The sequence below is a fragment of the Lissotriton helveticus genome, chromosome 1_1 (assembly GCF_964261635.1).
Source record: "Lissotriton helveticus chromosome 1_1, aLisHel1.1, whole genome shotgun sequence".
Classification (NCBI taxonomy): domain Eukaryota; kingdom Metazoa; phylum Chordata; class Amphibia; order Caudata; family Salamandridae; genus Lissotriton; species Lissotriton helveticus.
Window position 1 is genome coordinate 1,643,363,441 of NC_136057.1, and position 72,089 is coordinate 1,643,435,529.

The following is a 72,089-nucleotide window of genomic DNA, read 5'->3' on the forward strand; positions in this document are numbered from 1 at the left end:
GGAACTCCCTGCGTTTCTGTAGCGTCGAGGCCGCTAGATCCTGGTAGAGTTGGGGCTGGTGGTCCCGGAACCGCAGGGGACCACTTTCTTGTGCTTTCCGGAGTATTCGCTCTTTTAGTTGGAAGTCGTGGACACAAACTAGTATGTCGGGGGGTGGTGTCTTCGACCCTCTAGGCAGGCCGACTCGGTGAACTCTGTCCATGCGTATGTCCTGAGTGTCGTCTTTGCCCAAGACGTGTCTGAAAAGGCCCTCTACGTATTCCCTCAGGTCTTTACTTTCTCCAGCCCTAGGCACCGCCCAAATACGAATGTCGTTGCGGCAGGACCGGTTCTCCAGTTCTTCAGCATGGGCCTGGAGGTCTAGGTTTTGTTCTGTGAGGCAGAGCACTTCCTGCTGGAGGCAGTGCACATATTCTGCCATCCCTATGTCGTGTTCTTCTAAGGTGGCCACTCGCTCTCCCACCTCATCGACATCTCTTCGGACCTCATGGAGGTCTGAGGCCAGTTGTGAGTGTAATTCAGAGATGCTCTCTTTATTAGCTGTGAACAGTTCCATCATGAAGGCCTTGGTAGCCGGCGCGTCTTCATCTCCCCGGGGGGGCGATTTGGTCGACCCCAGTGGTGTAGCAGGCAACGTTCCCTTGGAAATGCCTTCCTTGCCGGGTTTATCTTTGCGGAGTCTGCCCGCCATGGCGCCTGTGGTCCGGGATGTGTAGATCAGGGACGTCCTCTCCGCTCAGGCCTCTGTAGGTCGTGATCAAAAGTGTCCCAGGTTGTCGCTATCTGGCCGCTGGGCGGAGGAGGGGCCGGTCAAATGGGGCTGGACACCACACCACCTGTCCCCCACGCCACTCGGTCTTGCAGTCTGCACACGAGGGGTCCGTCGAGGCCGGATGTCCAGTACTGGGCAACAAGCTTGTCCGGCTGTTCGCAGTGTCACGGCCAATCCCCCCACAACTGACCAGCAGGAGCGCTTATATGCGATGGGTGCTTCACAGCATGTAGGGCAGTTAGGTAGGGGTGCTACTTCCTCCGGCCTCAACAACCCCCCCGGGCGGCGCCAGCTCTCAGTCTATTCCCTCTTGGGTTCTAGCTCCAGGGTGGTGCTGTGTGGCACGGGGACAGTGCTAGGGGGATCCAGGAGACCATGCAACGTTCCTCCCCCACTGTGTAGGCTCCCCTAACGATGTGATGGACACTTGGCGGGAGATTCACGCTTCACAATGGGGTATCGGGCCTTCGCCGTCCTATAGCCCTCGAGCTAGAGTATTCTGGGTGCCGCCCTTCCGATCCACAGTTTCACCCCCACAGGCCGTACTCACGACTGGGCCGCTCCAGAGGCTGGGAAGATCTGGGTGCAAATCACTGGTCCCGCAGGGCGCGGGTGGCTGCCCTTCAGCTCCCGGCTTCCCTCCGCCGATGCTCCGTCAAGCCGGGGCCCACCCAGAGCTCCGATAACTTCCCGCTCTGTGGCCGGGTCGCTGTGCAGAAGCCGAGTCATCGCCTCCAGGAGCCCCGGCCCTCCGGATGTCAGCGCGAGGTCTCTCCTCCCTAGGCCACCCTCAGGCAGAGCAGTGTTCGATTGGGGCCCCCCTAGGCCTCGAGGCCCCGACGCTCTCCCGTGCTCACCGCCGGGCCGCCGCCGCAGGCCCCGGCCGATCGCTCTTCAGCTCAGCTTCGCGCCTGTGGTCGGGAAGGTGTCCCCACGTCCTGCGGCTATGAAACCCCCAGAAGGTAGGGCGCAGGCGATCCGTCCTGGATGGCCAGGTACAGGGGCCCCCCGCCGTCTCAGCCCGCCCTACACCACCTCCGGAGTCACTCGCCCTCAGGGGTCGCTGGGCCGTGAGCGCGCCCTCAGTCCGACAGGCCGCGTCAGCAAAGCTCCGTCTCCACCCGCTGTTGCAGGCAGCACGAGAAAGCCCCAAATGCCCCCGGCCGGTTCTTGAGGCTAGGCAGTACGAAGAACGATGAGTTGGGGCACCCAGGAGAGGCTAAACAATGCTAAACATAACTTGTGGCGCCGGAGGGACTCTCTGGCACGTCTCACTCCGTCGCCATCTTGGACACGCCCCCCCAATGTTGCATTTTTGAACGTCAGTTGACATTTGTAGGCGGATCATCACTTTTAGAGCTAAAATTGGCATGTTTATAGTGATTTTCATGCTTCCAGGGGCCCTAAATGCAAAATTTGAGGTATGGTAAGAGTGCATGAAAATGGCCAATTTTCTCACTCTGAGGTCTCAAAAAGTGTTTCTTCACCCCGGGAAGTGAACTAAATACCATTTGGAGGTATTTAATGTTCAAGCAAAAACGGCTGATTTTTGACAAAAGAGATAACCCCCCCCATTATGTCATGCTTCAGAAAGGTGAAAAATGGTCAGTTTTCAAATGTTGCATTTTTGAACGTCATCTTACATTTGTAGGTGGCTCATGACATTTTTGCGAGCTAAAATGAGCATGTTTAAAGTGATTTCCATGCTTCCGGGGGCCCTAAATGCAAGATTTGTGGAATGGTAAAAGTGTATGAAAATGGCCAATTTTCTCACTCTGACGTCTCAAAAAGTGTTTCTTCACCCCAGGAAGTGAACTAAATACCATTTGGAGGCATTTAATGTTCAAGCAAAAACTTCAGATTTTTGACAAAAGAGATAACCCCCCCCCCATTATGTCATGCTTCAGAAAGGTGAAAAATGGTCAGTTTTCAAATGTTGCATTTTTGAACGTCATCTTACATTTGTAGGTGGCTCATGACATTTTTGCGAGCTAAAATGAGCATGTTTAAAGTGATTTCCATGCTTCCAGGGGCCCTAAACACAAGATTTGAGGAATGGTTAAAAGTGCATGAAAATAGCCAATTTACTCACTCTGAGGTCTCAAAAAGTGTTTCTTCACCCCGGGAAGTGAACTAAATTCCATTTGGAGGCATTTAATTTTCAAGCAAAAACGGCTAAAGTTTGACAAAAGAGATAACACCCCCCCCCCATTACATCATGCTTCAGAAAGGTGAAAAATGGTCCGTTTTCAAATGTTTTATTTTTGAACGTCAGTTCACATTTGTAGGTAGATCATCAGTTTTAGAGCTAAAATTAGCATGTTTAAAGTGATTTTCATGCTTCCAGGGGCCCGGGAAGTGAATTAAATACCATTTGGAGGCATTTAATGTTCAAGCAAAAACAGGTGATTTTTGACAAAAGAGATAACACCCCCCCATTACGTCATGCTTCAGAAAGGTGAAAAATGGTCAGTTTTCAAATGTTTTATTTTTGAACTTCAGCTCACATTTGTAGGTATATCATCAGTTTTAGAGCTAAAATTTGCATGTTTAAAGTGATTTTCATGCTTCCAGGGGTCAGGGAAGTGAATTAAATACCATTTGGAGGCATTTAATGTTCAAGCAAAAACAGGTGATTTTTGACAAAAGAAATAACATCCCCCCATTACGTCATGTTTCAGAAAGGTGAAAAATGGTCAGTTTTCAAATGTTTTATTTTTGAACGTCAGTTCACATTTGTAGGTAGATCATCAGTTTTAGAGCTAAAATTAGCATGTTTAAAGTGATTTTCATGCTTCCAGGGGCCCAGGAAGTGAATTAAATACCAATTGGAGGCATTTAATGTTCAAGCAAAAACAGATGATTTTTGACAAAAGAGATAACACCCCCCATTACGTCATGCTTCAGAAAGGTGAAAAATGGTCCGTTTTCAAATGTTTTATTTTTGAACGTCAGTTCACATTTGTAGGTAGATCATCAATTTTAGAGCTAAAATTAGCATGTTTAAAGTCATTTTCATGCTTCCAGGGGCCCGGGAAATGAATTAAATACCATTTGGAGGCATTTAATGTTCAAGCAAAAACAGGTGATTTTTGACAAAAGAGATAACACCCCCCCATTACGTCATGCTTCAGAAAGGTGAAAAATGGTCCGTTTTCAAATTTTTTTTTTTGAACGTCAGTTCACTTTTGTAGGTAGATCATCAGTTTTAGAGCTAAAATTAGCATGTTTAAAGTGATTTTCATGCTTCCAGGGGCCCGGGAAGTGAATTAAATACCATTTGGAGGCATTTAATGTTCAAGCAAAAACAGGTGATTTTTGACAAAAGAGATAACACCCCCCCATTACGTCATGCTTCAGAAAGGTGAAAAATGGTCAGTTTTCAAATGTTTTATTTTTGAACTTCAGCTCACATTTGTAGGTATATCATCAGTTTTAGAGCTAAAATTAGCATGTTTAAAGTGATTTTCATGCTTCCAGGGGTCAGGGAAGTGAATTAAATACCATTTGGAGGCATTTAATGTTCAAGCAAAAACAGGTGATTTTTGACAAAAGAAATAACATCCCCCCATTACGTCATGTTTCAGAAAGGTGAAAAATGGTCAGTTTTCAAATGTTTTATTTTTGAACGTCAGTTCACATTTGTAGGTAGATCATCAGTTTTAGAGCTAAAATTAGCATGTTTAAAGTCATTTTCATGCTTCCAGGGGCCCGGGAAATGAATTAAATACCATTTGGAGGCATTTAATGTTCAAGCAAAAACAGGTGATTTTTGACAAAAGAGATAACACCCCCCCATTACGTCATGCTTCAGAAAGGTGAAAAATGGTCCGTTTTCAAATTTTTTTTTTTGAACGTCAGTTCACTTTTGTAGGTAGATCATCAGTTTTAGAGCTAAAATTAGCATGTTTAAAGTGATTTTCATGCTTCCAGGGGCCCGGGAAGTGAATTAAATACCATTTGGAGGCATTTCATGTTCAAGCAAAAACAGGTGATTTCTGACAAAAGAGATAACACCCCCCCATTACGTGATGCTTCAGAAAGGTGAAAAATGGTCAGTTTTCAAATGTTTTATTTTTGAACTTCAGTTCACATTTGTAGGTATATCATCAGTTTTAGAGCTAAAATTAGCATGTTTAAAGTGATTTTCATGCTTCCAGGGGCCCGGGAAGTGAATTAAATACCATTTGGAGGCATTTAATGTTCAAGCAAAAACAGGTGATTTTTGACAAAAGAGATAACATCCCCCCATTACGTCATGTTTCAAAAAGGTGAAAAATGGTCAGTTTTCAAATGTTTTATTTTTGAACTTCAGTTCACATTTGTAGGTAGATCATCAGTTTTAGAGCTAAAATTAGCATGTTTAAAGTGATTTTCATGCTTCCAGGGGCCCGGGAATTGAATTAAATACCATTTGGAGGCATTTAATGTTCAAGCAAAAACAGGTGATTTTTGACGAAAGAGATAACACCCCCCCATTACGTCATGCTTCAGAAAGGTGAAAAATGGTCCGTTTTCAAATGTTTTATTTTTGAACGTCAGTTCACATTTGTAGGTAGATCATCAGTTTTAGAGCTAAAATTAGCATGTTTAAAGTGATTTTCATGCTTCCAGGGGCCCAGGAAGTGAATTAAATACCATTTGGAGGCATTTAATGTTCAAGCAAAAACAGGTGATTTTTGACAAAAGAGATAACACCCCCCCATTACGTCATGCTTCAGAAAGGTGGAAAACGGTCCGTCTTCAAATGTTTTATTTTTGAACGTCAGTTCACTTTTGTAGGTAGATCATCAGTTTTAGAGCTAAAATTAGCATGTTTAAAGTGATTTTCATGCTTCCAGGGGCCCTGGAAGTGAATTAAATACCATTAGGAGGCATTTAATGTCCAAGCAAAAACAGGTGATTTTTGACAAAATAGATAACACCCCCCCCATTACGTCATGCTTCAGAAAGGTGAAAAATTGTCCGTTTTCAAATGTTTTATTTTTTAACGTCAGTTCAAATTTGTAGGTAGATCATCAGTTTTAGAGCTAAAATTAGCATGTTTAAAGTGATTTTCATGCTTCCAGGAGCCCGGGAAGTGAATTAAATACCATTTGGAGGCATTTAATGTTCAAGCAAAAACAGGTGATTTTTAAAAAAAGAGATAACACCCCCCCCATTACGTCATGCTTCAGAAAGGTGAAAAATGGTCCGTTTTCAAATGTTTTATTTTTGAACGTCAGTTCACATTTGTAGGTAGATCATCAGTTTTCATTAGCATGTTTAAAGTGATTTTCATGCTTCCAGGGGCCCGGGAAGTGAATTAAATACCATTTGGAGGCATTTAATGTTCAAGCAAAAACAGGTGATTTTTGACAAAAGAGATAACACCCCCCCATTACGTCATACTTCAGAAAGGTGAAAAATGGTCCGTTTTCAAATGTTTTATTTTTTAACGTCAGTTCACATTTGTAGGTAGATCATCAGTTTTAGAGCTAAAATTAGCATGTTTAAAGTGATTTTCATGCTTCCAGGGGCCCGGGAAGTGAATTAAATACCATTTGGAGGCATTTAATGTTCAAGCAAAAATGGCAGATTTTTGACAAAAGAGATAACACCCCCCCATTACGTCATGCTTCAGAAAGGTGAAAAATAGTCCGTTTTCAAATGTTTTATTTTTGAACGTCAGTTCACATTTGTAGGTAGATCATCAGTTTTAGAGCTAAAATTAGCATGTTTAAAGTGGTTTTCATGCTTCCAGGGGCCCTAAACACAAGATTTGTGGAATGGTTAAAAGTGCATGAAAATGGCCAATTTACTCACTCTGAGGTCTCAAAAAGTGTTTCTTCACCCTGGGAAGTGAATTAAATACCATTTGGAGGCATTTAAAGTTCAAGCCAATATGGCAGATTTTTGACAAAAGAGATAACACCCCCCCATTACGTCATGCTTCAGAAAGGTGAAAAATGGTCCGTTTTCAAATGTTTTATTTTTGAACGTCAGTTCACTTTTGTAGGTAGATCATCAGTTTTAGAGCTAAAATTTGCATGTTTAAAGTGATTTTCATGCTTCCAGGGGCCCGGGAAGTGAATTAAATACCATTTGGAGGCATTTAATGTTCAAGCAAAAACAGGTGATTTTTGACAAAAGAGATAACACCCCCCCCCCCATTACGTCAGGCTTCAGAAAGGTGAAAAATGGTCCGTTTTCAAATGTTTTATTTTTGAACGTCAGTTCACATTTGTAGGTAGATCATCAGTTTTAGAGCTAAAATTAGCATGTTTAAAGTGATTTTCATGCTTCCAGGGGCCCGGGAAGTGAATTAAATACCATTTGGAGGCATTTAATGTTCAAGCAAAAACAGGTGATTTTTGACAAAAGAGATAACACCCCCCATTACGTCATGCTTCAGAAAGGTGAAAAATGGTCCGTTTTCAAATGTTTTATTTTTGAACGTCAGTTCACATTTGTAGGTAGATCATCAGTTTTAGAGCTAAAATTAGGATGTTTAAAGTCATTTTCATGCTTCCAGGGGCCCGGGAAATGAATTAAATACCATTTGGAGGCATTTAATGTTCAAGCAAAAACAGGTGATTTTTGACAAAAGAGATATAACCCCCCCATTACGTCATGCTTCAGAAAGGTGAAAAATGGTCCGTTTTCAAATGTTTTATTTTTGAACGTCAGTTCACTTTTGTAGGTAGATCATCAGTTTTAGAGCTAAAATTAGCATGTTTAAAGTGATTTTCATGATTCCAGGGGCCAGGGAAGTGAATTAAATACCATTTGGAGGCATTTAATGTTCAAGTAAAAACAGGTGATTTTTGACAAAAGAGATAACACCCCCCCATTACGTCATGCTTCAGAAAGGTGAAAAATGGTCAGTTTTCAAATGTTTTATTTTTGAACTTCAGTTCACATTTGTAGGTATATCATCAGTTTTAGAGCTAAAATTAGCATGTTTAAAGTGATTTTCATGCTTCCAGGGGCCCGGGAAGTGAATTAAATACCATTTGGAGGCATTTATTGTTCAAGCAAAAACAGGTGATTTTTAAAAAAAGAGATAACACCCCCCCCATTACGTCATGCTTCAGAAAGGTGAAAAATGGTCCGTTTTCAAATGTTTTATTTTTGAACGTCAGTTCACATTTGTAGGTAGATCATCAGTTTTCATTAGCATGTTTAAAGTGATTTTCATGCTTCCAGGGGCCCGGGAAGTGAATTAAATACCATTTGGAGGCATTTAATGTTCAAGCAAAAACAGGTGATTTTTGACAAAAGAGATAACACCCCCTCATTACGTCATACTTCAGAAAGGTGAAAAATGGTCCGTTTTCAAATGTTTTATTTTTTAACGTCAGTTCACATTTGTAGGTAGATCATCAGTTTTAGAGCTAAAATTAGCATGTTTAAAGTGATTTTCATGCTTCCAGGGGCCCGGGAAGTGAATTAAATACCATTTGGAGGCATTTAATGTTCAAGCAAAAATGGCAGATTTTTGACAAAAGAGATAACACCCCCCCATTACGTCATGCTTCAGAAAGGTGAAAAATAGTCCGTTTTCAAATGTTTTATTTTTGAACGTCAGTTCACATTTGTAGGTAGATCATCAGTTTTAGAGCTAAAATTAGCATGTTTAAAGTGGTTTTCATGCTTCCAGGGGCCCTAAACACAAGATTTGTGGAATGGTTAAAAGTGCATGAAAATGGCCAATTTACTCACTCTGAGGTCTCAAAAAGTGTTTCTTCACCCTGGGAAGTGAATTAAATACCATTTGGAGGCATTTAAAGTTCAAGCCAATATGGCAGATTTTTGACAAAAGAGATAACACCCCCCCATTACGTCATGCTTCAGAAAGGTGAAAAATGGTCCGTTTTCAAATGTTTTATTTTTGAACGTCAGTTCACTTTTGTAGGTAGATCATCAGTTTTAGAGCTAAAATTTGCATGTTTAAAGTGATTTTCATGCTTCCAGGGGCCCGGGAAGTGAATTAAATACCATTTGGAGGCATTTAATGTTCAAGCAAAAACAGGTGATTTTTGACAAAAGAGATAACACCCCCCCCATTACGTCAGGCTTCAGAAAGGTGAAAAATGGTCCGTTTTCAAATGTTTTATTTTTGAACGTCAGTTCACATTTGTAGGTAGATCATCAGTTTTAGAGCTAAAATTAGCATGTTTAAAGTGATTTTCATGCTTCCAGGGGCCCGGGAAGTGAATTAAATACCATTTGGAGGCATTTAATGTTCAAGCAAAAACAGGTGATTTTTGACAAAAGAGATAACACCCCCCATTACGTCATGCTTCAGAAAGGTGAAAAATGGTCCGTTTTCAAATGTTTTATTTTTGAACGTCAGTTCACATTTGTAGGTAGATCATCAGTTTTAGAGCTAAAATTAGGATGTTTAAAGTCATTTTCATGCTTCCAGGGGCCCGGGAAATGAATTAAATACCATTTGGAGGCATTTAATGTTCAAGCAAAAACAGGTGATTTTTGACAAAAGAGATATAACCCCCCCATTACGTCATGCTTCAGAAAGGTGAAAAATGGTCCGTTTTCAAATGTTTTATTTTTGAACGTCAGTTCACTTTTGTAGGTAGATCATCAGTTTTAGAGCTAAAATTAGCATGTTTAAAGTGATTTTCATGATTCCAGGGGCCAGGGAAGTGAATTAAATACCATTTGGAGGCATTTAATGTTCAAGCAAAAACAGGTGATTTTTGACAAAAGAGATAACACCCCCCCATTACGTCATGCTTCAGAAAGGTGAAAAATGGTCAGTTTTCAAATGTTTTATTTTTGAACTTCAGTTCACATTTGTAGGTATATCATCAGTTTTAGAGCTAAAATTAGCATGTTTAAAGTGATTTTCATGCTTCCAGGGGCCCGGGAAGTGAATTAAATACCATTTGGAGGCATTTATTGTTCAAGCAAAAACAGGTGATTTTTGACAAAAGAGATAACACCCCCCCCCATTACGTCATGCTTCAGAAAGGTGAAAAATGGTCCGTTTTCAATTGTTTTATTTTTGAACGTCAGTTCACATTTGTAGGTAGATCATCAGTTTTAGAGCTAACATTAGCATGTTTAAAGTGATTTTCATGCTTCCAGGGGCCCGGGACGTGAATTAAATACCATTTGGAGGCATTTAATGTTCAAGCAAAAACAGGTGATTTTTGACAAAAGAGATAACACCCCCCTATTACGTCATGCTTTAGAAAGGTGAAAAATGGTCCGTTTTCAAATGTTTTATTTTTGAACGTCAGTTCACATTTGTAGGTAGATCATCAGTTTTAGAGCTAAAATTAGCAAGTTTAAAGTGATTTTCATGCTTCCAGGGGCCCGGGAAGTGAATTAAATACCATTTGGATGCATTTAATGTTCAAGCAAAAACAGGGGATTTTTGACAAAAGAGATAACACCCTCCCATTACGTCATGCTTCAAAAAGGTGGAAAATGGTCCGTTTTCAAATGTTTTATTTTTGAACGTCAGTTCACTTTTGTAGGTAGATCATCAGCTTTAGAGCTAAAATTAGCATGTTTAAAGTGGTTTTCATGCTTCCAGGGGCCCTAAACACATGATTTGTGGAATTGTTAAAAGTGCATGAAAATGGCCAATTTACTCACTCTGAGGTCTCAAAAAGTGTTTCTTCACCCTAGGAAATGAATTAAATACCATTTGGAGGCATTTAATGTTCAAGCAAAAACAGGTGATTTTTGACAAAAGAGCTAACACCCCCCCATTACGTCATGCTTCAGAAAGGTGAAAAATGGTCCGTTTTCAAATGTTTTATTTTTGAACTTCAGTTCACATTTGTAGGTATATCATCAGTTTTAGAGCTAAAATTAGCATGTTTAAAGTGATTTTCCTGCTTCCAGGGGCCCGGGAAGTGAATTAAATACCATTTGGAGGCATTTATTGTTCAAGCAAAAACAGGTGATTTTTGACAAAAGAGATAACACCCCCCATTACGTCATTCTTCAGAAAGGTGGAATATGGTCCGTTTTCAAATGTTTTATTTTTGAACGTCAGTTCACTTTTGTAGGTAGATCATCAGTTTTAGAGCTAAAATTAGCATGTTTAAAGTGATTTTCATGCTTCCAGGGGCCCGGGAAGTGAATTAAATAACATTTGGAGGCATTTAATGTTCAAGCAAAAACAGGTGATTTTTGACAAAAGAGATAACACCCCCCCATTACGTCATGCTTCAGAAAGGTGAAAAATGGTCCGTTTTCAAATGTTTTATTTTTGAACGTCAGTTCACTTTTGTAGGTAGATCATCAGTTTTAGAGCTAAAATTAGCATGTTTAAAGTGATTTTCATGCTTCCAGGGGCCCGGGAAGTGAATTAAATAACATTTGGAGGCATTTAATGTTCAAGCAAAAACAGGTGATTTTTGACAAAAGAGATAACACCCCCCCATTACGTCATGCTTCAGAAAGGTGAAAAATGGTCCGTTTTCAAATGTTTTATTTTTGAACGTCAGTTCACATTTGTAGGTAGATCATCAGTTTTAGAGCTAAAATTAGCATGTTTAAAGTGATTTTCATGCTTCCAGGGGCCCGGGAAGTGAATTAAATACCATTTGGATGCATTTAATGTTCAAGCAAAAACAGGGGATTTTTGACAAAAGAGATAACACCCTCCCATTATGTCATGCTTCAGAAAGGTGGAAAATGGTCCGTTTTCAAATGTTTTATTTTTGAACGTCAGTTCACTTTTGTAGGTAGATCATCAGCTTTAGAGCTAAAATTAGCATGTTTAAAGTGGTTTTCATGCTTCCAGGGGCCCTAAACACAAGATTTGTAGAATTGTTAAAAGTGCATGAAAGTGGCCAATTTACTCACTCTGAGGTCTCAAAAAGTGTTTCTTCACCCTGGGAAGTGAATTAAATACCATTTGGAGGCATTTAATGTTCAAGCAAAAATGGCAGATTTTTGACAAAAGAGATAACATCCCCCCATTACGTCATGCTTCAGGAAGGTGAAAAATGGTCCGTTTTCAAATGTTTTATTTTTGAACGTCAGTTCACATTTGTAGGTAGATCATCAGTTTTAGAGCTAAAATTAGCATGTTTAAAGTGATTTTCATGCTTCCAGGGGCCCAGGAAGTGAATTAAATACCATTTGGAGGCATTTAATGTTCAAGCAAAAACAGGTGATTTTTGACAAAAGAGATAACACCCCCCCATTACGTCATGCTTCAGAAAGGTGGAAAACGGTCCGTTTTCAAATGTTTTATTTTTGAACGTCAGTTCACTTTTGTAGGTAGATCATCAGTTTTAGAGCTAAAATTAGCATGTTTAAAGTGATTTTCATGCTTCCAGGGGCCCTGGAAGTGAATTAAATACCATTAGGAGGCATTTAATGTCCAAGCAAAAACAGGTGATTTTTGACAAAATAGATAACACCCCCCCCATTACGTCATGCTTCAGAAAGGTGAAAAATAGTCCGTTTTCAAATGTTTTATTTTTTAACGTCAGTTCAAATTTGTAGGTAGATCATCAGTTTTAGAGCTAAAATTAGCATGTTTAAAGTGATTTTCATGCTTCCAGGAGCCCGGGAAGTGAATTAAATACCATTTGGAGGCATTTAATGTTCAAGCAAAAACAGGTGATTTTTAAAAAAAGAGATAACACCCCCCCCATTACGTCATGCTTCAGAAAGGTGAAAAATGGTCCGTTTTCAAATGTTTTATTTTTGAACGTCAGTTCACATTTGTAGGTAGATCATCAGTTTTAGAGCTAACATTAGCATGTTTAAAGTGATTTTCATGCTTCCAGGGGCCCGGGAAGTGAATTAAATACCATTTGGAGGCATTTAATGTTCAAGCAAAAACAGGTGATTTTTGACAAAAGAGATAACACCCCCCCATTACGTCATACTTCAGAAAGGTGAAAAATTGTCCGTTTTCAAATGTTTTATTTTTTAACGTCAGTTCACATTTGTAGGTAGATCATCAGTTTTAGAGCTAAAATTAGCATGTTTAAAGTGATTTTCATGCTTCCAGGGGCCCGGGAAGTGAATTAAATACCATTTGGAGGCATTTAATGTTCAAGCAAAAATGGCAGATTTTTGACAAAAGAGATAACACCCCCCCATTACGTCATGCTTCAGAAAGGTGAAAAATAGTCCGTTTTCAAATGTTTTATTTTTGAACGTCAGTTCACATTTGTAGGTAGATCATCAGTTTTAGAGCTAAAATTAGCATGTTTAAAGTGGTTTTCATGCTTCCAGGGGCCCTAAACACAAGATTTGTGGAATGGTTAAAAGTGCATGAAAATGGCCAATTTACTCACTCTGAGGTCTCAAAAAGTGTTTCTTCACCCTGGGAAGTGAATTAAATACCATTTGGAGGCATTTAAAGTTCAAGCCAATATGGCAGATTTTTGACAAAAGAGATAACACCCCCCCATTACGTCATGCTTCAGAAAGGTGAAAAATGGTCCGTTTTCAAATGTTTTATTTTTGAACGTCAGTTCACTTTTGTAGGTAGATCATCAGTTTTAGAGCTAAAATTTGCATGTTTAAAGTGATTTTCATGCTTCCAGGGGCCCGGGAAGTGAATTAAATACCATTTGGAGGCATTTAATGTTCAAGCAAAAACAGGTGATTTTTGACAAAAGAGATAACACCCCCCCCCCCATTACGTCAGGCTTCAGAAAGGTGAAAAATGGTCCGTTTTCAAATGTTTTATTTTTGAACGTCAGTTCAAATTTGTAGGTAGATCATCAGTTTTAGAGCTAAAATTAGCATGTTTAAAGTGATTTTCATGCTTCCAGGGGCCCGGGAAGTGAATTAAATACCATTTGGAGGCATTTAATGTTCAAGCAAAAACAGGTGATTTTTGACAAAAGAGATAACACCCCCCATTACGTCATGCTTCAGAAAGGTGAAAAATGGTCCGTTTTCAAATGTTTTATTTTTGAACGTCAGTTCACATTTGTAGGTAGATCATCAGTTTTAGAGCTAAAATTAGGATGTTTAAAGTCATTTTCATGCTTCCAGGGGCCCGGGAAATGAATTAAATACCATTTGGAGGCATTTAATGTTCAAGCAAAAACAGGTGATTTTTGACAAAAGAGATATAACCCCCCCATTACGTCATGCTTCAGAAAGGTGAAAAATGGTCCGTTTTCAAATGTTTTATTTTTGAATGTCAGTTCACTTTTGTAGGTAGATCATCAGTTTTAGAGCTAAAATTAGCATGTTTAAAGTGATTTTCATGATTCCAGGGGCCAGGGAAGTGAATTAAATACCATTTGGAGGCATTTAATGTTCAAGCAAAAACAGGTGATTTTTGACAAAAGAGATAACACCCCCCCCCATTACGTCATGCTTCAGAAAGGTGAAAAATGGTCCGTTTTCAAATGTTTTATTTTTGAACGTCAGTTCACATTTGTAGGTAGATCATCAGTTTTAGAGCTAACATTAGCATGTTTAAAGTGATTTTCATGCTTCCAGGGGCCCGGGAAGTGAATTAAATACCATTTGGAGGCATTTAATGTTCAAGCAAAAACAGGTGATTTTTGACAAAAGAGATAACACCCCCCTATTACGTCATGCTTTAGAAAGGTGAAAAATGGTCCGTTTTCAAATGTTTTATTTTTGAACGTCAGTTCACATTTGTAGGTAGATCATCAGTTTTAGAGCTAAAATTAGCAAGTTTAAAGTGATTTTCATGCTTCCAGGGGCCCGGGAAGTGAATTAAATACCATTTGGATGCATTTAATGTTCAAGCAAAAACAGGGGATTTTTGACAAAAGAGATAACACCCTCCCATTACGTCATGCTTCAGAAAGGTGGAAAATGGTCCGTTTTCAAATGTTTTATTTTTGAACGTCAGTTCACTTTTGTAGGTAGATCATCAGCTTTAGAGCTAAAATTAGCATGTTTAAAGTGGTTTTCATGCTTCCAGGGGCCCTAAACACATGAATTGTGGAATTGTTAAACGTGCATGAAAATGGCCAATTTACTCACTCTGAGGTCTCAAAAAGTGTTTCTTCACCCTGGGAAATGAATTAAATACCATTTGGAGGCATTTAATGTTCAAGCAAAAACAGGTGATTTTTGACAAAAGAGATAACACCCCCCCATTACGTCATGCTTCAGAAAGGTGAAAAATGGTCCGTTTTCAAATGTTTTATTTTTGAACTTCAGTTCACATTTGTAGGTATATCATCAGTTTTAGAGCTAAAATTAGCATGTTTAAAGTGATTTTCATGCTTCCAGGGGCCCGGGAAGTGAATTAAATACCATTTGGAGGCATTTATTGTTCAAGCAAAAACAGGTGATTTTTGACAAAAGAGATAACACCCCCCATTACGTCATTCTTCAGAAAGGTGGAATATGGTCCGTTTTCAAATGTTTTATTTTTGAACGTCAGTTCACTTTTGTAGGTAGATCATCAGTTTTAGAGCTAAAATTAGCATGTTTAAAGTGATTTTCATGCTACCAGGGGCCCGGGAAGTGAATTAAATAACATTTGGAGGCATTTAATGTTCAAGCAAAAACAGGTGATTTTTGACAAAAGAGATAACACCCCCCCATTACGTCATGCTTCAGAAAGGTGAAAAATGGTCCGTTTTCAAATGTTTTATTTTTGAATGTCAGTTCACATTTGTAGGTAGATCATCAGTTTTAGAGCTAACATTAGCATGTTTAAAGTGATTTTCATGCTTCCAGGGGCCCGGGAAGTGAATTAAATACCATTTGGAGGCATTTAATGTTCAAGCAAAAACAGGTGATTTTTGACAAAAGAGATAACACCCCCCCATTACGTCATGCTTCAGAAAGGTGAAAAATGGTCCGTTTTCAAATGTTTTATTTTTGAACGTCAGTTCACATTTGTAGGTAGATCATCAGTTTTAGAGCTAAAATTAGCATGTTTAAAGTGATTTTCATGCTTCCAGGGGCCCGGGAAGTGAATTAAATACCATTTGGATGCATTTAATGTTCAAGCAAAAACAGGGGATTTTTGACAAAAGAGATAACACCCTCCCATTACGTCATGCTTCAGAAAGGTGGAAAATGGTCCGTTTTCAAATGTTTTATTTTTGAACGTCAGTTCACTTTTGTAGGTAGATCATCAGCTTTAGAGCTAAAATTAGCATGTTTAAAGTGGTTTTCATGCTTCCAGGGGCCCTAAACACAAGATTTGTGGAATTGTTAAAAGTGCATGAAAGTGGCCAATTTACTCACTCTGAGGTCTCAAAAAGTGTTTCTTCACCCTGGGAAGTGAATTAAATACCATTTGGAGGCATTTAATGTTCAAGCAAAAATGGCAGATTTTTGACAAAAGAGATAACATCCCCCCATTACGTCATGCTTCAGAAAGGTGAAAAATGGTCCGTTTTCAAATGTTTTATTTTTGAACGTCAGTTCACATTTGTAGGTAGATCATCAGTTTTAGAGCTAAAATTAGCATGTTTAAAGTGATTTTCATGCTTCCAGGGACCCGGGATGTGAATTAAATACCATTTGGAGGCATTTAATGTTCAAGCAAAAACAGGTGATTTTTGACAAAAGAGATAACACCCCCCATTACGTCATGCTTCAGAAAGGTGAAAAATGGTCAGTTTTCAAATGTTTTATTTTTGAACGTCAGTTCACATTTGTAGGTAGATCATCAGTTTTAGAGCTAAAATTAGCATGTTTAAAGTGATTTTCATGCTTCCAGGGGCCCGGGAAGTGAATTAAATACCATTTGGATGCATTTAATGTTCAAGCAAAAACAGGGGATTTTTGACAAAAGAGATAACACCCTCCCATTACGTCATGCTTCAGAAAGGTGGAAAATGGTCCGTTTTCAAATGTTTTATTTTTGAACGTCAGTTCACTTTTGTAGGTAGATCATCAGCTTTAGAGCTAAAATTAGCATGTTTAAAGTGGTTTTCATGCTTCCAGGGGCCCTAAACACAAGATTTGTGGAATTGTTAAAAGTGCATGAAAATGGCCAATTTACTCACTCTGAGGTCTCAAAAAGTGTTTCTTCACCCTGGGAAGTGAATTAAATACCATTTGGAGGCATTTAACGTTCAAGCAAAAATGGCAGATTTTTGACAAAACATCCCCCCATTACGTCATGCTTCAGAAAGGTGAAAAATGGTTCGTTTTCAAATGTTTTATTTTTGAACGTCAGTTCACATTTGTAGGTAGATCATCAGTTTTAGAGCTAAAATTAGCATGTTTAAAGTGATTTTCATGCTTCCAGGGACCCGGGATGTGAATTAAATACCATTTGGAGGCATTTAATGTTCAAGCAAAAACAGGTGATTTTTGACAAAAGAGATAACACCCCCTATTACGTCATGCTTCAGAAAGGTGAAAAATGGTCAGTTTTCAAATGTTTTATTTTTGAACGTCAGTTCACATTTGTAGGTAGATCATCAGTTTTAGAGCTAAAATTAGCATGTTTAAAGGGGTTTTCATGCTCCCAGGGGCCCGGGAAGTGAATTAAATACCATTTGGAGGCATTTAATGTTCAAGCAAAAACAGGTGATTTTTGACAAAAGAGATAACACCCCCCCATTACGTCATGCTTCAGAAAGGTGGAAAATGGTCCGTTTTCAAATGTTTTAATTTTGAACGTCAGTTCACTTTTGTAGGTAGATCATCAGTTTTAGAGCTAAAATTTGCATGTTTAAAGTGATTTTCATGCTTCCAGGGGCCCGGGAAGTGAATTAAATACCATTTGGAGGCATTTAATGTTCAAGCAAAAACAGGGGATTTTTGACAAAAGAGATAACACCCCCCCATTACGTCATGCTTCAGAAAGGTGAAAAATGGTCCGTTTTCAAATGTTTTATTTTTGAACGTCAGTTCACATTTGTAGGTATATCATCAGTTTTAGAGCTAAAATTAGCATGTTTAAAGTGATTTTCATGCTTCCAGGGGCCCGGAAAGTGAATTAAATACCATTTGGAGGCATTTAATGTTCAAGCAAAACAGGTGATTTTTGACAAAAGAGATAACACGCCCCATTACGTCATGCTTCAGAAAGGTGAAAAATGGTCCGTTTCCAAATGTTTTATTTTTGAACGTCAGTTCACATTTGTAGGTAGATCATCAGTTTTAGAGCTAACATTAGCATGTTTAAAGTGATTTTCATGCTTCCAGGGGCCCGGGAAGTGGATTAAATACCATTTGGAGGCATTTAATGTTCAAGCAAAACAGGGGATTTTTGACAAAAGAGATAACACCCTCCCATTACGTCATGCTTCAGAAAGGTGGAAAATGGTCCGTTTTCAAATGTTTTATTTTTGAACGTCAGTTCACTTTTGTAGGTAGATCATCAATTTTAGAGCTAAAATTAGCATGTTTAAAGTGGTTTTACTTCTTCCAGGGGCCCTAAACACAAAATTTGTGGAATGGTTAAAAGTGCATGAAAATGGCCAATTTACTCACTCTGAGGTCTCAAAAAGTGTTTCTTCACCCTGGGAAGTGAATTAAATACCATTTGGAGGCATTTAATGTTCAAGCAAAAACAGGGGATTTTTGACAAAAGAGATAACACCCCCCCATTACGCCATGCTTCAGAAAGGTGGAAAATGGTCCGTTTTCAAATGTTTTATCTTTGAACGTCAGTTCACATTTGTAGGTAGATCATCAGTTTTAGAGCCAACATTAGCATGTTTAAAGTGATTTTCATGCTTCCAGGGGCCCGGGAAGTGGATTAAATACCATTTGGAGGCATTTAATGTTCAAGCAAAAACAGGTGATTTTTGACAAAAGAGATAACACCCCCCCATTACGTCATGCTTCAGAAAGGTGAAAAATGGTCCGTTTTCAAATGTTTTATTTTTGAATGTCAGTTCACTTTTGCAGGTAGATCATCAGTTTTAGAGCTAAAATTAGCATGTTTAAAGGGATTTTCTTGCTTCCAGGGGCCCGGGAAGTGAATTAAATCTCATTTGGAGCATTTAATGTTCAAGCAAAAACAGGTGATTTTTGACAAAAGAGATAACACCCCCCATTACGTCATGCTTCAGAAAGGTGAAAAATGGTCCAATTTCAAATGTTTTATTTTTGAACGTCAGTTCACATTTATAGGTAGATCATCAGTTTTAGAGCTAAAATTAGCATGTATAAAGTGAATTTCATGCTTCCAGGGGCCCGGGAAATGAATTAAATACCATTTGGAGGCATTTAATTTTCAAGCAAAAACAGCTGATTTTTGACAAAAGAGATAACACCCCCCCATTACGTCATGCTTCAGAAAGGTGAAAAATGGTCCGTTTTCAAATGTTTTATTTTTGAACGTCAGTTCACTTTTGCAGGTAGATCATCAGTTTTAGAGCTAAAATTAGCATGTTTAAAGGGGTTTTCATGCTTCCAGGGGCCCGGGAAGTGAATTAAATACCATTTGGAGGCATTTAATGTTCAAGCAAAAATAGGTGATTTTTGACAAAAGAGATAACACCCCCCCATTACGTCATGCTTCAGAAAGGTGGAAAATCGTCCGTTTTCGAATGTTTTAATTTTGAACGTCAGTTCACTTTTGTAGATAGATCATCAGTTTTAGAGCTAAAACTAGCATGTTTAAAGTGGTTTTCATGCTTCCAGGGGCCCTAAACACAAGATTTGTGGAATGGTTAAAAGTGCATGAAAATGGCCAATTTACTCACTCTGAGGTCTCAAAAAGTGTTTCTTCACCCTGGGAAGTGAATTAAATACCATTTGGAGGCATTTAATGTTCAAGCTAAAATGGCAGATTTTTGACAAAAGAGATAACACCCCCCATTACGTCATGCTTCAGAAAGGTGAAAAATGGTCCGTTTTCAAATGTTTTATTTTTGAACGTCAGTTCACATTTGTAGGTAGATCATCAGTTTTAGAGCTAAAATTAGCAGGTTTAAAGTGATTTTCATGCTTCCAGGGGCCCGGGAAGTGAATTAAATACCATTTGGAGGCATTTAATGTTCAAGCAAAAACAGGTGATTTTTGACAAAAGAGATAACACTTCCCATTACGTCATGCTTCAGAAAGGTGAAAAATGGTCCGTTTTCAAATGTTTTATTTTTGAACGTCAGTTCACATTTGTAGGTAGATCATCAGTTTTAGAGCTAAAATTAGCATGTTTAAAGTGATTTTCATGCTTCCACGGACCCGGGATGTGAATTAAATACCATTTGGAGGCATTTAATGTTCAAGCAAAAACAGGTGATTTTTGACAAAAGAGATAACACCCCCCATTACGTCATGCTTCAGAAAGGTGAAAAATGGTCAGTTTTCAAATGTTTTATTTTTGAACGTCAGTTCACATTTGTAGGTAGATCATCAGTTATAGAGCTAAAATTATCATGTTTAAAGTGATTTTCATGCTTCCAGGGGCCCGGGAAGTGAATTAAATACCATTTGGAGGCATTTCATGTTCAAGCAAAAACAGGTGATTTTTGACAAAAAAGATAACACGCCCCCATTACGTCATGCTTCAGAAAGGTGAAAAATGGTCCGTTTTCAAATGTTTTATTTTTGAACGTCAGTTCACTTTTGTAGGTAGATCATCAGTTTTAGAGCTAAAATTAGCATGTTTAAAGTGATTTTCATGCTTCCAGGGGCCCGGGAAGTGAATTAAATACCATTTGGAGGCATTTAATGTTCAAGCAAAAACAGGTGATTTTTGACAAAAGAGATAACACCCCCCCATTACGTCATGCTTCAGAAAGGTGAAAAATGGTCAGTTTTCAAGTGTTTTATTTTTGAACTTCAGTTCACATTTGTAGGTATATCATCAGTTTTAGAGCTAAAATTAGCATGTTTAAAGTGATTTTCATGCTTCCAGGGGCCCGGGAAGTGAATTAAATACCATTTGGAGGCATTTATTGTTCAAGCAAAAACAGGTGATTTTTGACAAAAGAGATAACACCCCCCATTACGTCATGCTTCAGAAAGGTGGAAAATGGTCCGTTTTCAAATGTTTTATTTTTGAACGTCAGTTCACTTTTGTAGGTAGATTATCAGTTTTAGAGCTAAAATTAGCATGTTTAAAGTGATTTTCAAGCTTCCAGGGGCCCGGGAAGTGAATTAAATACCATTTGGAGGCATTTAATGTTCAAGCAAAAACAGGTGATTTTTGACAAAAGAGATAACACCCCCCCATTAAGTCATGCTTCAGAAAGGTGAAAAATGGTCCGTTTTCAAATGTTTTATTTTTGAACGTCAGTTCACATTTGTAGGTAGATCATCAGTTTTAGAGCTAAAATTAGCATGTTTAAAGTGGTTTTCATGCTTCCAGGGGCCCTAAACACAAGATTTGTGGAATTGTTAAAAGTGCATGAAAATGGCCAATTTACTCACTCTGAGGTCTCAAAAAGTGTTTCTTCACCCTGGGAAGCGAAATAAATACCATTTGGAGGCATTTAATGTTCAAGCTAAAATGGCAGATTTTTGACAAAAGAGATAACACCCCCCCCCATTACGTCATGCTTCAGAAAGGTGGAAAATGGTCAATTTTCAAATGTTTTATTTTTGAACGTCAGTTCACTTTTGCAGGTAGATCATCAGTTTTAGAGCTAAAATTAGCATGTTTAAAGGGGTTTTCATGCTTCCAGGGGCCCGGGAAGTGAATTAAATACCATTTGGAGGCATTTAATGTTCAAGCAAAAACAGGTGATTTTTGACAAAAGAGATAACACCCCCCCATTACGTCATGCTTCAGAAAGGTGGAAAATGGTCCGTTTTCAAATGTTTTAATTTTGAACGTCAGTTCACTTTTGTAGGTAGATCACCAGTTTTAGAGCTAAAATTAGCATGTTTAAAGTGGTTTTCATGCTTCCAGGGGCCTGGGAAGTGAATTAAATACCATTTGGAGGCATTTAATGTTCAAGCAAAAACAGGTGATTTTTGACAAAAGAGATAACACCCCCCCATTACGTCATGCTTCAGAAGGGTGAAAAATGGTCAGTTTTCAAATGTTTTATTTTTGAACTTCAGTTCACATTTGTAGGTATATCATCAGTTTTAGAGCTAAAATTAGCATGTTTAAAGTGATTTTCATGCTTCCAGGGGCCCGGGAAGTGAATTAAATACCATTTGGAGGCATTTATTGTTCAAGCAAAAATAGGTGATTTTTGACAAAAGAGATAACACCCCCCATTATGTCATGCTTCAGAAAGGTGGAAAATGGTCTGTTTTCAAATGTTTTATTTTTGAACGGCAGTTCACTTTTGTAGGTATATCATCAGTTTTAGAGCTAAAATTAGCATGTTTAAAGTGATTTTCATGCTTCCAGGGGCCCGGGAAGTGAATTAAATACCATTTGGAGCCATTTAATGTTCAAGCAAAAACAGGTGATTTTTGACAAAAGAGATAACACCCCCCATTACGTCATGCTTCAGAAAGGTGAAAAATGGTCCATTTTCAAATGTTTTATTTTTGAACGTCAGTTCACATTTGTAGGTAGATCATCAGTTTTAGAGCTAACATTAGCATGTTTAAAGTGATTTTCATGCTTCCAGGGGCCCGGGAAGTGAATTAAATACCATTTGGAGGCATTTAATGTTCAAGCAAAAACAGGTGATTTTTGACAAAAGAGATAACACCCCCCCATTACGTCATGCTTCAGAAAGGTGAAAACTTGTCCATTTTCAAATGTTTTATTTTTGAACGTCAGTTCACATTTGTAGGTAGATCATCCGTTTTAGAGCTAAAATTAGCATGTTTAATGTGATTTTCATGCTTCCAGGTGCCCTGGAAGTGAATTAAATACCATTGGGAGGCATGTAATGTTCAAGCAAAAACAGGTGATTTTTGACAAAAGAGATAACACCCCCACATTACGTCATGCTTCATAAAGGTGAAAAATGGTCCATTTTCAAATGTTTTATTTTTGAACGTCAGTTCACTTTTGTAGGTAGATCATCAGTTTTAGAGCTAAAATTAGCATGTTTAAAGTGATTTTCATGCTTCCAGGGGCCCGGGAAGTGAATTAAATACCATTTGGAGGCATTTAATGTTCAAGCAAAAACAGGGGATTTTTGACAAAAGAGATAACACCCCCCCATTACGTCATGCTTCAGAAAGGTGAAAAATGGTCCGTTTTCAAATGTTTTATTTTTGAACGTCAGTTCACATTTGTAGGTATATCATCAGTTTTAGAGCTAAAATTAGCATGTTCAAAGTGATTTTCATGCTTCCAGGGGCCCGGAAAGTGAATTAAATACCATTTGGAGGCATTTAATGTTCAAGCAAAACAGGTGATTTTTGACAAAAGAGATAACACGCCCCATTACGTCATGCTTCAGAAAGGTGAAAAATGGTCCGTTTCCAAATGTTTTATTTTTGAACGTCAGTTCACATTTGTAGGTAGATCATCAGTTTTAGAGCTAACATTAGCATGTTTAAAGTGATTTTCATGCTTCCAGGGGCCCGGGAAGTGGATTGAATACCATTTGGAGGCATTTAATGTTCAAGCAAAACAGGGGATTTTTGACAAAAGAGATAACACCCTCCCATTACGTCATGCTTCAGAAAGGTGGAAAATGGTCCGTTTTCAAATGTTTTATTTTTGAACGTCAGTTCACTTTTGTAGGTAGATCATCAATTTTAGAGCTAAAATTAGCATGTTTAAAGTGGTTTTCATGCTTCCAGGGGCCCTAAACACAAGATTTGTGGAATTGTTAAAAGTGCATGAAAATGGCCAATTTACTCACTCTGAGGTCTCAAAAAGTGTTTCTTCACCCTGGGAAGTGAATTAAATACCATTTGGAGGCATTTAATGTTCAAGCAAAAATGGCAGATTTTTTACAAAAGAGATAACACCCCCCCATTACGTCATGATTCAGAAATGTGAAAAATGGTCCGTTTTCAAATGTTTTATTTTTGAACGTCAGTTCACATTTGTAGGTAGATCATCAGTTTTAGAGTTAAAATTAGCATGTTTAAAGTGATTTTCATGCTTCCAGGGGCCCGGAAAGTGAATTAAATACCATTTGGAGGCATTTAATGTTCAAGCAAAAACAGGTTTTTTGACAAAAGAGATAACACGCCCCCATTACGTCATGCTTCAGAAAGGTAAAAAATGGTCCGTTTTCAAATGTTTTATTTTTGAACGTCAGTTCACATTTGTAGGTATATCATCAGTTTTAGAGCTAAAATTAGCATGTTTAAAGTGATTTTCATGCTTCCAGGGGCCCGGAAAGTGAATTAAATACCATTTGGAGGCATTTAATGTTCAAGCAAAACAGGTGATTTTTGACAAAAGAGATAACACGCCCCATTACGTCATGCTTCAGAAAGGTGAAAAATGGTCCGTTTCCAAATGTTTTATTTTTGAACGTCAGTTCACATTTGTAGGTAGATCATCAGTTTTAGAGCTAACATTAGCATGTTTAAAGTGATTTTCATGCTTCCAGGGGCCCGGGAAGTGGATTAAATACCATTTGGAGGCATTTAATGTTCAAGCAAAACAGGGGATTTTTGACAAAAGAGATAACACCCTCCCATTACGTCATGCTTCAGAAAGGTGGAAAATGGTCCGTTTTCAAATGTTTTATTTTTGAACGTCAGTTCACTTTTGTAGGTAGATCATCAATTTTAGAGCTAAAATTAGCATGTTTAAAGTGGTTTTCATGCTTCCAGGGGCCCTAAACACAAGATTTGTGGAATTGTTAAAAGTGCATGAAAATGGCCAATTTACTCACTCTGAGGTCTCAAAAAGTGTTTCTTCACCCTGGGAAGTGAATTAAATACCATTTGGAGGCATTTAATGTTCAAGCAAAAACAGGTGATTTTTGACAAAAGAGATAACACGCCCCATTACGTCATGCTTCAGAAAGGTGAAAAATGGTCGGTTTCCAAATGTTTTATTTTTGAACGTCAGTTCACATTTGTAGGTAGATCATCAGTTTTAGAGCTAACATTAGCATGTTTAAAGTGATTTTCATGCTTCCAGGGGCCCGGGAAGTTAATTAAATACCATTTGGAGGCATTTAATGTTCAAGCAAAAACAGGGGATTTTTGACAAAAGAGATAACACCCCCCCATTACGTCATGCTTCAGAAAGGTGAAAAATGGTCCGTTTTCAAATGTTTTATTTTTGAACGTCAGTTCACATTTGTAGGTAGATCATCAGTTTTAGAGCTAAAATTAGCATGTTTAAAGTGATTTTCATGCTTCCAGCGGCCCGGGAAGTGAATTAAATACCATTTGGAGGCATTTAATGTTCAAGCAAAAACAGGGGATTTTTGACAAAAGAGATAACACCCTCCCATTACGTCATGCTTCAGAAAGGTGGAAAATGGTCCGTTTTCAAATGTTTTATTTTTGAACGTCAGTTCACTTTTGTAGGTAGATCATCAGTTTTAGAGCTAAAATTAGCATGTTTAAAGTGGTTTTCATGCTTCCAGGGGCCCTAAACACAAGATTTGTGGAATTGTTAAAAGTGCATGAAAATGGCCAATTTACTCACTCTGAGGTCTCAAAAAGTGTTTCTTCACCCTGGGAAGTGAATTAAATACCATTTGGAGGCATTTAATGTTCAAGCAAAAACAGGTGATTTTTGACAAAAGAGATAACACCCCCCCATTACGTCATGCTTCAGAAAGGTGGAAAATGGTCCGTTTTCAAATGTTTTATTTTTGAATGTCAGTTCACTTTTGCAGGTAGATCATCAGTTTTAGAGCTAAAATTAGCATGTTTAAAGGGATTTTCTTGCTTCCAGGGGCCCGGGAAGTGAATTAAATCTCATTTGGAGGCATTTAATGTTCAAGCAAAAACAGGTGATTTTTGACAAAAGAGATAACACCCCCCATGACGTCATGCTTCAGAAAGGTGAAAAATGGTCCAATTTCAAATGTTTTATTTTTGAACGTCAGTTCACATTTATAGGTAGATCATCAGTTTTAGAGCTAACATTAGCATGTTTAAAGTGATTTTCATGCTTCCAGGGGCCCGGGAAGTGGATTAAATACCATTTGGAGGCATTTAATGTTCAAGCAAAAACAGGTGATTTTTGACAAAAGAGATAACACCCCCCCATTACGTCATGCTTCAGAAAGGTGAAAAATGGTCCGTTTTCAAATGTTTTATTTTTGAATGTCAGTTCACTTTTGCAGGTAGATCATCAGTTTTAGAGCTAAAATTAGCATGTTTAAAGGGATTTTCTTGCTTCCAGGGGCCCGGGAAGTGAATTAAATCTCATTTGGAGGCATTTAATGTTCAAGCAAAAACAGGTGATTTTTGACAAAAGAGATAACACCCCCCATTACATCATGCTTCAGAAAGGTGAAAAATGGTCCAATTTCAAATGTTTTATTTTTGAACGTCAGTTCACATTTATAGGTAGATCATCAGTTTTAGAGCTAAAATTAGCATGTATAAAGTGAATTTCATGCTTCCAGGGGCCCGGGAAATGAATTAAATACCATTTGGAGGCATTTAATTTTCAAGCAAAAACAGCTGATTTTTGACAAAAGAGATAACACCCCCCCATTACGTCATGCTTCAGAAAGGTGAAAAATGGTCCGTTTTCAAATGTTTTATTTTTGAACGTCAGTTCACTTTTGCAGGTAGATCATCAGTTTTAGAGCTAAAATTAGCATGTTTAAAGGGGTTTTCATGCTTCCAGGGGCCCGGGAAGTGAATTAAATACCATTTGGAGGCATTTAATGTTCAAGCAAAAATAGGTGATTTTTGACAAAAGAGATAACACCCCCCCATTACGTCATGCTTCAGAAAGGTGGAAAATCGTCCGTTTTCGAATGTTTTAATTTTGAACGTCAGTTCACTTTTGTAGATAGATCATCAGTTTTAGAGCTAAAACTAGCATGTTTAAAGTGGTTTTCATGATTCCAGGGGCCCTAAACACAAGATTTGTGGAATGGTTAAAAGTGCATGAAAATGGCCAATTTACTCACTCTGAGGTCTCAAAAAGTGTTTCTTCACCCTGGGAAGTGAATTAAAAACCATTTGGAGGCATTTAATGTTCAAGCTAAAATGGCAGATTTTTGACAAAAGAGATAACACCCCCCCATTACGTCATGCTTCAGAAAGGTGAAAAATGGTCCGTTTTCAAATGTTTTATTTTTGAACGTCAGTTCACATTTGTAGGTAGATCATCAGTTTTAGAGCTAAAATTAGCAGGTTTAAAGTGATTTTCATGCTTCCAGGGGCCCGGGAAGTGAATTAAATACCATTTGGAGGCATTTAATGTTCAAGCAAAAACAGGTGATTTTTGACAAAAGAGATAACACTTCCCATTACGTCATGCTTCAGAAAGGTGAAAAATGGTCCGTTTTCAAATGTTTTATTTTTGAACGTCAGTTCACATTTGTAGGTGGATCATCAGTTTTAGAGCTAAAATTAGCATGTTTAAAGTGATTTTCATGCTTCCACGGACCCGGGATGTGAATTAAATACCATTTGGAGGCATTTAATGTTCAAGCAAAAACAGGTGATTTTTGACAAAAGAGATAACACCCCCCATTACGTCATGCTTCAGAAAGGTGAAAAATGGTCAGTTTTCAAATGTTTTATTTTTGAACGTCAGTTCACATTTGTAGGTAGATCATCAGTTATAGAGCTAAAATTATCATGTTTAAAGTGATTTTCATGCTTCCAGGGGCCCGGGAAGTGAATTAAATACCATTTGGAGGCATTTCATGTTCAAGCAAAAACAGGTGATTTTTGACAAAAAAGATAACACGCCCCCATTACGTCATGCTTCAGAAAGGTGAAAAATGGTCCGTTTTCAAATGTTTTATTTTTGAACGTCAGTTCACTTTTGTAGGTAGATCATCAGTTTTAGAGCTAAAATTAGCATGTTTAAAGTGATTTTCATGCTTCCAGGGGCCCGGGAAGTGAATTAAATACCATTTGGAGGCATTTAATGTTCAAGCAAAAACAGGTGATTTTTGACAAAAGAGATAACACCCCCCCATTACGTCATGCTTCAGAAAGGTGAAAAATGGTCCGTTTTCAAATGTTTTATTTTTGAACGTCAGTTCACTTTTGTAGGTAGATCATCAGTTTTAGAGCTAAAATTAGCATGTTTAAAGTGATTTTCATGCTTCCAGGGGCCCGGGAAGTGAATTAAATACCATTTGGAGGCATTTATTGTTCAAGCAAAAACAGGTGATTTTTGACAAAAGAGATAACACCCCCCATTACGTCATGCTTCAGAAAGGTGGAAAATGGTCCGTTTTCAAATGTTTTATTTTTGAACGTCAGTTCACTTTTGTAGGTAGATTATCAGTTTTAGAGCTAAAATTAGCATGTTTAAAGTGATTTTCATGCTTCCAGGGGCCCGGGAAGTGAATTAAATACCATTTGGAGGCATTTAATGTTCAAGCAAAAACAGGTGATTTTTGACAAAAGAGATAACACCCCCCCATTAAGTCATGCTTCAGAAAGGTGAAAAATGGTCCGTTTTCAAATGTTTTATTTTTGAACGTCAGTTCACATTTGTAGGTAGATCATCAGTTTTAGAGCTAAAATTAGCATGTTTAAAGTGGTTTTCATGCTTCCAGGAGCCCTAAACACAAGATTTGTGGAATTGTTAAAAGTGCATGAAAATGGCCAATTTACTCACTCTGAGGTCTCAAAAAGTGTTTCTTCACCCTGGGAAGTGAAATAAATACCATTTGGAGGCATTTAATGTTCAAGCTAAAATGGCAGATTTTTGACAAAAGAGATAACACCCCCCCATTACGTCATGCTTCAGAAAGGTGGAAAATGGTCAATTTTCAAATGTTTTATTTTTGAACGTCAGTTCACTTTTGCAGGTAGATCATCAGTTTTAGAGCTAAAATTAGCATGTTTAAAGGGGTTTTCATGCTTCCAGGGGCCCGGGAAGTGAATTAAATACCATTTGGAGGCATTTAATGTTCAAGCAAAAACAGGTGATTTTTGACAAAAGAGATAACACCCCCCCATTACGTCATGCTTCAGAAAGGTGGAAAATGGTCCGTTTTCAAATGTTTTAATTTTGAACGTCAGTTCACTTTTGTAGGTAGATCACCAGTTTTAGAGCTAAAATTAGCATGTTTAAAGTGGTTTTCATGCTTCCAGGGGCCTGGGAAGTGAATTAAATACCATTTGGAGGCATTTAATGTTCAAGCAAAAATAGGTGATTTTTGACAAAAGAGATAACACCCCCCATTATGTCATGCTTCAGAAAGGTGGAAAATGTTCCGTTTTCAAATGTTTTATTTTTGAACGGCAGTTCACTTTTGTAGGTATATCATCAGTTTTAGAGCTAAAATTAGCATGTTTAAAGTGATTTTCATGCTTCCAGGGGCCCGGGAAGTGAATTAAATACCATTTGGAGGCATTTAATGTTCAAGCAAAAACAGGTGATTTTTGACAAAAGAGATAACACCCCCCATTACGTCATGCTTCAGAAAGGTGAAAAATGGTCCATTTTCAAATGTTTTATTTTTGAACGTCAGTTCACATTTGTAGGTAGATCATCAGTTTTAGAGCTAACATTAGCATGTTTAAAGTGATTTTCATGCTTCCAGGGGCCCGGGAAGTGAATTAAATACCATTTGGAGGCATTTAATGTTCAAGCAAAAACAGGTGATTTTTGACAAAAGAGATAACACCCCCCCATTACGTCATGCTTCAGAAAGGTGAAAACTTGTCCATTTTCAAATGTTTTATTTTTGAACGTCAGTTCACATTTGTAGGTAGATCATCCGTTTTAGAGCGAAAATTAGCATGTTTAATGTGATTTTCATGCTTCCAGGTGCCCTGGAAGTGAATTAAATACCATTGGGAGGCATGTAATGTTCAAGCAAAAACAGGTGATTTTTGACAAAAGAGATAACACCCCCACATTACGTCATGCTTCATAAAGGTGAAAAATGGTCCATTTTCAAATGTTTTATTTTTGAACGTCAGTTCACTTTTGTAGGTAGATCATCAGTTTTAGAGCTAAAATTAGCATGTTTAAAGTGATTTTCATGCTTCCAGGGGCCCGGGAAGTGAATTAAATACCATTTGGAGGCATTTAATGTTCAAGCAAAAACAGGGGATTTTTGACAAAAGAGATAACACCCCCCCATTACGTCATGCTTCAGAAAGGTGAAAAATGGTCCGTTTTCAAATGTTTTATTTTTGAACGTCAGTTCACATTTGTAGGTATATCATCAGTTTTAGAGCTAAAATTAGCATGTTCAAAGTGATTTTCATGCTTCCAGGGGCCCGGAAAGTGAATTAAATACCATTTGGAGGCATTTAATGTTCAAGCAAAACAGGTGATTTTTGACAAAAGAGATAACACGCCCCATTACGTCATGCTTCAGAAAGGTGAAAAATGGTCCGTTTCCAAATGTTTTATTTTTGAACGTCAGTTCACATTTGTAGGTAGATCATCAGTTTTAGAGCTAACATTAGCATGTTTAAAGTGATTTTCATGCTTCCAGGGGCCCGGGAAGTGGATTAAATACCATTTGGAGGCATTTAATGTTCAAGCAAAACAGGGGATTTTTGACAAAAGAGATAACACCCTCCCATTACGTCATGCTTCAGAAAGGTGGAAAATGGTCCGTTTTCAAATGTTTTATTTTTGAACGTCAGTTCACTTTTGTAGGTAGATCATCAATTTTAGAGCTAAAATTAGCATGTTTAAAGTGGTTTTCATGCTTCCAGGGGCCCTAAACACAAGATTTGTGGAATTGTTAAAAGTGCATGAAAAAGGCCAATTTACTCACTCTGAGGTCTCAAAAAGTGTTTCTTCACCCTGGGAAGTGAATTAAATACCATTTGGAGGCATTTAATGTTCAAGCAAAAATGGCAGATTTTTGACAAAAGAGATAACACCCCCCCATTACGTCATGATTCAGAAATGTGAAAAATGGTCCGTTTTCAAATGTTTTATTTTTGAACGTCAGTTCACATTTGTAGGTAGATCATCAGTTTTAGAGTTAAAATTAGCATGTTTAAAGTGATTTTCATGCTTCCAGGGGCCCGGAAAGTGAATTAAATACCATTTGGAGGCATTTAATGTTCAAGCAAAAACAGGTGATTTTTGACAAAAGAGATAACACGCCCCCATTACGTCATGCTTCAGAAAGGTGAAAAATGGTCCGTTTTCAAATGTTTTATTTTTGAACGTCAGTTCACATTTGTAGGTATATCATCAGTTTTAGAGCTAAAATTAGCATGTTTAAAGTGATTTTCATGCTTCCAGGGGCCCGGAAAGTGAATTAAATACCATTTGGAGGCATTTAATGTTCAAGCAAAACAGGTGATTTTTGACAAAAGAGATAACACGCCCCATTACGTCATGCTTCAGAAAGGTGAAAAATGGTCCGTTTCCAAATGTTTTATTTTTGAACGTCAGTTCACATTTGTAGGTAGATCATCAGTTTTAGAGCTAACATTAGCATGTTTAAAGTGATTTTCATGCTTCCAGGGGCCCGGGAAGTGGATTAAATACCATTTGGAGGCATTTAATGTTCAAGCAAAACAGGGGATTTTTGACAAAAGAGATAACACCCTCCCATTACGTCATGCTTCAGAAAGGTGGAAAATGGTCCGTTTTCAAATGTTTTATTTTTGAACGTCAGTTCACTTTTGTAGGTAGATCATCAATTTTAGAGCTAAAATTAGCATGTTTAAAGTGGTTTTCATGCTTCCAGGGGCCCTAAACACAAGATTTGTGGAATTGTTAAAAGTGCATGAAAGTGGCCAATTTACTCACTCTGAGGTCTCAAAAAGTGTTTCTTCACCCTGGGAAGTAAATTAAATACCATTTGGAGGCATTTAATGTTCAAGCAAAAACAGGTGATTTTTGACAAAAGAGATAACTCGCCCCATTACGTCATGCTTCAGAAAGGTGAAAAATGGTCGGTTTCCAAATGTTTTATTTTTGAACGTCAGTTCACATTTGTAGGTAGATCATCAGTTTTAGAGCTAACATTAGCATGTTTAAAGTGATTTTCATGCTTCCAGGGGCCCGGGAAGTTAATTAAATACCATTTGGAGGCATTTAATGTTCAAGCAAAAACAGGGGATTTTTGACAAAAGAGATAACACCCCCCCATTACGTCATGCTTCAGAAAGGTGAAAAATGGTCCGTTTTCAAATGTTTTATTTTTGAACGTCAGTTCACATTTGTAGGTAGATCATCAGTTTTAGAGCTAAAATTAGCATGTTTAAAGTGATTTTCATGCTTCCAGCGGCCCGGGAAGTGAATTAAATACCATTTGGAGGCATTTAATGTTCAAGCAAAAACAGGGGATTTTTGACAAAAGAGATAACACCCTCCCATTACGTCATGCTTCAGAAAGGTGGAAAATGGTCCGTTTTCAAATGTTTTATTTTTGAACGTCAGTTCACTTTTGTAGGTAGATCATCAGTTTTAGAGCTAAAATTAGCATGTTTAAAGTGGTTTTCATGCTTCCAGGGGCCCTAAACACAAGATTTGTGGAATTGTTAAAAGTGCATGAAAATGGCCAATTTACTCACTCTGAGGTCTCAAAAAGTGTTTCTTCACCCTGGGAAGTGAATTAAATACCATTTGGAGGCATTTAATGTTCAAGCAAAAACAGGGGATTTTTGACAAAAGAGATAACACCCCCCCATTACGCCATGCTTCAGAAAGGTGGAAAATGGTCCGTTTTCAAATGTTTTATCTTTGAACGTCAGTTCACATTTGTAGGTAGATCATCAGTTTTAGAGCTAACATTAGCATGTTTAAAGTGATTTTCATGCTTCCAGGGGCCCGGGAAGTGGATTAAATACCATTTGGAGGCATTTAATGTTCAAGCAAAAACAGGTGATTTTTGACAAAAGAGATAACACCCCCCCATTACGTCATGCTTCAGAAAGGTGAAAAATGGTCCGTTTTCAAATGTTTTATTTTTGAATGTCAGTTCACTTTTGCAGGTAGATCATCAGTTTTAGAGCTAAAATTAGCATGTTTAAAGGGATTTTCTTGCTTCCAGGGGCCCGGGAAGTGAATTAAATCTCATTTGGAGGCATTTAATGTTCAAGCAAAAACAGGTGATTTTTGACAAAAGAGATAACACCCCCCATGACGTCATGCTTCAGAAAGGTGAAAAATGGTCCAATTTCAAATGTTTTATTTTTGAACGTCAGTTCACATTTATAGGTAGATCATCAGTTTTAGAGCTAAAATTAGCATGTATAAAGTGAATTTCATGCTTCCAGGGGCCCGGGAAATGAATTAAATACCATTTGGAGGCATTTAATTTTCAAGCAAAAACAGCTGATTTTTGACAAAAGAGATAACACCCCCCCATTACGTCATGCTTCAGAAAGGTGAAAAATGGTCCGTTTTCAAATGTTTTATTTTTGAACGTCAGTTCACTTTTGCAGGTAGATCATCAGTTTTAGAGCTAAAATTAGCATGTTTAAAGGGGTTTTCATGCTTCCAGGGGCCCGGGAAGTGAATTAAATACCATTTGGAGGCATTTAATGTTCAAGCAAAAACAGGTGATTTTTGACAAAAGAGATAACACCCCCCAATTACGTCATGCTTCAGAAAGGTGGAAAATCGTCCGTTTTCGAATGTTTTAATTTTGAACGTCAGTTCACTTTTGTAGATAGATCATCAGTTTTAGAGCTAAAACTAGCATGTTTAAAGTGGTTTTCATGCTTCCAGGGGCCCTAAACACAAGATTTGTGGAATGGTTAAAAGTGCATGAAAATGGCCAATTTACTCACTCTGAGGTCTCAAAAAGTGTTTCTTCACCCTGGGAAGTGAATTAAATACCATTTGGAGGCATTTAATGTTCAAGAAAAAATGGCAGATTTTTGACAAAAGAGATAACACCCCCCCATTACGTCATGATTCAGAAATGTGAAAAATGGTCCGTTTTCAAATGTTTTATTTTTGAACGTCAGTTCACATTTATAGGTAGATCCTCAGTTTTAGAGTTAAAATTAGCATGTTTAAAGTGATTTTCATGCTTCCAGGGGCCCGGAAAGTGAATTAAATACCATTTGGAGGCATTTAATGTTCAAGCAAAAACAGGTGATTTTTGACAAAAGAGATAACACGCCCCATTACGTCATGCTTCAGAAAGGTGAAAAATGGTCGGTTTCCAAATGTTTTATTTTTGAACGTCATTTCACATTTGTAGGTAGATCATCAGTTTTAGAGCTAACATTAGCATGTTTAAAGTGATTTTCATGCTTCCAGGGGCCCGGGAAGTGAATTAAATACCATTTGGAGGCATTTAATGTTCAAGCAAAAACAGGGGATTTTTGACAAAAGAGATAACACCCTCCCATTACGTCATGCTTCAGAAAGGTGGAAAATGGTCCGTTTTCAAATGTTTTATTTTTGAACGTCAGTTCACTTTTGTAGGTAGATCATCAGTTTTAGAGCTAAAATTAGCATGTTTAAAGTGGTTTTCATGCTTCCAGGGGCCCTAAACACAAGATTTGTGGAATTGTTAAAAGTGCATGAAAATGGCCAATTTACTCACTCTGAGGTCTCAAAAAGTGTTTCTTCACCCTGGGAAGTGAATTAAATACCATTTGGAGGCATTTAATGTTCAAGAAAAAATGGCAGATTTTTGACAAAAGAGATAACACCCCCCCATTACGTCATGATTCAGAAATGTGAAAAATGGTCCGTTTTCAAATGTTTTATTTTTGAACGTCAGTTCACATTTATAGGTAGATCATCAGTTTTAGAGTTAAAATTAGCATGTTTAAAGTGATTTTCATGCTTCCAGGGGCCCGGAAAGTGAATTAAATACCATTTGGAGGCATTTAATGTTCAAGCAAAAACAGGTGATTTTTGACAAAAGAGATAACACGCCCCATTACGTCATGCTTCAGAAAGGTGAAAAATGGTCGGTTTCCAAATGTTTTATTTTTGAACGTCATTTCACATTTGTAGGTAGATCATCAGTTTTAGAGCTAACATTAGCATGTTTAAAGTGATTTTCATGCTTCCAGGGGCCCGGGAAGTGAATTAAATACCATTTGGAGGCATTTAATGTTCAAGCAAAAACAGGGGATTTTTGACAAAAGAGATAACACCCTCCCATTACGTCATGCTTCAGAAAGGTGGAAAATGGTCCGTTTTCAAATGTTTTATTTTTGAACGTCAGTTCACATTTGTAGGTATATCATCAGTTTTAGAGCTAAAATTAGCATGTTCAAAGTGATTTTCATGCTTCCAGGGGCCCGGAAAGTGAATTAAATACCATTTGGAGGCATTTAATGTTCAAGCAAAACAGGTGATTTTTGACAAAAGAGATAACAAGCCCCATTACGTCATGCTTCAGAAAGGTGAAAAATGGTCCGTTTCCAAATGTTTTATTTTTGAACGTCAGTTCACATTTGTAGGTAGATCATCAGTTTTAGAGCTAACATTAGCATGTTTAAAGTGATTTTCATGCTTCCAGGGGCCCGGGAAGTGGATTAAATACCATTTGGAGGCATTTAATGTTCAAGCAAAACAGGGGATTTTTGACAAAAGAGATAACACCCTCCCATTACGTCATGCTTCAGAAAGGTGGAAAATGGTCCGTTTTCAAATGTTTTATTTTTGAACGTCAGTTCACTTTTGTAGGTAGATCATCAATTTTAGAGCTAAAATTAGCATGTTTAAAGTGGTTTTCATGCTTCCAGGGGCCCTAAACACAAGATTTGTGGAATTGTTAAAAGTGCATGAAAAAGGCCAATTTACTCACTCTGAGGTCTCAAAAAGTGTTTCTTCACCCTGGGAAGTGAATTAAATACCATTTGGAGGCATTTAATGTTCAAGCAAAAATGGCAGATTTTTGACAAAAGAGATAACACCCCCCCATTACGTCATGATTCAGAAATGTGAAAAATGGTCCGTTTTCAAATGTTTTATTTTTGAACGTCAGTTCACATTTGTAGGTAGATCATCAGTTTTAGAGTTAAAATTAGCATGTTTAAAGTGATTTTCATGCTTCCAGGGGCCCGGAAAGTGAATTAAATACCATTTGGAGGCATTTAATGTTCAAGCAAAAACAGGTGATTTTTGACAAAAGAGATAACACGCCCCCATTACGTCATGCTTCAGAAAGGTGAAAAATGGTCCGTTTTCAAATGTTTTATTTTTGAACGTCAGTTCACATTTGTAGGTATATCATCAGTTTTAGAGCTAAAATTAGCATGTTTAAAGTGATTTTCATGCTTCCAGGGGCCCGGAAAGTGAATTAAATACCATTTGGAGGCATTTAATGTTCAAGCAAAACAGGTGATTTTTGACAAAAGAGATAACACGCCCCATTACGTCATGCTTCAGAAAGGTGAAAAATGGTCCGTTTCCAAATGTTTTATTTTTGAACGTCAGTTCACATTTGTAGGTAGATCATCAGTTTTAGAGCTAACATTAGCATGTTTAAAGTGATTTTCATGCTTCCAGGGGCCCGGGAAGTGGATTAAATACCATTTGGAGGCATTTAATGTTCAAGCAAAACAGGGGATTTTTGACAAAAGAGATAACACCCTCCCATTACGTCATGCTTCAGAAAGGTGGAAAATGGTCCGTTTTCAAATGTTTTATTTTTGAACGTCAGTTCACTTTTGTAGGTAGATCATCAATTTTAGAGCTAAAATTAGCATGTTTAAAGTGGTTTTCATGCTTCCAGGGGCCCTAAACACAAGATTTGTGGAATTGTTAAAAGTGCATGAAAGTGGCCAATTTACTCACTCTGAGGTCTCAAAAAGTGTTTCTTCACCCTGGGAAGTAAATTAAATACCATTTGGAGGCATTTAATGTTCAAGCAAAAACAGGTGATTTTTGACAAAAGAGATAACTCGCCCCATTACGTCATGCTTCAGAAAGGTGAAAAATGGTCGGTTTCCAAATGTTTTATTTTTGAACGTCAGTTCACATTTGTAGGTAGATCATCAGTTTTAGAGCTAACATTAGCATGTTTAAAGTGATTTTCATGCTTCCAGGGGCCCGGGAAGTTAATTAAATACCATTTGGAGGCATTTAATGTTCAAGCAAAAACAGGGGATTTTTGACAAAAGAGATAACACCCCCCCATTACGTCATGCTTCAGAAAGGTGAAAAATGGTCCGTTTTCAAATGTTTTATTTTTGAACGTCAGTTCACATTTGTAGGTAGATCATCAGTTTTAGAGCTAAAATTAGCATGTTTAAAGTGATTTTCATGCTTCCAGCGGCCCGGGAAGTGAATTAAATACCATTTGGAGGCATTTAATGTTCAAGCAAAAACAGGGGATTTTTGACAAAAGAGATAACACCCTCCCATTACGTCATGCTTCAGAAAGGTGGAAAATGGTCCGTTTTCAAATGTTTTATTTTTGAACGTCAGTTCACTTTTGTAGGTAGATCATCAGTTTTAGAGCTAAAATTAGCATGTTTAAAGTGGTTTTCATGCTTCCAGGGGCCCTAAACACAAGATTTGTGGAATTGTTAAAAGTGCATGAAAATGGCCAATTTACTCACTCTGAGGTCTCAAAAAGTGTTTCTTCACCCTGGGAAGTGAATTAAATACCATTTGGAGGCATTTAATGTTCAAGCAAAAACAGGGGATTTTTGACAAAAGAGATAACACCCCCCCATTACGCCATGCTTCAGAAAGGTGGAAAATGGTCCGTTTTCAAATGTTTTATCTTTGAACGTCAGTTCACATTTGTAGGTAGATCATCAGTTTTAGAGCTAACATTAGCATGTTTAAAGTGATTTTCATGCTTCCAGGGGCCCGGGAAGTGGATTAAATACCATTTGGAGGCATTTAATGTTCAAGCAAAAACAGGTGATTTTTGACAAAAGAGATAACACCCCCCCATTACGTCATGCTTCAGAAAGGTGAAAAATGGTCCGTTTTCAAATGTTTTATTTTTGAATGTCAGTTCACTTTTGCAGGTAGATCATCAGTTTTAGAGCTAAAATTAGCATGTTTAAAGGGATTTTCTTGCTTCCAGGGGCCCGGGAAGTGAATTAAATCTCATTTGGAGGCATTTAATGTTCAAGCAAAAACAGGTGATTTTTGACAAAAGAGATAACACCCCCCATGACGTCATGCTTCAGAAAGGTGAAAAATGGTCCAATTTCAAATGTTTTATTTTTGAACGTCAGTTCACATTTATAGGTAGATCATCAGTTTTAGAGCTAAAATTAGCATGTATAAAGTGAATTTCATGCTTCCAGGGGCCCGGGAAATGAATTAAATACCATTTGGAGGCATTTAATTTTCAAGCAAAAACAGCTGATTTTTGACAAAAGAGATAACACCCCCCCATTACGTCATGCTTCAGAAAGGTGAAAAATGGTCCGTTTTCAAATGTTTTATTTTTGAACGTCAGTTCACTTTTGCAGGTAGATCATCAGTTTTAGAGCTAAAATTAGCATGTTTAAAGGGGTTTTCATGCTTCCAGGGGCCCGGGAAGTGAATTAAATACCATTTGGAGGCATTTAATGTTCAAGCAAAAACAGGTGATTTTTGACAAAAGAGATAACACCCCCCAATTACGTCATGCTTCAGAAAGGTGGAAAATCGTCCGTTTTCGAATGTTTTAATTTTGAACGTCAGTTCACTTTTGTAGATAGATCATCAGTTTTAGAGCTAAAACTAGCATGTTTAAAGTGGTTTTCATGCTTCCAGGGGCCCTAAACACAAGATTTGTGGAATGGTTAAAAGTGCATGAAAATGGCCAATTTACTCACTCTGAGGTCTCAAAAAGTGTTTCTTCACCCTGGGAAGTGAATTAAATACCATTTGGAGGCATTTAATGTTCAAGAAAAAATGGCAGATTTTTGACAAAAGAGATAACACCCCCCATTACGTCATGATTCAGAAATGTGAAAAATGGTCCGTTTTCAAATGTTTTATTTTTGAACGTCAGTTCACATTTATAGGTAGATCCTCAGTTTTAGAGTTAAAATTAGCATGTTTAAAGTGATTTTCATGCTTCCAGGGGCCCGGAAAGTGAATTAAATACCATTTGGAGGCATTTAATGTTCAAGCAAAAACAGGTGATTTTTGACAAAAGAGATAACACGCCCCATTACGTCATGCTTCAGAAAGGTGAAAAATGGTCGGTTTCCAAATGTTTTATTTTTGAACGTCATTTCACATTTGTAGGTAGATCATCAGTTTTAGAGCTAACATTAGCATGTTTAAAGTGATTTTCATGCTTCCAGGGGCCCGGGAAGTGAATTAAATACCATTTGGAGGCATTTAATGTTCAAGCAAAAACAGGGGATTTTTGACAAAAGAGATAACACCCTCCCATTACGTCATGCTTCAGAAAGGTGGAAAATGGTCCGTTTTCAAATGTTTTATTTTTGAACGTCAGTTCACTTTTGTAGGTAGATCATCAGTTTTAGAGCTAAAATTAGCATGTTTAAAGTGGTTTTCATGCTTCCAGGGGCCCTAAACACAAGATTTGTGGAATTGTTAAAAGTGCATGAAAATGGCCAATTTACTCACTCTGAGGTCTCAAAAAGTGTTTCTTCACCCTGGGAAGTGAATTAAATACCATTTGGAGGCATTTAATGTTCAAGAAAAAATGGCAGATTTTTGACAAAAGAGATAACACCCCCCCATTACGTCATGATTCAGAAATGTGAAAAATGGTCCGTTTTCAAATGTTTTATTTTTGAACGTCAGTTCACATTTATAGGTAGATCATCAGTTTTAGAGTTAAAATTAGCATGTTTAAAGTGATTTTCATGCTTCCAGGGGCCCGGAAAGTGAATTAAATACCATTTGGAGGCATTTAATGTTCAAGCAAAAACAGGTGATTTTTGACAAAAGAGATAACACGCCCCATTACGTCATGCTTCAGAAAGGTGAAAAATGGTCGGTTTCCAAATGTTTTATTTTTGAACGTCATTTCACATTTGTAGGTAGATCATCAGTTTTAGAGCTAACATTAGCATGTTTAAAGTGATTTTCATGCTTCCAGGGGCCCGGGAAGTGAATTAAATACCATTTGGAGGCATTTAATGTTCAAGCAAAAACAGGGGATTTTTGACAAAAGAGATAACACCCTCCCATTACGTCATGCTTCAGAAAGGTGGAAAATGGTCCGTTTTCAAATGTTTTATTTTTGAACGTCAGTTCACTTTTGTAGGTAGATCATCAGTTTTAGAGCTAAAATTAGCATGTTTAAAGTGGTTTTCATGCTTCCAGGGGCCCTAAACACAAGATTTGTGGAATTGTTAAAAGTGCATGAAAATGGCCAATTTACTCACTCTGAGGTCTCAAAAAGTGTTTCTTCACCCTGGGAAGTGAATTAAATACCATTTGGAGGCATTTAATGTTCAAGCAAAAATGGCAGATTTTTGACAAAAGAGATAACACCCCCCCATTACGTCATGCTTCAGAAAGGTGGAAAATGGTCCGTTTTCAAATGTTTCATCTTTGAACGTCAGTTCACATTTGTAGGTAGATCATCAGTTTTAGAGCTAACATTAGCATGTTAAAAGTGATTTTCATGCTTCCAGGGGCCCGGGAAGTGGATTAAATACCATTTGGAGGCATTTAATGTTCAAGCAAAAACCGGTGATTTTTGACAAAAGAGATAACACCCCCCCATTACGTCATGCTTCAGAAAGGTGAAAAATGGTCCGTTTTCAAATGTTTTATTTTTTAATGTCAGTTCACTTTTGCAGGTAGATCATCAGTTTTAGAGCTAAAATTAGCATGTTTAAAGGGATTTTCTTGCTTCCAGGGGCCCGGGAAGTGAATTAAATACCATTTGGAGGCATTTAATGTTCAAGCAAAAACAGGTGATTTTTGACAAAAGAGATAACACCCACCATTACGTCATGCTTCAGAAAGGTGAAAAATGGTTCAATTTCAAATGTTTTATTTTTGAACGTCAGTTCACATTTATAGGTAGATCATCAGTTTTAGAGCTAAAATTAGCATGTATAAAGTGAATTTCATGCTTCCAGGGGCCCGGGAAATGAATTAAATACCATTTGGAGGCATTTAATTTTCAAGCAAAAACAGCTGATTTTTGACAAAAGAGATAACACCCCCCCATTACGTCATGCTTCTGAAAGGTGAAAAATGGTCCGTTTTCAAATGTTTTATTTTTTAATGTCAGTTCACTTTTGCAGGTAGATCATCAGTTTTAGAGCTAAAATTAGCATGTTTAAAGGGATTTTCTTGCTTCCAGGGGCCCGGGAAGTGAATTAAATACCATTTGGAGGCATTTAATGTTCAAGCAAAAACAGGTGATTTTTGACAAAAGAGATAACACCCCCCATTACGTCATGCTTCAGAAAGGTGAAAAATGGTCCAATTTCAAATGTTTTATTTTTGAACGTCAGTTCACATTTATAGGTAGATCATCAGTTTTAGAGCTAAAATTAGCATGTATAAAGTGAATTTCATGCTTCCAGGGGCCCGGGAAGTGAATTAAATACCATTTGGAGGCATTTAATGTTCAAGCAAAAACAGGTGATTTTTGACAAAAGAGATAACACCCCCCATTACGTCATGCTTCAGAAAGGTGAAAAATGGTCCAATTTCAAATGTTTTATTTTTGAACGTCAGTTCACATTTATAGGTAGATCATCAGTTTTAGAGCTAAAATTAGCATGTATAAAGTGAATTTCATGCTTCCAGGGGCCCGGGAAATGAATTAAATACCATTTGGAGGCATTTAATTTTCAAGCAAAAACAGCTGATTTTTGACAAAAGAGATAACACCCCCCCATTACGTCATGCTTCAGAAAGGTGGAAAATCGTCCGTTTTCGAATGTTTTAATTTTGAACGTCAGTTCACTTTTGTAGATAGATCATCAGTTTTAGAGCTAAAACTAGCATGTTTAAAGTGGTTTTCATGCTTCCAGGGGCCCTAAACACAAGATTTGTGGAATGGTTAAAAGTGCATGAAAATGGCCAATTTACTCACTCTGAGGTCTCAAAAAGTGTTTCTTCACCCTGGGGAGTGAATTAAATACCATTTGGAGGCATTTAATGTTCAAGCTAAAATGGCAGATTTTTGATAAAAGAGATAACACCACCCCATTACGTCATGCTTCAGAAAGGTGAAAAATGGTCCGCTTTCAAATGTTTTATTTTTGAACGTCAGTTCACATTTGTAGGTAGATCATCAGTTTTAGAGCTAAAATTAGCATGTTTAAAGTCATTTTCATGCTTCCAGGGGCCCGGGAAATGAATTAAATACCATTTGGAGGCATTTAATGTTCAAGCAAAAACAGGTGATTTTTGACAAAAGAGATAACACCCCCCCATTACGTCATGCTTCAGAAAGGTGAAAAATAGTCCGTTTTCAAATGTTTTATTTTTGAACGTCGGTTCACTTTTGTAGGTAGATCATCAGTTTTAGAGCTAAAATTAGCATGTTCAAAGTGATTTTCATGCTTCCAGGGGCCCGGGAAGTGAATTAAATACCATTTGGAGGCATTTAATGTTCAAGCAAAAACAGGGGATTTTTGACAAAAGAGATAACACCCCCCATTACGTCATGCTTCAGAAAGGTGAAAAATGGTCCGATTTCAAATGTTTTATTTTTGAACGTCAGTTCACATTTATAGGTAGATCATCAGTTTTAGAGCTAAAATTAGCATGTATAAAGTGAATTTCATTCTTCCAGGGGCCCGGGAAATGAATTAAATACCATTTGGAGGCATTTAATTTTCAAGCAAAAACAGCTTTTTTTTGACAAAAGAGATAACACCCCCCCATTACGTCATGCTTCAGAAAGGTGAAAAATGGTCAGTTTTCAAATGTTTTATTTTTGAACGTCAGTTCACTTTTGTAGGTAGATCATCAGTTTTAGAGCTAAAATTTGCATGTTTAAAGTGATTTTCATGCTTCCAGGGGCCCGGGAAGTGAATTAAATACCATTTGGAGGCATTTAATGTTCAAGCAAAAACAGGTGATTTTTGACAAAAGAGATAACACCCCCCCCATTACCTCTTGCTTCAGAAAGGTGAAAAATGGTCCGTTTTCAAATGTTTTATTTTTGAATGTCAGTTCACATTTGTAGGTAGATCATCAGTTTTAGAGCCAAAATTAGCAGGTTTAAAGTGATTTTCATGCCTCCAGGGGCCAGGGAAGTGAATGAAATACCATTTGGAGGCATTTAATGTTCAAGCAAAAACAGGTGATTTTTGACAAAAGATATAACACCCCCCCATTAAGTCATGCTTCAGAAAGGTGAAAAATGGTCCGTTTTCAAATGTTTTATTTTTGAACGTCAGTTCACATTTGTAGGTAGATCATCAGTTTTAGAGCTAAAATTAGCATGTTTAAAGTGGTTTTCATGCTTCCAGGGGCCCTAAACACAAGATTTGTGGAATTGTTAAAAGTGCATGAAAATGGCCAATTTACTCACTCTGAGGTCTCAAAAAGTGTTTCTTCACCCTGGGAAGTGAAATAAATACCATTTGGAGGCATTTAATGTTCAAGCTAAAATGGCAGATTTTTGACAAAAGAGATAACACCCCCCCATTACGTCATGCTTCAGAAAGGTGGAAAATGGTCTGTTTTCAAATGTTTTAATTTTGAACGTCAGTTCACTTTTGTAGGTAGATCACCAGTTTTAGAGCTAAAATTAGCATGTTTAAAGTGGTTTTCATGCTTCCAGGAGCCTAGGAAGTGAATTAAATACCATTTGGAGGCATTTAATGTTCAAGCAAAAACAGGTGATTTTTGACAAAAGAGATAACACCCCCCCATTACGTCATGTTTCAGAAGGGTGAAAAATGGTCAGTTTTCAAATGTTTTATTTTTGAACTTCAGTTCACATTTGTAGGTATATCATCAGTTTTAGAGCTAAAATTAGCATGTTTAAAGTGATTTTCATGCTTCTAGGGGCCCGGGAAGTGAATTAAATACCATTGGAGGCATTTATTGTTCAAGCAAAAACAGGTGATTTTTGACAAAAGAGATAACACCCCCCATTACGTCATGCTTCAGAAAGGTGGAAAATGGTCCGTTTTCAAATGTTTTATTTTTGAACGTCAGTTCACTTTTGTAGGTAGATAATCAGTTTTAGAGCTAAAATTAGCATGTTTAAAGTGATTTTCATGCTTCCAGGGGCCCGGGAAGTGAATTAAATACCATTTCGAGGCATTTAATGTTCAAGCAAAAACAGGTGATTTTTGACAAAAGAGATAACACCCCCCATTACGTCATGCTTCAGAAAGGTGAAAATGGTCCGTTTTCAAATGTTTTTTTTTTGAACGTCAGTTCACATTTGTAGGTAGATCATCAGTTTTAGAGCTAACATTAGCATGTTTAAAGTGATTTTCATGCTTCCAGGGGCCCGGGAAGTGAATTAAATACCATTTGGAGGCATTTAATGTTCAAGCAAAAACAGGTGATTTTTGACAAAAGAGATAACACCCCCCCATTACGTCATGCTTCAGAAAGGTGAAAAATTGTCCCTTTTCAAATGTTTTATTTTTGAACGTCAGTTCACATTTGTAGGTAGATCATCCGTTTTAGAGCTAAAATTAGCATGTTTAATGTGATTTTCATACTTCCAGGGGCCCTGGAAGTGAATTAAATACCATTGGGAGGCATTTAATGTTCAAGCAAAAACAGGTGATTTTTGACAAAAGAGATAACACCCCCACATTACGTCATGCTTCAGAAAGGTGGAAAATGGTCTGTTTTCAAATGTTTTAATTTTGAACGTCAGTTCACTTTTGTAGGTAGATCACCAGTTTTAGAGCTAAAATTAGCATGTTTAAAGTGGTTTTCATGCTTCCAGGGGCCCGGGAAGTGAATTAAATACCATTTGGAGGCATTTAATGTTCAAGCAAAAACAGGTGATTTTTGACAAAAGAGATAACACCCCCCCATTACGTCATGCTTCAGAAGGGTGAAAAATGGTCAGTTTTCAAATGTTTTATTTTTGAACTTCAGTTCACATTTGTAGGTATATCATCAGTTTTAGAGCTAAAATTAGCATGTTTAAAGTGATTTTCATGCTTCCAGGGGCCCGGGAAGTGAATTAAATACCATTGGAGGCATTTATTGTTCAAGCAAAAACAGGTGATTTTTGACAAAAGAGATAACACCCCCCATTACGTCATGCTTCAGAAAGGTGGAAAATGGTCCGTTTTCAAATGTTTTATTTTTGAACGTCAGTTCACTTTTGTAGGTAGATAATCAGTTTTAGAGCTAAAATTAGCATGTTTAAAGTGATTTTCATGCTTCCAGGGGCCCGGGAAGTGAATTAAATACCATTTCGAGGCATTTAATGTTCAAGCAAAAACAGGTGATTTTTGACAAAAGAGATAACACCCCCCATTACGTCATGCTTCAGAAAGGTGAAAAATGGTCCGTTTTCAAATGTTTTATTTTTGAACGTCAGTTCACATTTGTAGGTAGATCATCAGTTTTAGAGCTAACATTAGCATGTTTAAAGTGATTTTCATGCTTCCAGGGGCCCGGGAAGTGAATTAAATACCATTTGGAGGCATTTAATGTTCAAGCAAAAACAGGTGATTTTTGACAAAAGAGATAACACCCCCCCATTACGTCATGCTTCAGAAAGGTGAAAAATTGTCCATTTTCAAATGTTTTATTTTTGAACGTCAGTTCACATTTGTAGGTAGATCATCCGTTTTAGAGCTAAAATTAGCATGTTTAATGTGATTTTCATACTTCCAGGGGCCCTGGAAGTGAATTAAATACCATTGGGAGGCATTTAATGTTCAAGCAAAAACAGGTGATTTTTGACAAAAGAGATAACACCCCCACATTACGTCATGCTTCAGAAAGGTGAAAAATGGTCCATTTTCAAATGTTTTATTTTTGAACGTCAGTTCACTTTTGTAGGTAGATCATCAGTTTTAGAGCTAAAATTAGCATGTTTAAAGTGATTTTCATGCTTCCAGGGGCCCGGGAAGTGAATTAAATACCATTTGGAGGCATTTAATGTTCAAGCAAAAACAGGGGATTTTTGACAAAAGAGATAACACCCTCCCATTACGTCATGCTTCAGAAAGGTGGAAAATGGTCCGTTTTCAAATGTTTTATTTTTGAACGTCAGTTCACTTTTGTAGGTAGATCATCAGTTTTAGAGCTAAAATTAGCATGTTTAAAGTGGTTTTCATGCTTCCAGGGGCCCTAAACACAAGATTTGTGGAATTGTTAAAAGTGCATGAAAATTACCAATTTACTCACTCTGAGGTCTCAAAAAGTGTTTCTTCACCCTGGGAAGTGAATTAAATACCATTTGGAGGCATTTAATGTTCAAGCAAAAATGGCAGATTTTTGACAAAAGAGATTACACCCCCCCCATTACGTCATGATTCAGAAATGTGAAAAATGGTCCGTTTTCAAATGTTTTATTTTTGAACGTCAGTTCACATTTGTAGGTAGATCATCAGTTTTAGAGTTAAAATTAGCATGTTTAAAGTGATTTTCATGCTTCCAGGGGCCCGGAAAGTGAATTAAATACCATTTGGAGGCATTTAATGTTCAAGCAAAAACAGGTGATTTTTGACAAAAGAGATAACACGCCCCATTACGTCATGCTTCAGAAAGGTGAAAAATGGTCGGTTTAAAAATGTTTTCTTTTTGAACGTCAGTTCACATTTGTAGGTAGATCATCAGTTTTAGAGCTAACATTAGCATGTTTAAAGTGATTTTCATGCTTCCAGGGGCCCGGGAAGTGAATTAAATACCATTTGGAGGCATTTAATGTTCAAGCAAAAACAGGGGATTTTTGACAAAAGAGATAACACCCCCCCATTACGTCATGCTTCAGAAAGGTGAAAAATGGTCCGTTTTCAAATGTTTTATTTTTGAACGTCAGTTCACATTTGTAGGTAGATCATCAGTTTTAGAGCTAAAATTAGCATGTTTAAAGTGATTTTCATGCTTCCAGCGGCCCGGGAAGTGAATTAAATACCATTTGGAGGCATTTAATGTTCAAGCAAAAACAGGGGATTTTTGACAAAAGAGATAACACCCTCCCATTACGTCATGCTTCAGAAAGGTGGAAAATGGTCCGTTTTCAAATGTTTTATTTTTGAACGTCAGTTCACTTTTGTAGGTAGATCATCAGTTTTAGAGCTAAAATTAGCATGTTTAAAGTGGTTTTCATGCTTCCAGGGGCCCTAAACAACAGATTTGTGGAATTGTTAAAAGTGCATGAAAATGGCCAATTTACTCCCTCTGAGGTCTCAAAAAGTGTTTCTTCACCCTGGGAAGTGAATTAAATACCATTTGGAGGCATTTAATGTTCAAGCAAAAATGGCAGATTTATGACAAAAGAGATAACACCCCCCCCCATTACGTCATGCTTCAGAAAGGTGAAAAATGGTCCGTTTTCAAATGTTTTATTTTTGAACGTCAGTTCACTTTTGCAGGTAGATCATCAGTTTTAGAGCTAAAATTAGCATGTTTAAAGGGGTTTTCATGCTCCCAGGGGCCCGGGAAGTGAATTAAATACCATTTGGAGGCATTTAATGTTCAAGCAAAAACAGGTGATTTTTGACAAAAGAGATAACACCCCCCCATTACGTCATGCTTCAGAAGGGTGAAAAATGGTCAGTTTTCAAATGTTTTATTTTTGAACTTCAGTTCACATTTGTAGGTATATCATCAGTTTTAGAGCTAAAATTAGCATGTTTAAAGTGATTTTCATGCTTCCAGGGGCCCGGGAAGTGAATTAAACACCATTGGAGGCATTTATTGTTCAAGCAAAAACAGGTGATTTTTGACAAAAGAGATAACACCCCCCATTACGTCATGCTTCAGAAAGGTGGAAAATGGTCCGTTTTCAAATGTTTTATTTTTGAACGTCAGTTCACTTTTGTAGGTAGATAATCAGTTTTAGAGCTAAAATTAGCATGTTTAAAGTGATTTTCATGCTTCCAGGGGCCCGGGAAGTGAATTAAATACCATTTCGAGGCATTTAATGTTCAAGCAAAAACAGGTGATTTTTGACAAAAGAGATAACACCCCCCATTACGTCATGCTTCAGAAAGGTGAAAAATGGTCCGTTTTCAAATGTTTTATTTTTGAACGTCAGTTCACATTTGTAGGTAGATCATCAGTTTTAGAGCTAACATTAGCATGTTTAAAGTGATTTTCATGCTTCCAGGGGCCCGGGAAGTGAATTAAATACCATTTGGAGGCATTTAATGTTCAAGCAAAAACAGGTGATTTTTGACAAAAGAGATAACACCCCCCCCATTACGTCATGCTTCAGAAAGGTGAAAAATTGTCCATTTTCAAATGTTTTATTTTTGAACGTCAGTTCACATTTGTAGGTAGATCATCCGTTTTAGAGCTAAAATTAGCATGTTTAATGTGATTTTCATACTTCCAGGGGCCCTGGAAGTGAATTAAATACCATTGGGAGGCATTTAATGTTCAAGCAAAAACAGGTGATTTTTGACAAAAGAGATAACACCCCCACATTACGTCATGCTTCAGAAAGGTGGAAAATGGTCTGTTTTCAAATGTTTTAATTTTGAACGTCAGTTCACTTTTGTAGGTAGATCACCAGTTTTAGAGCTAAAATTAGCATGTTTAAAGTGGTTTTCATGCTTCCAGGGGCCCGGGAAGTGAATTAAATACCATTTGGAGGCATTTAATGTTCAAGCAAAAACAGGTGATTTTTGACAAAAGAGATAACACCCCCCCATTACGTCATGCTTCAGAAGGGTGAAAAATGGTCAGTTTTCAAATGTTTTATTTTTGAACTTCAGTTCACATTTGTAGGTATATCATCAGTTTTAGAGCTAAAATTAGCATGTTTAAAGTGATTTTCATGCTTCCAGGGGCCCGGGAAGTGAATTAAATACCATTGGAGGCATTTATTGTTCAAGCAAAAACAGGTGATTTTTGACAAAAGAGATAACACCCCCCATTACGTCATGCTTCAGAAAGGTGGAAAATGGTCCGTTTTCAAATGTTTTATTTTTGAACGTCAGTTCACTTTTGTAGGTAGATAATCAGTTTTAGAGCTAAAATTAGCATGTTTAAAGTGATTTTCATGCTTCCAGGGGCCCGGGAAGTGAATTAAATACCATTTCGAGGCATTTAATGTTCAAGCAAAAACAGGTGATTTTTGACAAAAGAGATAACACCCCCCATTACGTCATGCTTCAGAAAGGTGAAAAATGGTCCGTTTTCAAATGTTTTATTTTTGAACGTCAGTTCACATTTGTAGGTAGATCATCAGTTTTAGAGCTAACATTAGCATGTTTAAAGTGATTTTCATGCTTCCAGGGGCCCGGGAAGTGAATTAAATACCATTTGGAGGCATTTAATGTTCAAGCAAAAACAGGTGATTTTTGACAAAAGAGATAACACCCCCCCATTACGTCATGCTTCAGAAAGGTGAAAAATTGTCCATTTTCAAATGTTTTATTTTTGAACGTCAGTTCACATTTGTAGGTAGATCATCCGTTTTAGAGCTAAAATTAGCATGTTTAATGTGATTTTCATACTTCCAGGGGCCCTGGAAGTGAATTAAATACCGTTGGGAGGCATTTAATGTTCAAGCAAAAACAGGTGATTTTTGACAAAAGAGATAACACCCCCACATTACGTCATGCTTCAGAAAGGTGGAAAATGGTCTGTTTTCAAATGTTTTAATTTTGAACGTCAGTTCACTTTTGTAGGTAGATCACCAGTTTTAGAGCTAAAATTAGCATGTTTAAAGTGGTTTTCATGCTTCCAGGGGCCCGGGAAGTGAATTAAATACCATTTGGAGGCATTTAATGTTCAAGCAAATACAGGTGATTTTTGACAAAAGAGATAACACCCCCCATTACGTCATGCTTCAGAAAGGTGGAAAATGGTCCGTTTTCAAATGTTTTATTTTTGAACTTCAGTTCACATTTGTAGGTATATCATCAGTTTTAGAGCTAAAATTAGCATGTTTAAAGTGATTTTCATGCTTCCAGGGGCCCGGGAAGTGAATTAAATACCATTGGAGGCATTTATTGTTCAAGCAAAAACAGGTGATTTTTGACAAAAGAGATAACACCCCCCATTACGTCATGCTTCAGAAAGGTGGAAAATGGTCCGTTTTCAAATGTTTTATTTTTGAACGTCAGTTCACTTTTGTAGGTAGATAATCAGTTTTAGAGCTAAAATTAGCATGTTTAAAGTGATTTTCATGCTTCCAGGGGCCCGGGAAGTGAATTAAATACCATTTCGAGGCATTTAATGTTCAAGCAAAAACAGGTGATTTTTGACAAAAGAGATAACACCCCCCATTACGTCATGCTTCAGAAAGGTGAAAAATGGTCCGTTTTCAAATGTTTTATTTTTGAACGTCAGTTCACATTTGTAGGTAGATCATCAGTTTTAGAGCTAACATTAGCATGTTTAAAGTGATTTTCATGCTTCCAGGGGCCCGGGAAGTGAATTAAATACCATTTGGAGGCATTTAATGTTCAAGCAAAAACAGGTGATTTTTGACAAAAGAGATAACACCCCCCCATTACGTCATGCTTCAGAAAGGTGAAAAATTGTCCATTTTCAAATGTTTTATTTTTGAACGTCAGTTCACATTTGTAGGTAGATCATCCGTTTTAGAGCTAAAATTAGCATGTTTAATGTGATTTTCATACTTCCAGGGGCCCTGGAAGTGAATTAAATACCGTTGGGAGGCATTTAATGTTCAAGCAAAAACAGGTGATTTTTGACAAAAGAGATAACACCCCCACATTACGTCATGCTTCAGAAAGGTGGAAAATGGTCTGTTTTCAAATGTTTTAATTTTGAACGTCAGTTCACTTTTGTAGGTAGATCACCAGTTTTAGAGCTAAAATTAGCATGTTTAAAGTGGTTTTCATGCTTCCAGGGGCCCGGGAAGTGAATTAAATACCATTTGGAGGCATTTAATGTTCAAGCAAATACAGGTGATTTTTGACAAAAGAGATAACACCCCCCATTACGTCATGCTTCAGAAAGGTGGAAAATGGTCCGTTTTCAAATGTTTTATTTTTGAACGTCAGTTCACTTTTGTAGGTAGATAATCAGTTTTAGAGCTAAAATTAGCATGTTTAAAGTGATTTTCATGCTTCCAGGGGCCCGGGAAGTGAATTAAATACCATTTCGAGGCATTTAATGTTCAAGCAAAAACAGGTGATTTTTGACAAAAGAGATAACACCCCCCTTTACGTCATGCTTCAGAAAGGTGAAAAATGGTCCGTTTTCAAATGTTTTATTTTTGAACGTCAGTTCACATTTGTAGGTAGATCATCAGTTTTAGAGCTAACATTAGCATGTTTAAAGTGATTTTCATGCTTCCAGGGGCCCGGGAAGTGAATTAAATACCATTTGGAGGCATTTAATGTTCAAGCAAAAACAGGTGATTTTTGACAAAAGAGATAACACCCCCCCATTACGTCATGCTTCAGAAAGGTGAAAAATTGTCCATTTTCAAATGTTTTATTTTTGAACGTCAGTTCACATTTGTAGGTAGATCATCCGTTTTAGAGCTAAAATTAGCATGTTTAATGTGATTTTCATACTTCCAGGGGCCCTGGAAGTGAATTAAATACCATTGGGAGGCATTTAATGTTCAAGCAAAAACAGGTGATTTTTGACAAAAGAGATAACACCCCCACATTACGTCATGCTTCAGAAAGGTGAAAAATGGTCCATTTTCAAATGTTTTATTTTTGAACGTCAGTTCACTTTTGTAGGTAGATCATCAGTTTTAGAGCTAAAATTAGCATGTTTAAAGTGATTTTCATGCTTCCAGGGGCCCGGGAAGTGAATTAAATACCATTTGGAGGCATTTAATGTTCAAGCAAAAACAGGTGATTTTTGACAAAAGAGATAACACCCCCCCATTACGTCATGCTTCAGAAAGGTGGAAAATGGTCCGTTTTCAAATGTTTTATTTTTGAACGTCAGTTCACTTTTGTAGGTAGATCATCAGTTTTAGAGCTAAAATTAGCATGTTTAAAGTGGTTTTCATGCTTCCAGGGGCCCTAAACACAAGATTTGTGGAATTGTTAAAAGTGCATGAAAATGACCAATTTACTCACTCTGAGGTCTCAAAAAGTGTTTCTTCACCCTGGGAAGTGAATTAAATACCATTTGGAGGCATTTAATGTTCAAGCAAAAATGGCAGATTTTTGACAAAAGAGATAACACCCCCCCCATTACGTCATGATTCAGAAATGTGAAAAATGGTCCGTTTTCAAATGTTTTATTTTTGAACGTCAGTTCACATTTGTAGGTAGATCATCAGTTTTAGAGTTAAAATTAGCATGTTTAAAGTGATTTTCATGCTTCCAGGGGCCCGGAAAGTGAATTAAATACCATTTGGAGGCATTTAATGTTCAAGCAAAAACAGGTGATTTTTGACAAAAGAGATAACACGCCCCATTACGTCATGCTTCAGAAAGGTGAAAAATGGTCGGTTTAAAAATGTTTTATTTTTGAACGTCAGTTCACATTTGTAGGTAGATCATCAGTTTTAGAGCTAACATTAGCATGTTTAAAGTGATTTTCATGCTTCCAGGGGCCCGGGAAGTGAATTAAATACCATTTGGAGGCATTTAATGTTCAAGCAAAAACAGGGGATTTTTGACAAAAGAGATAACACCCCCCCATTACGTCATGCTTCAGAAAGGTGAAAAATGGTCCGTTTTCAAATGTTTTATTTTTGAACGTCAGTTCACATTTGTAGGTAGATCATCAGTTTTAGAGCTAAAATTAGCATGTTTAAAGTGATTTTCATGCTTCCAGCGGCCCGGGAAGTGAATTAAATACCATTTGGAGGCATTTAATGTTCAAGCAAAAACAGGGGATTTTTGACAAAAGAGATAACACCCTCCCATTACGTCATGCTTCAGAAAGGTGGAAAATGGTCCGTTTTCAAATGTTTTATTTTTGAACGTCAGTTCACTTTTGTAGGTAGATCATCAGTTTTAGAGCTAAAATTAGCATGTTTAAAGTGGTTTTCATGCTTCCAGGGGCCCTAAACAACAGATTTGTGGAATTGTTAAAAGTGCATGAAAATGGCCAATTTACTCACTCTGAGGTCTCAAAAAGTGTTTCTTCACCCTGGGAAGTGAATTAAATACCATTTGGAGGCATTTAATGTTCAAGCAAAAATGGCAGATTTTTGACAAAAGAGATAACACCCCCCCCATTACGTCATGCTTCAGAAAGGTGAAAAATGGTCCGTTTTCAAATGTTTTATTTTTGAACGTCAGTTCACTTTTGCAGGTAGATCATCAGTTTTAGAGCTAAAATTAGCATGTTTAAAGGGGTTTTCATGCTCCCAGGGGCCCGGGAAGTGAATTAAATACCATTTGGAGGCATTTAATGTTCAAGCAAAAACATGTGATTTTTGACAAAAGAGATAACACCCCCCCATTACGTCATGCTTCAGAAAGGTGGAAAATGGTCCGTTTTCAAATGTTTTAATTTTGAACGTCAGTTCACTTTTGTAGGTAGATCATCAGTTTTAGAGCTAAAATTTGCATGTTTAAAGTGGTTTTCCTGCTTCCAGGGGCCCTAAACACAAAATTTGTGGAATGGTTAAAAGTGCATGAAAATGGCCAATTTACTCACTCTGAGGTCTCAAAAAGTGTTTCTTCACCCTGGGAAGTGAATTAAATACCATTTGGAGGCATTTAATGTTCAAGCAAAAACAGGGGATTTTTGACAAAAGAGATAACACCCCCCCATTACGCCATGCTTCAGAAAGGTGGAAAATGGTCCGTTTTCAAATGTGTTATCTTTGAACGTCAGTTCACATTTGTAGGTAGATCATCAGTTTTAGAGCTAACATTAGCATGTTTAAAGTGATTTTCATGCTTCCAGGGGCCCGGGAAGTGGATTAAATACCATTTGGAGGCATTTAATGTTCAAGCAAAAACAGGTGATTTTTGACAAAAGAGATAACACCCCCCCATTACGTCATGCTTCAGAAAGGTGAAAAATGGTCCGTTTTCAAATGTTTTATTTTTGAATGTCAGTTCACTTTTGCAGGTAGATCATCAGTTTTAGAGCTAAAATTAGCATGTTTAAAGGGATTTTCTTGCTTCCAGGGGCCCGGGAAGTGAAGTAAATCTCATTTGGAGGCATTTAATGTTCAAGCAAAAACAGGTGATTTTTGACAAAAGAGATAACACCCCCCATTACGTCATGCTTCAGAAAGGTGAAAAATGGTCCAATTTCAAATGTTTTATTTTTGAACGTCAGTTCACATTTATAGGTAGATCATCAGTTTTAGAGCTAAAATTAGCATGTATAAAGTGAATTTCATGCTTCCAGGGGCCCGGGAAATGAATTAAATACCATTTGGAGGCATTTAATTTTCAAGCAAAAACAGCTGATTTTTGACAAAAGAGATAACACCCCCCCATTACGTCATGCTTCAGAAAGGTGAAAAATGGTCCGTTTTCAAATGTTTTATTTTTGAACGTCAGTTCACTTTTGCAGGTAGATCATCAGTTTTAGAGCTAACATTAGCATGTTTAAAGTGATTTTCATGCTTCCAGGGGCCCGGGAAGTGGATTAAATACCATTTGGAGGCATTTAATGTTCAAGCAAAAACAGGTGATTTTTGACAAAAGAGATAACACCCCCCCATTACGTCATGCTTCAGAAAGGTGAAAAATGGTCCGTTTTCAAATGTTTTATTTTTGAATGTCAGTTCACTTTTGCAGGTAGATCATCAGTTTTAGAGCTAAAATTAGCATGTTTAAAGGGATTTTCTTGCTTCCAGGGGCCCGGGAAGTGAATTAAATCTCATTTGGAGGCATTTAATGTTCAAGCAAAAACAGGTGATTTTTGACAAAAGAGATAACACCCCCCATTACGTCATGCTTCAGAAAGGTGAAAAATGGTCCAATTTCAAATGTTTTATTTTTGAACGTCAGTTCACATTTATAGGTAGATCATCAGTTTTAGAGCTAAAATTAGCATGTATAAAGTGAATTTCATGCTTCCAGGGGCCCGGGAAATGAATTAAATACCATTTGGAGGCATTTAATTTTCAAGCAAAAACAGCTGATTTTTGACAAAAGAGATAACACCCCCCCATTACGTCATGCTTCAGAAAGGTGAAAAATGGTCAGTTTTCAAATGTTTTATTTTTGAACGTCAGTTCACTTTTGCAGGTAGATCATCAGTTTTAGAGCTAAAATTAGCATGTTTAAAGGGGTTTTCATGCTTCCAGGGGTCCGGGAAGTGAATTAAATACCATTTGGAGGCATTTAATGTTCAAGCAAAAACAGGTGATTTTTGACAAAAGAGATAACCCCCCCCCATTACGTCATGCTTCAGAAAGGTGAAAAATGGTCCGTTTTCAAATGTTTTATTTTTGAATGTCAGTTCACTTTTGCAGGTAGATCATCAGTTTTAGAGCTAAAATTAGCATGTTTAAAGGGATTTTCTTGCTTCCAGGGGCCCGGGAAGTGAATTAAATCTCATTTGGAGGCATTTAATGTTCAAGCAAAAACAGGTGATTTTTGACAAAAGAGATAACACCCCCCATTACGTCATGCTTCAGAAAGGTGAAAAATGGTCCGTTTTCAAATGTTTTATTTTTGAACGTCAGTTCACATTTGTAGGTAGATCATCAGTTTTAGAGCTAACATTAGCATGTTTAAAGTGATTTTCATGCTTCCAGGGGCCCGGGAAGTGAATTAAATACCATTTGGAGGCATTTAATGTTCAAGCAAAAACAGGGGATTTTTGACAAAAGAGATAACACCCTCCCATTACGTCATGCTTCAGAAAGGTGGAAAATGGTCCGTTTTCAAATGTTTTATTTTTGAACGTCAGTTCACTTTTGTAGGTAGATCATCAGTTTTAGAGCTAAAATTAGCATGTTTAAAGTGGTTTTCATGCTTCCAGGGGCCCTAAACACAAGATTTGTGGAATTGTTAAAAGTGCATGAAAATGGCCAATTTACTCACTCTGAGGTCTCAAAAAGTGTTTCTTCACCCTGGGAAGTGAAATAAATACCATTTGGAGGCATTTAATGTTCAAGCTAAAATGGCAGATTTTTGACAAAAGACATAACACCCCCCCATTACGTCATGCTTCAGAAAGGAGAAAAATGGTCCGTTTTTCAAATGTTTTATTTTTGAACGTCAGTTCACTTTTGCAGGTAGATCATCAGTTTTAGAGCTAAAATTAGCATGTTTAAAGGGGTTTTCATGCTTCCAGGGGCCCTAAACAACAGATTTGTGGAATTGTTAAAAGTGCATGAAAATGGCCAATTTACTCACTCTGAGGTCTCAAAAAGTGTTTCTTCACCCTGGGAAGTGAATTAAATACCATTTGGAGGCATTTAATGTTCAAGCAAAAATGGCAGATTTTTGACAAAAGAGATAACACCCCCCCCATTACGTCATGCTTCAGAAAGGTGAAAAATGGTCCGTTTTCAAATGTTTTATTTTTGAACGTCAGTTCACTTTTGCAGGTAGATCATCAGTTTTAGAGCTAAAATTAGCATGTTTAAAGGGGTTTTCATGCTCCCAGGGGCCCGGGAAGTGAATTAAATACCATTTGGAGGCATTTAATGTTCAAGCAAAAACAGGTGATTTTTGACAAAAGAGATAACACCCCCCCATTACGTCATGCTTCAGAAAGGTGGAAAATGGTCCGTTTTCAAATGTTTTAATTTTGAACGTCAGTTCACTTTTGTAGGTAGATCATCAGTTTTAGAGCTAAAATTTGCATGTTTAAAGTGGTTTTCCTGCTTCCAGGGGCCCTAAACACAAAATTTGTGGAATGGTTAAAAGTGCATGAAAATGGCCAATTTACTCACTCTGAGGTCTCAAAAAGTGTTTCTTCACCCTGGGAAGTGAATTAAATACCAATTGGAGGCATTTAATGTTCAAGCAAAAACAGGGGATTTTTGACAAAAGAGATAACACCCCCCCATTACGCCATGCTTCAGAAAGGTGGAAAATGGTCCGTTTTCAAATGTGTTATCTTTGAACGTCAGTTCACATTTGTAGGTAGATCATCAGTTTTAGAGCTAACATTAGCATGTTTAAAGTGATTTTCATGCTTCCAGGGGCCCGGGAAGTGGATTAAATACCATTTGGAGGCATTTAATGTTCAAGCAAAAACAGGTGATTTTTGACAAAAGAGATAACACCCCCCCCATTACGTCATGCTTCAGAAAGGTGAAAAATGGTCCGTTTTCAAATGTTTTATTTTTGAATGTCAGTTCACTTTTGCAGGTAGATCATCAGTTTTAGAGCTAAAATTAGCATGTTTAAAGGGATTTTCTTGCTTCCAGGGGCCCGGGAAGTGAAGTAAATCTCATTTGGAGGCATTTAATGTTCAAGCAAAAACAGGTGATTTTTGACAAAAGAGATAACACCCCCCATTACGTCATGCTTCAGAAAGGTGAAAAATGGTCCAATTTCAAATGTTTTATTTTTGAACGTCAGTTCACATTTATAGGTAGATCATCAGTTTTAGAGCTAAAATTAGCATGTATAAAGTGAATTTCATGCTTCCAGGGGCCCGGGAAATGAATTAAATACCATTTGGAGGCATTTAATTTTCAAGCAAAAACAGCTGATTTTTGACAAAAGAGATAACACCCCCCCATTACGTCATGCTTCAGAAAGGTGAAAAATGGTCCGTTTTCAAATGTTTTATTTTTGAACGTCAGTTCACTTTTGCAGGTAGATCATCAGTTTTAGAGCTAACATTAGCATGTTTAAAGTGATTTTCATGCTTCCAGGGGCCCGGGAAGTGGATTAAATACCATTTGGAGGCATTTAATGTTCAAGCAAAAACAGGTGATTTTTGACAAAAGAGATAACACCCCCCCATTACGTCATGCTTCAGAAAGGTGAAAAATGGTCCGTTTTCAAATGTTTTATTTTTGAATGTCAGTTCACTTTTGCAGGTAGATCATCAGTTTTAGAGCTAAAATTAGCATGTTTAAAGGGATTTTCTTGCTTCCAGGGGCCCGGGAAGTGAATTAAATCTCATTTGGAGGCATTTAATGTTCAAGCAAAAACAGGTGATTTTTGACAAAAGAGATAACACCCCCCATTACGTCATGCTTCAGAAAGGTGAAAAATGGTCCAATTTCAAATGTTTGATTTTTGAACGTCAGTTCACATTTATAGGTAGATCATCAGTTTTAGAGCTAAAATTAGCATGTATAAAGTGAATTTCATGCTTCCAGGGGCCCGGGAAATGAATTAAATACCATTTGGAGGCATTTAATTTTCAAGCAAAAACAGCTGATTTTTGACAAAAGAGATAACACCCCCCCATTACGTCATGCTTCAGAAAGGTGAAAAATGGTCCGTTTTCAAATGTTTTATTTTTGAACGTCAGTTCACTTTTGCAGGTAGATCATCAGTTTTAGAGCTAAAATTAGCATGTTTAAAGGGGTTTTCATGCTTCCAGGGGTCCGGGAAGTGAATTAAATACCATTTGGAGGCATTTAATGTTCAAGCAAAAACAGGTGATTTTTGACAAAAGAGATAACACCCCCCCATTACGTCATGCTTCAGAAAGGTGAAAAATGGTCCGTTTTCAAATGTTTTATTTTTGAATGTCAGTTCACTTTTGCAGGTAGATCATCAGTTTTAGAGCTAAAATTAGCATGTTTAAAGGGATTTTCTTGCTTCCAGGGGCCCGGGAAGTGAATTAAATCTCATTTGGAGGCATTTAATGTTCAAGTAAAAACAGGTGATTTTTGACAAAAGAGATAACACCCCCCATTACGTCATGCTTCAGAAAGGTGAAAAATGGTCCAATTTCAAATGTTTTATTTTTGAACGTCAGTTCACATTTATAGGTAGATCATCAGTTTTAGAGCTAAAATTAGCATGTATAAAGTGAATTTCATGCTTCCAGGGGCCCGGGAAATGAATTAAATACCATTTGGAGGCATTTAATTTTCAAGCAAAAACAGCTGATTTTTGACAAAAGAGATAACACCCCCCCATTACGTCATGCTTCAGAAAGGTGGAAAATCGTCCGTTTTCGAATGTTTTAATTTTGAACGTCAGTTCACTTTTGTAGATAGATCATCAGTTTTAGAGCTAAAACTAGCATGTTTAAAGTGGTTTTCATGCTTCCAGGGGCCCTAAACACCAGATTTGTGGAATTGTTAAAAGTGCATGAAAATGGCCAATTTACTCACTCTGAGGTCTCAAAAAGTGTTTCTTCACCCTGGGAAGTGAATTAAATACCATTTGGAGGCATTTAATGTTCAAGTTAAAATGGCAGATTTTTTACAAAAGAGATAACACCCCCCCATTACGTCATGCTTCAGAAAGGTGAAAAATGGTCCGTTTTGAAATGTTTTATTTTTGAACGTCAGTTCACATTTGTAGGTAGATCATCAGTTTTAGAGCTAAAATTAGCAGGTTTAAAGTGATTTTCATGCTTCCAGGGGCCCGGGAAGTGAATTAAATACCATTTGGAGGCATTTAATGTTCAAGCAAAAACAGGTGATTTTTGACAAAAGAGATAACACTTCCCATTACGTCATGCTTCAGAAAGGTGAAAAATGGTCCGTTTTCAAATGTTTTATTTTTGAACGTCAGTTCACATTTGTAGGTAGATCATCAGTTTTAGAGCTAACATTAGCATGTTTAAAGTGATTTTCATGCTTCCAGGGGCCCGGGAAGTGAATTAAATACCATTTGGAGGCATTTAATGTTCAAGCAAAAACAGGGGATTTTTGACAAAAGAGATAACACCCTCCCATTACGTCATGCTTCAGAAAGGTGGAAAATGGTCCGTTTTCAAATGTTTTATTTTTGAACGTCAGTTCACTTTTGTAGGTAGATCATCAGTTTTAGAGCTAAAATTAGCATGTTTAAAGTGGTTTTCATGCTTCCAGGGGCCCTAAACACAAGATTTGTGGAATTGTTAAAAGTGCATGAAAATGGCCAATTTACTCACTCTGAGGTCTCAAAAAGTGTTTCTTCACCCTGGGAAGTGAAATAAATACCATTTGGAGGCATTTAATGTTCAAGCTAAAATGGCCGATTTTTGGCAAAAGACATAACACCCCCCCATTACGTCATGCTTCAGAAAGGTGAAAAATGGTCCGTTTTCAAATGTTTTATTTTTGAACGTCAGTTCACTTTTGCAGGTAGATCATCAGTTTTAGAGCTAAAATTAGCATGTTTAAAGGGGTTTTCATGCTTCCAGGGGCCCGGGAAGTGAATTAAATACCATTTGGAGGCATTTAATGTTCAAGCAAAAACAGGTGATTTTTGACAAAAGAGATAACACCCCCCCATTACGTCATGCTTCAGAAAGGTGGAAAATGGTCTGTTTTCAAATGTTTTAATTTTGAACGTCAGTTCACTTTTGTAGGTAGATCACCAGTTTTAGAGCTAAAATTAGCATGTTTCAAGTGGTTTTCATGCTTCCAGGGGCCCGGGAAGTGAATTAAATACCATTTGGAGGCATTTAAGGTTCAAGCAAAAACAGGTGATTTTTGACAAAAGAGATAACACCCCCCCATTACGTCATGCTTCAGAAGGGTGAAAAATGGTCAGTTTTCAAATGTTTTATTTTTGAACTTCAGTTCACATTTGTAGGTATATCATCAGTTTTAGAGCTAAAATTAGCATGTTTAAAGTGATTTTCATGCTTCCAGGGGCCCGGGAAGTGAATTAAATACCATTGGAGGCATTTATTGTTCAAGCAAAAACAGGTGATTTTTGACAAAAGAGATAACACCCCCCATTACGTCATGCTTCAGAAAGGTGGAAAATGGTCCGTTTTCAAATGTTTTATTTTTGAACGTCAGTTCACTTTTGTAGGTAGATAATCAGTTTTAGAGCTCAAATTAGCATGTTTAAAGTGATTTTCATGCTTCCAGGGGCCCGGGAAGTGAATTAAATACCATTTCGAGGCATTTAATGTTCAAGCAAAAACAGGTGATTTTTGACAAAAGAGATAACACCCCCCATTACGTCATGCTTCAGAAAGGTGAAAAATGGTCCGTTTTCAAATGTTTTATTTTTGAACGTCAGTTCACATTTGTAGGTAGATCATCAGTTTTAGAGCTAACATTAGCATGTTTAAAGTGATTTTCATGCTTCCAGGGGCCCGGGAAGTGAATTAAATACCATTTGGAGGCATTTAATGTTCAAGCAAAAACAGGTGATTTTTGACAAAAGAGATAACACCCCCCCATTACGTCATGCTTCAGAAAGGTGAAAAATTGTCCATTTTCAAATGTTTTATTTTTGAACGTCAGTTCACATTTGTAGGTAGATCATCCGTTTTAGAGCTAAAATTAGCATGTTTAATGTGATTTTCATACTTCCAGGGGCCCTGGAAGTGAATTAAATACCATTGGGAGGCATTTAATGTTCAAGCAAAAACAGGTGATTTTTGACAAAAGAGATAACACCCCCACATTACGTCATGCTTCAGAAAGGTGAAAAATGGTCCATTTTCAAATGTTTTATTTTTGAACGTCAGTTCACTTTTGTAGGTAGATCATCAGTTTTAGAGCTAAAATTAGCATGTTTAAAGTGATTTTCATGCTTCCAGGGGCCCGGGAAGTGAATTAAATACCATTTGGAGGCATTTAATGTTCAAGCAAAAACAGGGGATTTTTGACAAAAGAGATAACACCCCCCCCCATTACGTCATGCTTCAGAAAGGTGAAAAATGGTCCGTTTCCAAATGTTTTATTTTTGAACGTCAGTTCACATTTGTAGGTAGATCATCAGTTTTAGAGCTAACATTAGCATGTTTAAAGTGATTTTCATGCTTCCAGGGGCCCGGGAAGTGGATTAAATACCATTTGGAGGCATTTAATGTTCAAGCAAAACAGGGGATTTTTGACAAAAGAGATAACACCCTCCCATTACGTCATGCTTCAGAAAGGTGGAAAATGGTCCGTTTTCAAATGTTTTATTTTTGAACGTCAGTTCACTTTTGTAGGTAGATCATCAGTTTTAGAGCTAAAATTAGCATGTTTAAAGTGGTTTTCATGCTTCCAGGGGCCCTAAACACAAGATTTGTGGAATTGTTAAAAGTGCATGAAAATGACCAATTTACTCACTCTGAGGTCTCAAAAAGTGTTTCTTCACCCTGGGAAGTGAATTAAATACCATTTGGAGGCATTTAATGTTCAAGCAAAAATGGCAGATTTTTGACAAAAGAGATAACACCCCCCCATTACGTCATGATTCAGAAATGTGAAAAATGGTCCGTTTTCAAATGTTTTATTTTTGAACGTCAGTTCACATTTGTAGGTAGATCATCAGTTTTAGAGTTAAAATTAGCATGTTTAAAGTGATTTTCATGCTTCCAGGGGCCCGGAAAGTGAATTAAATACCATTTGGAGGCATTTAATGTTCAAGCAAAAACAGGTGATTTTGGACAAAAGAGATAACACGCCCCATTACGTCATGCTTCAGAAAGGTGAAAAATGGTCGGTTTCCAAATGTTTTATTTTTGAACGTCAGTTCACATTTGTAGGTAGATCATCAGTTTTAGAGCTAACATTAGCATGTTTAAAGTGATTTTCATGCTTCCAGGGGCCCGGGAAGTGAATTAAATACCATTTGGAGGCATTTAATGTTCAAGCAAAAACAGGGGATTTTTGACAAAAGAGATAACACCCCCCCATTACGTCATGCTTCAGAAAGGTGAAAAATGGTCCGTTTTCAAATGTTTTATTTTTGAACGTCAGTTCACATTTGTAGGTAGATCATCAGTTTTAGAGCTAAAACTAGCATGTTTAAAGTGGTTTTCATGCTTCCAGGGGCCCTAAACACCAGATTTGTGGAATTGTTAAAAGTGCATGAAAATGGCCAATTTACTCACTCTGAGGTCTCAAAAAGTGTTTCTTCACCCTGGGAAGTGAATTAAATACCATTTGGAGGCATTTAATGTTCAAGTTAAAATGGCAGATTTTTTACAAAAGAGATAACACCCCCCATTACGTCATGCTTCAGAAAGGTGAAAAATGGTCCGTTTTCAAATGTTTTATTTTTGAACGTCAGTTCACATTTGTAGGTAGATCATCAGTTTTAGAGCTAACATTAGCATGTTTAAAGTGATTTTCATGCTTCCAGGGGCCCGGGAAGTGAATTAAATACCATTTGGAGGCATTTAATGTTCAAGCAAAAACAGGTGATTTTTGACAAAAGAGATAACACCCCCCCATTACGTCATGCTTCAGAAAGGTGAAAAATTGTCCATTTTCAAATGTTTTATTTTTGAACGTCAGTTCACATTTGTAGGTAGATCATCCGTTTTAGAGCTAAAATTAGCATGTTTAATGTGATTTTCATACTTCCAGGGGCCCTGGAAGTGAATTAAATACCATTGGGAGGCATTTAATGTTCAAGCAAAAACAGGTGATTTTTGACAAAAGAGATAACACCCCCACATTACGTCATGCTTCAGAAAGGTGAAAAATGGTCCATTTTCAAATGTTTTATTTTTGAACGTCAGTTCACTTTTGTAGGTAGATCATCAGTTTTAGAGCTAAAATTAGCATGTTTAAAGTGATTTTCATGCTTCCAGGGGCCCGGGAAGTGAATTAAATACCATTTGGAGGCATTTAATGTTCAAGCAAAAACAGGGGATTTTTGACAAAAGAGATAACACCCCCCCCCATTACGTCATGCTTCAGAAAGGTGAAAAATGGTCCGTTTCCAAATGTTTTATTTTTGAACGTCAGTTCACATTTGTAGGTAGATCATCAGTTTTAGAGCTAACATTAGCATGTTTAAAGTGATTTTCATGCTTCCAGGGGCCCGGGAAGTGGATTAAATACCATTTGGAGGCATTTAATGTTCAAGCAAAACAGGGGATTTTTGACAAAAGAGATAACACCCTCCCATTACGTCATGCTTCAGAAAGGTGGAAAATGGTCCGTTTTCAAATGTTTTATTTTTGAACGTCAGTTCACTTTTGTAGGTAGATCATCAGTTTTAGAGCTAAAATTAGCATGTTTAAAGTGGTTTTCATGCTTCCAGGGGCCCTAAACACAAGATTTGTGGAATTGTTAAAAGTGCATGAAAATGACCAATTTACTCACTCTGAGGTCTCAAAAAGTGTTTCTTCACCCTGGGAAGTGAATTAAATACCATTTGGAGGCATTTAATGTTCAAGCAAAAATGGCAGATTTTTGACAAAAGAGATAACACCCCCCCATTACGTCATGATTCAGAAATGTGAAAAATGGTCCGTTTTCAAATGTTTTATTTTTGAACGTCAGTTCACATTTGTAGGTAGATCATCAGTTTTAGAGTTAAAATTAGCATGTTTAAAGTGATTTTCATGCTTCCAGGGGCCCGGAAAGTGAATTAAATACCATTTGGAGGCATTTAATGTTCAAGCAAAAACAGGTGATTTTGGACAAAAGAGATAACACGCCCCATTACGTCATGCTTCAGAAAGGTGAAAAATGGTCGGTTTCCAAATGTTTTATTTTTGAACGTCAGTTCACATTTGTAGGTAGATCATCAGTTTTAGAGCTAACATTAGCATGTTTAAAGTGATTTTCATGCTTCCAGGGGCCCGGGAAGTGAATTAAATACCATTTGGAGGCATTTAATGTTCAAGCAAAAACAGGGGATTTTTGACAAAAGAGATAACACCCCCCCATTACGTCATGCTTCAGAAAGGTGAAAAATGGTCCGTTTTCAAATGTTTTATTTTTGAACGTCAGTTCACATTTGTAGGTAGATCATCAGTTTTAGAGCTAAAATTAGCATGTTTAAAGTGATTTTCATGCTTCCAGCGGCCCGGGAAGTGAATTAAATACCATTTGGAGGCATTTAATGTTCAAGCAAAAACAGGGGATTTTTGACAAAAGAGATAACACCCTCCCATTACGTCATGCTTCAGAAAGGTGGAAAATAGTCCGTTTTCAAATGTTTTATTTTTGAACGTCAGTTCACTTTTGTAGGTAGATCATCAGTTTTAGAGCTAAAATTAGCATGTTTAAAGTGGTTTTCATGCTTCCAGGGGCCCTAAACACAAGATTTGTGGAATTGTTAAAAGTGCATGAAAATGGCCAATTTACTCACTCTGAGGTCTCAAAAAGTGTTTCTTCACCCTGGGAAGTGAATTAAATACCATTTGGAGGCATTTAATGTTCAAGCAAAAATGGCAGATTTTTGACAAAAGAGATAACACCCCCCCCATTACGTCATGCTTCAGAAAAGTGAAAAATGGTCCGTTTTCAAATGTTTTATTTTTGAACGTCAGTTCACTTTTGCAGGTAGATCATCAGTTTTAGAGCTAAAATTAGCATGTTTAAAGGGGTTTTCATGCTCCCAGGGGCCCGGGAAGTGAATTAAATACCATTTGGAGGCATTTAATGTTCAAGCAAAAACAGGTGATTTTTGACAAAAGAGATAACACCCCCCCATTACGTCATGCTTCAGAAAGGTGGAAAATGGTCCGTTTTCAAATGTTTTAATTTTGAACGTCAGTTCACTTTTGTAGGTAGATCATCAGTTTTAGAGCTAAAATTTGCATGTTTAAAGTGGTTTTCCTGCTTCCAGGGGCCCTAAACACAAAATTTGTGGAATGGTTAAAAGTGCATGAAAATGGCCAATTTACTCACTCTGAGGTCTCAAAAGGTGTTTCTTCACCCTGGGAAGTGAATTAAATACCATTTGGAGGCATTTAATGTTCAAGCAAAAACAGGGGATTTTTGACAAAAGAGATAACACCCCCCCATTACGCCATGCTTCAGAAAGGTGGAAAATGGTCCGTTTTCAAATGTTTTATCTTTGAACGTCAGTTCACATTTGTAGGTAGATCATCAGTTTTAGAGCTAAAATTAGCATGTTTAAAGGGGTTTTCATGCTTCCAGGGGCCCGGGAAGTGAATTAAATACCATTTGGAGGCATTTAATGTTCAAGCAAAAACAGGTGATTTTTGACAAAAGAGATAACACCCCCCCCCATTACGTCATGCTTCAGAAAGGTAGAAAATGGTCCGTTTTCAAATGTTTTATTTTTGAACTTCAGTTCACATTTGTAGGTATATCATCAGTTTTAGAGCTAAAATTAGCATGTTTAAAGTGATTTTCATGCTTCCAGGGGCCCGGGAAGTGAATTAAATACCATTTGGAGGCATTTATTGTTCAAGCAAAAACAGGTGATTTTTGACAAAAGAGATAACACCCCCCATTACGTCATGCTTCAGAAAGGTGGAAAATGGTCCGTTTTCAAATGTTTTATTTTTGAACGTCAGTTCACTTTTGTAGGTAGATTATCAGTTTTAGAGCTAAAATTAGCATGTTTAAAGTGATTTTCATGCTTCCAGGGGCCCGGGAAGTGAATTAAATACCATTTGGAGGCATTTAATGTTCAAGCAAAAACAGGTGATTTTTGACAAAAGAGATAACACCCCCCCATTAAGTCATGCTTCAGAAAGGTGAAAAATGGTCCGTTTTCAAATGTTTTATTTTTGAACGTCAGTTCACATTTGTAGGTAGATCATCAGTTTTAGAGCTAAAATTTGCATGTTTAAAGTGGTTTTCATGCTTCCAGGGGCCCTAAACACAAGATTTGTGGAATTGTTAAAAGTGCATGAAAATGGCCAATTTACTCACTCTGAGGTCTCAAAAAGTGTTTCTTCACCCTGGGAAGTGAAATAAATACCATTTGGAGGCATTTAATGTTCAAGCTAAAATGGCAGATTTTTGACAAAAGAGATAACACCCCCCCATTACGTCATGCTTCAGAAAGGTGGAAAATGGTCCGTTTTCAAATGTTTTATTTTTGAACGTCAGTTCACTTTTGTAGGTAGATCACCAGTTTTAGAGCTAAAATTAGCATGTTTAAAGGGGTTTTCATGCTTCCAGGGGCCCGGGAAGTGAATTAAATACCATTTGGAGGCATTTAATGTTCAAGCAAAAACAGGTGATTTTTGACAAAAGAGATAACACCCCCCATTACGTCATGCTTCAGAAAGGTGGAAAATGGTCCGTTTTCAAATGTTTTATTTTTGAACTTCAGTTCACATTTGTAGGTAGATCATCAGTTATAGAGCTAAAATTATCATGTTTAAAGTGATTTTCATGCTTCCAGGGGCCCGGGAAGTGAATTAAATACCATTTGGAGGCATTTAAAGTTCAAGCAAAAACAGGTGATTTTTGACAAAAGAGATAACACGCCCCCATTACGTCATGCTTCAGAAAGGTGAAAAATGGTCCGTTTTCAAATGTTTTATTTTTGAACGTCAGTTCACTTTTGTAGGTAGATCATCAGTTTTAGAGCTAAAATTAGCATGTTTAAAGTGATTTTCATGCTTCCAGGGGCCCGGGAAGTGAATTAAATACCATTTGGAGGCATTTAATGTTCAAGCAAAAACAGGTGATTTTTGACAAAAGAGATAACACCCCCCCATTACGTCATGCTTCAGAAAGGTGAAAAATGGTCAGTTTTCAAGTGTTTTATTTTTGAACTTCAGTTCACATTTGTAGGTATATCATCAGTTTTAGAGCTAAAATTAGCATGTTTAAAGTGATTTTCATGCTTCCAGGGGCCCGGGAAGTGAATTAAATACCATTTGGAGGCATTTAATGTTCAAGCAAAAACAGGTGATTTTTGACAAAAGAGATAACACCCCCCCATTACGTCATGCTTCAGAAAGGTGGAAAATGGTCCGTTTTCAAATGTTTTATTTTTGAACGTCAGTTCACTTTTGTAGGTAGATTATCAGTTTTAGAGCTAAAATTAGCATGTTTAAAGTGATTTTCATGCTTCCAGGGGCCCGGGAAGTGAATTAAATACCATTTGGAGGCATTTAATGTTCAAGCAAAAACAGGTGATTTTTGACAAAAGAGATAACACCCCCCCATTAAGTCATGCTTCAGAAAGGTGAAAAATGGTCCGTTTTCAAATGTTTTATTTTTGAACGTCAGTTCACATTTGTAGGTAGATCATCAGTTTTAGAGCTAAAATTAGCATGTTTAAAGTGGTTTTCATGCTTCCAGGGGCCCTAAACACAAGATTTGTGGAATTGTTAAAAGTGCATGAAAATGGCCAATTTACTCACTCTGAGGTCTCAAAAAGTGTTTCTTCACCCTGGGAAGTGAAATAAATACCATTTGGAGGCATTTAATGTTCAAGCTAAAATGGCAGATTTTTGACAAAAGAGATAACACCCCCCCCATTACGTCATGCTTCAGAAAGGTGGAAAATGGTCCATTTTCAAATGTTTTATTTTTGAACGTCAGTTCACTTTTGCTGGTAGATCATCAGTTTTAGAGCTAAAATTAGCATGTTTAAAGGGGTTTTCATGCTTCCAGGGGCCCGGGAAGTGAATTAAATACCATTTGGAGGCATTTAATGTTCAAGCAAAAACAGGTGATTTTTGACAAAAGAGATAACACCCCCCCATTACGTCATGCTTCAGAAAGGTGGAAAATGGTCCGTTTTCAAATGTTTTAATTTTGAACGTCAGTTCACTTTTGTAGGTAGATCACCAGTTTTAGAGCTAAAATTAGCATGTTTAAAGTGGTTTTCATGCTTCCAGGGGCCTGGGAAGTGAATTAAATACCATTTGGAGGCATTTAATGTTCAAGCAAAAACAGGTGATTTTTGACAAAAGAGATAACACCCCCCATTACGTCATGCTTCAGAAGGGTCGAAAAATGGTCAGTTTTCAAATGTTTTATTTTTGAACTTCAGTTCACATTTGTAGGTAGATCATCAGTTATAGAGCTAAAATTATCATGTTTAAAGTGATTTTCATGCTTCCAGGGGCCCGGGAAGTGAATTAAATACCATTTGGAGGCATTTAAAGTTCAAGCAAAAACAGGTGATTTTTGACAAAAGAGATAACACGCCCCCATTACGTCATGCTTCAGAAAGGTGAAAAATGGTCCGTTTTCAAATGTTTTATTTTTGAACGTCAGTTCACTTTTGTAGGTAGATCATCAGTTTTAGAGCTAAAATTAGCATGTTTAAAGTGATTTTCATGCTTCCAGGGGCCCGGGAAGTGAATTAAATACCATTTGGAGGCATTTAATGTTCAAGCAAAAACAGGTGATTTTTGACAAAAGAGATAACACCCCCCCATTACGTCATGCTTCAGAAAGGTGAAAAATGGTCAGTTTTCAAGTGTTTTATTTTTGAACTTCAGTTCACATTTGTAGGTATATCATCAGTTTTAGAGCTAAAATTAGCATGTTTAAAGTGATTTTCATGCTTCCAGGGGCCCGGGAAGTGAATTAAATACCATTTGGAGGCATTTAATGTTCAAGCAAAAACAGGTGATTTTTGACAAAAGAGATAACACCCCCCATTACGTCATGCTTCAGAAAGGTGGAAAATGGTCCGTTTTCAAATGTTTTATTTTTGAACGTCAGTTCACTTTTGTAGGTAGATTATCAGTTTTAGAGCTAAAATTAGCATGTTTAAAGTGATTTTCATGCTTCCAGGGGCCGGGAAGTGAATTAAATACCATTTGGAGGCATTTAATGTTCAAGCAAAAACAGGTGATTTTTGACAAAAGAGATAACACCCCCCCATTAAGTCATGCTTCAGAAAGGTGAAAAATGGTCCGTTTTCAAATGTTTTATTTTTGAACGTCAGTTCACATTTGTAGGTAGATCATCAGTTTTAGAGCTAAAATTAGCATGTTTAAAGTGGTTTTTATGCTTCCAGGGGCCCTAAACACAAGATTTGTGGAATTGTTAAAAGTGCATGAAAATGGCCAATTTACTCACTCTGAGGTCTCAAAAGTGTTTCTTCACCCTGGGAAGTGAAATAAATACCATTTGGAGGCATTTAATGTTCAAGCTAAAATGGCAGATTTTTGACAAAAGAGATAACACCCCCCCATTACGTCATGCTTCAGAAAGGTGGAAAATGGTCCGTTTTCAAATGTTTTATTTTTGAACGTCAGTTCACTTTTGCAGGTAGATCATCAGTTTTAGAGCTAAAATTAGCATGTTTAAAGGGGTTTTCATGCTTCCAGGGGCCCGGGAAGTGAATTAAATACCATTTGGAGGCATTTAATGTTCAAGCAAAAACAGGTGATTTTTGACAAAAGAGATAATACCCCCCCCCCCATTACGTCATGCTTCAGAAAGGTGGAAAATGGTCCGTTTTCAAATGTTTTAATTTTGAACGTCAGTTCACTTTTGTAGGTAGATCACCAGTTTTAGAGCTAAAATTAGCATGTTTAAAGTGGTTTTCATGCTTCCAGGGGCCCTAAACACAAAATTTGTGGAATGGTTAAAAGTGCATGAAAATGGCCAATTTACTCACTCTGAGGTCTCAAAAAGTGTTTCTTCACCCTGGGAAGTGAATTAAATACCATTTGGAGGCATTTAATGTTCAAGCAAAAACAGGGGATTTTTGACAAAAGAGATAACACCCCCCCATTACGCCATGCTTCAGAAAGGTGGAAAATGGTCCGTTTTCAAATGTTTTATCTTTGAACGTCAGTTCACATTTGTAGGTAGATCATCAGTTTTAGAGCTAACATTAGCATGTTTAAAGTGATTTTCATGCTTCCAGGGGCCCGGGAAGTGGATTAAATACCATTTGGAGGCATTTAATGTTCAAGCAAAAACAGGTGATTTTTGACAAAAGAGATAACACCCCCCCATTACGTCATGCTTCAGAAAGGTGAAAAATGGTCCGTTTTCAAATGTTTTATTTTTGAATGTCAGTTCACTTTTGCAGGTAGATCATCAGTTTTAGAGCTAAAATTAGCATGTTTAAAGGGATTTTCTTGCTTCCAGGGGCCCGGGAAGTGAATTAAATCTCATTTGGAGGCATTTAATGTTCAAGCAAAAACAGGTGATTTTTGACAAAAGAGATAACACCCCCCATTACGTCATGCTTCAGAAAGGTGAAAAATGGTCCAATTTCAAATGTTTTATTTTTGAACGTCAGTTCACATTTATAGGTAGATCATCAGTTTTAGAGCTAAAATTAGCATGTATAAAGTGAATTTCATGCTTCCAGGGGCCCGGGAAATGAATTAAATACCATTTGGAGGCATTTAATTTCAAGCAAAAACAGCTGATTTTTGACAAAAGAGATAACACCCCCCCATTACGTCATGCTTCAGAAAGGTGAAAAATGGTCCGTTTTCAAATGTTTTATTTTTGAACGTCAGTTCACTTTTGCAGGTAGATCATCAGTTTTAGAGCTAAAATTAGCATGTTTAAAGGGGTTTTCATGCTTCCAGGGGCCCGGGAAGTGAATTAAATACCATTTGGAGGCATTTATTGTTCAAGCAAAAACAGGTGATTTTGACAAAAGAGATAACACCCCCCCATTACGTCATGCTTCAGAAAGGTGGAAAATCGTCCGTTTTCGAATGTTTTAATTTTGAACGTCAGTTCACTTTTGTAGATAGATCATCAGTTTTAGAGCTAAAACTAGCATGTTTAAAGTGGTTTTCATGCTTCCAGGGGCCCTAAACACAAGATTTGTGGAATGGTTAAAAGTGCATGAAAATGGCCAATTTACTCACTCTGAGGTCTCAAAAAGTGTTTCTTCACCCTGGGAAGTGAATTAAATACCATTTGGAGGCATTTAATGTTCAAGTTAAAATGGCAGATTTTTGACAAAAGAGATAACACCCCCCCATTACGTCATGCTTCAGAAAGGTGAAAAATGGTCCGTTTTGAAATGTTTTATTTTTGAACGTCAGTTCACATTTGTAGGTAGATCATCAGTTTTAGAGCTAAAATTAGCAGGTTTAAAGAGATTTTCATGCTTCCAGGGGCCCGGGAAGTGAATTAAATACCATTTGGAGGCATTTAATGTTCAAGCAAAAACAGGTGATTTTTGACAAAAGAGATAACACTTCCCATTACGTCATGCTTCAGAAAGGTGAAAAATGGTCCGTTTTCAAATGTTTTATTTTTGAACGTCAGTTCACATTTGTAGGTAGATCATCAGTTTTAGAGCTAAAATTAGCATGTTTAAAGTGATTTTCATGCTTCCAGGGACCCGGGATGTGAATTAAATACCATTTGGAGGCATTTAATGTTCAAGCAAAAACAGGTGATTTTTGACAAAAGAGATAACACCCCCCATTACGTCATGCTTCAGAAAGGTGAAAAATGGTCCAATTTCAAATGTTTTATTTTTGAACGTCAGTTCACATTTATAGGTAGATCATCAGTTTTAGAGCTAAAATTAGCATGTATAAAGTGAATTTCATGCTTCCAGGGGCCCGGGAAATGAATTAAATACCATTTGGAGGCATTTAATTTTCAAGCAAAAACAGCTGATTTTTGACAAAAGAGATAACACCCCCCCATTACGTCATGCTTCAGAAAGGTGGAAAATCGTCCGTTTTCGAATGTTTTAATTTTGAACGTCAGTTCACTTTTGTAGATAGATCATCAGTTTTAGAGCTAAAACTAGCATGTTTAAAGTGGTTTTCATGCTTCCAGGGGCCCTAAACACCAGATTTGTGGAATTGTTAAAAGTGCATGAAAATGGCCAATTTACTCACTCTGAGGTCTCAAAAAGTGTTTCTTCACCCTGGGAAGTG